The sequence below is a fragment of the Halichoerus grypus genome, chromosome 5 (genome assembly GCF_964656455.1).
Source record: "Halichoerus grypus chromosome 5, mHalGry1.hap1.1, whole genome shotgun sequence".
NCBI classification, from domain to species: Eukaryota; Metazoa; Chordata; class Mammalia; order Carnivora; family Phocidae; genus Halichoerus; species Halichoerus grypus.
In genome coordinates this window covers 173,144,315-173,215,280 of record NC_135716.1, presented here as the reverse complement: position 1 = coordinate 173,215,280, position 70,966 = coordinate 173,144,315, and the positions used below count along the sequence as shown (strand labels likewise).

General features: G+C 46.1%; 2 protein-coding genes across 2 annotated transcripts; one reads left to right on the top strand and one right to left on the bottom strand.

Annotated features, from left to right (window-relative positions):
• Window positions 1-19,164: 19,164 nt before the first annotated feature.
• Window positions 19,165-49,677, top strand: OTUD3 (OTU deubiquitinase 3). Its single transcript, XM_036115577.2, has 8 exons — window positions 19,165-19,517; window positions 27,288-27,436; window positions 31,552-31,664; window positions 36,344-36,466; window positions 41,443-41,574; window positions 42,064-42,160; window positions 43,326-43,510; window positions 44,696-49,677. The coding sequence occupies exons 1-8, from the start codon at window positions 19,303-19,305 to the stop codon at window positions 44,870-44,872; spliced, it is 1,191 nt and encodes a 396-aa protein (XP_035971470.1). The 5' UTR covers window positions 19,165-19,302; the 3' UTR covers window positions 44,873-49,677.
• Window positions 49,678-55,824: 6,147 nt separating this feature from the next.
• On the bottom strand, window positions 55,825-59,043 carry LOC118550455 (group IIE secretory phospholipase A2-like). The gene is made up of 4 exons (XM_036115578.2): window positions 59,004-59,043; window positions 58,142-58,280; window positions 57,856-57,962; window positions 55,825-55,967 (listed from the first exon to the last, which is right to left on the bottom strand). The coding sequence occupies exons 1-4, from the start codon at window positions 59,041-59,043 to the stop codon at window positions 55,825-55,827; spliced, it is 429 nt and encodes a 142-aa protein (XP_035971471.1).
• Between the last annotated feature and the right edge of the window lie 11,923 nt (window positions 59,044-70,966).

Below are 70,966 nucleotides of genomic sequence, written 5' to 3'. Positions count from 1 at the left end.
GAGCGAGAGAGTGAGCATGTGTATGAATGGGGGGAGGGGCAAAGGGAGAGGGAGAAGTAGACTCCCCACTGAGTGCAGAGTCTGACACAGGGCTCAATCCCAGGACCCTGAGATCATGACCTGAGCTGAAGTCAGACGCTTAACCACCTGAGCACCCAGGCGCCCCCAATTCTTTGCAGTTTAATCATCATATTTAAAACACAAGGGTTATGGTGGTGATTACATAGCAGAACAGAGAATTCAGAAACAGACTACATATATGGGAGACTGATGTATGATAGACATGGTTTCACAAATGAGTTGAGAGAGGACAAATTATTTAGCAGATGGTGTTGGAAAAACCACTCACTCTATAAAAAAGAAGCTGACTCTCTTTCCTACAATATGAAAAAAAATCCTCCATGAACTTAAGACCTACCTACAAAAGTTAAAACCATAAAGCTAATAGAAGAAAAGTATAAGATTATATCTTGGACATATTGGCATGGGTATGGGTTTCAAAAACAAGCATGAAACACAATTTTTTGGAAAAAAAATGGACTTAGCTACATATAAACTAACATGTTTTTTTTAAACAAAGGACACCAAAAACAAAGTTAACAGATGGATGGACCAGAAGGAGATATTTGCAGCCTAAACCAACAGAGAATTATTATCTCAAGTCTAGGTTCTAGACCTGCACTGTTCAATATACCACTAACCACATTTGACTATTGAATACTTTATATGTGACTAGTACAAATAGTACTACATTGTAAGTGTAAAATAGGTAACAGATTTCAAAGGCTTAGCATGCATAAAATAATGTAATGTGTCTGAATAAATTTAAATTGATTGCATGTTGAAATAATGTTTTAGATATATTGAATTAAATAGATATATTGTCAAAATTAACTTCACCTGTTTCTTTTTACTTTTAAACGTGGCTATTAGAAAAATTTTAATTACATATGTGGTCACAATATATTTCTATTGGACAGTGCTGCTCCTTGGCAATACAAGAAACTCCTATACATCTGCAGGAAAAAAAGAGTGGAGACGCAATAGAATAATGGTCAAAAAGCATGAATAGGCAATTGATAGATAAAAAAAGGGGAAACCTAAATGGCTAAAGAGTAGATGAAGAAAAAGAACCAATAACCAGAGAAATATGAATAAATACAACAATGAGAGTAACTCGACCCATCAATTTAGCAAAAATGAAAAATTATTAGTTACAAATGGTAACAACATTTGAAAAAAAGGGCATTTTCTTGCACTGCTGGTGGAGTGCAGACTTGCAGAGCCATTCCTGAGTAACTCTAGTTGCACTAATGAAACTGTGTTTGTGCATATGCAAGGCAGAGGTCCAGCTTGTGGGTACCAATCTGGCTCATGGGCAGTGCCTATTCTGAGTGGGCAGTGCCTGCATCTCGATGGTTGTTAAATAGTTTGAATATCACATATGTGTATGTCCTATGAACAAGCTATCCCACTCCTAAGAATGCTCCTCTGAGAAACTCTCTGACACATGTCTCCAAGATAGAGAAATACAAATAAATACAAGATTGATTTGATACCCATCAGACGTGCACACAATCTGACCTAGATTGGAGCCAGGAGGTAGAAATTTCCTTGATGTCTACCACTGGGGGACTATTAGGTAAAACCTGGTCTATACATTCAATGAAATGTTATGTAGAATCCAGAACTAATGGTCCAGATGTATATGTAGCAACATGAATAGACCTCAAGAACAAAGTGTTGAGGAAAAAAGAAGGAACAGAGTGAGATTTATAACACAATTCCATTGTGTGAATTAGAAAAAAAATCCATAGGATACAGTTTCACATTTATATATATCAAAATAAACAAATGAAAGGTAAATTAGATCAACTTATATTAATTAAAATCAATTGGGGTGCTTATGGTGGGAGAGAAGAACAGAAGCAGAAGTTGAAGATGAAGGGGAGGGGAAAAATAAAACAAAATAAAACCAAAGGGGGCCTCTTTCTAGGGCTGCCATATTTAACAAATAAAAATACAGGACACCCAGTTAAATTTGAATTTCAGATAAAGAATAGAGTGTATATTTTTTTATTTTTTAAAGATTTATTTATTTGAGAGAGAGAGAGAAAGAGAACACGAGTAGGGGGAGGGGTAGACGGAGAAAATCTTCAAGCAGACTCCCCACTGAGTGTGGAGCCTGACACAGGGCTCAATCCCACCACACATGAGATCATGACCTGAGCCAAAACCAAGAGTCAGATACCCAACTGATTGAATCACCCAGGCTCCCAGAACAGATATTTTAGTGTAAGCATATCTCCTTACTTACACATATAAGTATATCTATAATGTTGACTGTGGCTGAGCAAATGGCAAAATTCAAATTTAAGTGGATATTCTGGATTTTGTCTGGCAATCCTGGACCCGGGATATAGGTAAGTTCAATCTTTATCTGGCTGAACTGGCTAAGGCAGTGATAAAAGTGATATTCATCAGTTCTTGGGAACTCAGTCCCTGCTTATTACAGTGACAGCCCTGAATGGTCCTTGGCACTGTGCATATCTTTCTGGTTGGGTCATTGGGTATCAGAAGGCTATCCCCTTGGATGTATGGGTGGTATGAATTAAGGGTCTCTTTGGCCATTTACAGTAACACCCAAACCTTACACGTATTTAACGCTTGTGCTGTGTCAAAGGCCTGTTCTTAGGACCCCCCTGGGAACATTCAGCCCATTGCTCCTCACTCACATCCTACAGGGAAGAACACCTGGGAAGCTGAGAGAGAGAGCAGGTAATGGATAAAATCATGGGCGTTACTACCAGTTCAATCTTGGTTCAAATCCCAGCCCTGCCATTTATTAGTTCTGTGACCTTAGGTCACTGACCTCCAGAGCCTCGGTGATTTCATCTATAGAATAGGAGAAAAAACAGATACCTCCCAAGTCTGTTGTGAGGATTATAATAAATAATAGTGAGAAGCATGGTAATAAAACATATGTAAAAGGCTTAGTACAACCATCGAAAATATTTATCTTGTATTAAAAAAAAACCTGGGAGGAAATCTGAAATATTGGCAGTACATGATTAAATGAGACAGAGCATATAAAGTGCTCAGCACATGATAATCACTTAATAAATATTACTTATCTTTTTCTATTAGTGTTTCTTGGCAATGGGCTCATGGATGATGGTTATTCTTTTCTTTATACTTTTTGGTTATTTCCCCCCATATTTTCTAAAATGAAAGCATAATTATGTGTGAGCCAACAAACATTTGTGGGGCACCTACCATGATCTGGGCACCATGTTGGTTGCTTGGCATAGATTTGGAAGAGACGAGTTTGTAGTGGGAAATCCAGGCTGAGATGACAGGATGGTATCTCTACAGTCGCTGTTCTCCCTCCTGCTCTTTGTGTTGTGGGATCTGTAGACTAGTTAATGATAAATGAGATAAGCAACATAGCCCTCAGGGGCTCAGCACCTCCTCTAATCTTTCAGATCACTCCTTTCCAACATGTACCCTCTTTTTCTCTACTACTCTCTCATCACAGAGTACTAGAGAGGGGACTAAAAATCACCTAGCAATGCCCATCAATTTTACAGATAGAGCACCAACCTGTGGCTTCTCTCCTCTCCCACTTTCTGCTCTATCAGTGTTCTTGCTCCTTAAGGGACAGTATTAGGTGGTATTAAATATTCTAGACCAAATGTTAAAGTCTCTAAGTTCAAGTCCCCCAATACCAAAAATATCAGTTACAATATATTCTGAGCTTACATTCTGGTGCTGAGCCCTTTCCATATGATTTCTTGCTGTTGCTGAGACACCCAGAAAGGTGTTGGAAGAAAGACAGATTCATAAAATAGTTTATTCTAAAGTATTAATGAATGCTAGCAGGGCCAATCCCCCGAATCCAGTGATTTTAAAAATTGCTCAGGTGCAGAAGTACCTTTAGTCATAGTACTTTTTGTGGAACATTGTAAAACTCATATATATTCCCCCCAAAGAAAAAGTTAATGCAACTCTGCTATATGTTCAACTCCATTAAAAAAAGAGAAAGAGAAAGATTGGATGAAGTATGTATCTCTTTGAGCTTCCTCTCTAATTTTAGGCTGCTACTTATTTATTTGTTTAGTCATTTTTGAGCATTCATCAGATAGCAAGCATACACTATATTTATTGGGGACCTTTTATGGGTTAGACTCTCAGCAGACAGACCCTAATAGGTTCCAAAAATCTGGAAAAAGAAATATTTATGTGAGAAAAAAATTAAGATCAACAGAAATTCAGGACCCTTTCTGGGAATGTTTACATTTTGAAAGAGGGTTCCCTATTTTTCAGCAAAAGAGGACAACTCTGATGGTGGCATTCCAGCCAGTGTGATATGTCAAGATAAGAGATGTATTTGGGGGAAGGGATTCCTTTCCAAAGCCGCTCAGCTCATGCACCTGTGGCAGCACTCTCCTTGTCGTGGCAGGGGCCTTCCCAGTGGGTGGGCCTCAGTGCCAAAACATATCTGAAGCTTCATCCTCAGATAAGATGTGGATAGGGACCCTTGGGAGCTCCTTTGATGGGACTTGGCCCTTGTACAACTCTGAAGAAATGAGAAGAGAATAACTGGAAGAACATGACCTAGCGGCACTTGCCCATTAGCCGCCATCTGGGGGGGGTGGAGTAGGTGTTTCCAGGTGTGTCCAGACTGTCACGTTGACAAACACGTCAGTCTGCACCCACCCTGTTGTTTTCAGAGAAACGCTCTCCTCTTCCTGGTGTCCTTTGCTCTGGGGTTCAGCTCCCTCAGCTGTGACTCTGAGTGAACCCAGGCCCCAAGGAAGCCCTGTGTCCCCACTCTGTCTCTTAGTATCTAGAAACATGTCTGTAGGTGGGGAAGGAAAGGCAATAGAAGATCACTGTTTTCAGAGTGTCAAACCAAGGGGCTGCTTCTTCCTAACTGGGTGGCCATGGCAAGTTGTCATAAGGCCCTTCCTGGGCCTCAGTTTCCTAATCTGAAAGTGAGAATAAGAATAGAATCTTCATTAGAGGGTTGTCCGAGGATTTAAAAAATGCATACAGGTGCTTTAGCCCAGTGGTGAATGCTCAATTAATAGTAATTTGGATGGTTATTAATGTCCTAAAAATTCAAGATATGGGATCACCTAATCCCTAGGGAGACTCATGGATCTTGCATGCATCTGTCTCCCACTGCCCCCTCCCTGGTGACCCAAAGTCTACTTTGCATATTTCTTGGAAGAGAAGTGGCTTTCTTTATGGGGTAAAGTCCCCCATTGCAGGAGGGAATTCAGAGGGGTGGAACAGACCGGGTAGGGTATTGGATTCTGATCTCTGTGGATGACTCACCCACTTTGGCTTGGAATCTGCCTTTTCAAAATGGAGACAAGAAAACATTTTCCCTTTTACTGCCTCACCCTTTTTTCAATTTATGAGGCTGGCGGGAACACTGATTAGCCTGTGAACTCTTCTGGTCTCCCTTGGAGAATAACATCTGATGGAGGTAATGAGGATGGTTGTCGCTTATAGAATTGAAGATTTATTTTCAAAGCAACCCTTCCTGATACCTGGAAGTGGAGACTTTGTTCTATATGGACTTAGGCAGGTGTAGGTGGAAATAGTATGAAACTCAGTCTTGGAGAAACCAATAGTCCTAGAATTGATATTTGTGCCTGAATCTATGCAGTAGGATATGTGATTCTCACATCCTTGACAATAGGACAGTTTTGTTTAAAAACTTTATAGTTAGGAGCATAGGCTCTGGAGTTGGACTCAGGTTTGAATTCCAGCTCAATTCTTGCTAGCTGTGTGACTTTGGATGAATTTACTTCATCTCTTGGTGCCTCAATTTCCTCATCTGTAAAATGGGAACAATGGTAGTACCTAACTCATAAGATTTTTGTGAAGACTGAATGAGTTAAAAAGTCTAAAGCTTTTAGAACAGAGTGCCTTATAGACTGGGGTTTAGTAAGTGTTAGTTTTATCTATCTATCTATCTATCTATCTATCTATCTATCATCTGTCTATCAATAGCATCATCATCTGGATTTAGCAGTGCAGTGTAGAAGAAAGAATCTAGGATTTGAAACAGATCTTTTTCCAAGCCTACCTGTACTACTCAGAAAATCTGAGATCTCTGGGCACATACTATTCTTAAGTTTTTGCATTCAGTAATGGCTGAAAGCTGAAGATCCTTAAATGAGCTGTATAAAATTAAAAAAAATCTGAAAAGTATCAAAGACTTAAAAAGATAGTGAAGGGTACTGGCTGAGATCCGGGAACAGATAGGATCCCAGAGAGGTGAGCCATACATTCAGGGCCACTTTTGCTCAGGAACACTTGCTGGTATCAAATGAACAACTGAAATATTGAGCTGTCTTTTGGCAGCCTCTCAGAGCTAGGAGAACTGAAGTAGGATTTTGAATCCCATCAAGGGTAGTGATCCTGGTAAACCATTTCCATTTTTAGCTGAGACTCAAAAGTGCTATACCCTAGGAGAAAATGTGAAGTGAAACTAAACCAGCTCTAGCTCAGACTATAGCTAGCTCATCTTTGAGTCATTAGAATGGCCCAGAAAACCTCAATCTTTTGAATTTGATTAAATTGTCCTGGATAGTTAGTACCGTCAGGTATTTGATAGAAGCTAACGAGCTAATGAAAATATTTTTTTTTTGGAAGAATATAACATCATTCTAGACCTCAAATTATTTTAACAAATATGTTTAAAAGTACAACATTTCAACAAGTGATTAAAGATAACTAGGTACACTAAAAGACAAGACACCATGAGCAAGTGTCTACAGAAACAACAGACAACAGAAACAGACCCATATGGACCACCATTGTAAGAATGATCAGAAACCAACAATAAAAAACACTTACTCTGTTCAGGGAGATACAACCTAAGTTGGAAAATTTGGTTAGGAAACAGGAAGGGATAAAAAGTGACATAGAAGATTTTAAAAAGAACCAAATGGAAATTCTAGAACTAAAAAATATAAGAACCCAAACTAGGAACACAATGGATAGGTTTAACATCAGATTAGGCACAGCTAAAGAAAGGATTAACAGCATATACTATAAGACAGGTAAAGAAAATCTCCAGAAAAAAGGATAGGGAATAAAAAGGTTATAAACTACAGAAGAGGTAAGTGACATAGAATGTCCAATTTGGGATTAATTAGAGCCTCAGAAGGAAAAACAGAATGGAATGAAGGTTGTATTAGAAGAAAATGATTGAAAAATTTCCAGAGATGAGGGCACATCTCTCCACAGACACATGAAGCCCAGAGATTCCCAGACAGACTGAATAGAAAGAAATCAGACCCAGGACACCTAATGGTGAAACTGCCCCAGTGGTTCCCTATTTCTGGAACATTCTTCCACAGTGCCCATTCTAGCTAAATCCTATCCACAAGTCACATCTTAGTTTACATCTAACCTAAATTAAAATGCTTCATGTCTCACCTCCTCTCCCCAATTCTGAGTTAGGTGACTCCTCCTCTGTGCTCCTATAGCACCCCAAGCTTACTCAGATTTTTAAATTTACCATACTAGAAATTGCTGCTTTATCTGGCTGTATCTCACACCAGACTGTGAGCTCTACGAGAGCAATGAATGTGTCTTAATTGGTTATTGTTAATTTCTAGCACCCCAGCACAGAGGCTGGTACACACAAAAGTACTAAAAAATGTCAAAGAATGAAAGTTGCCTATACTCTTTGAGCCTCAGTTTTCTCATCTGGAAAATGGGTACAATAACACCAATCTCAAGCATTCTTTTTTTTTAATTTTTTTAAAAAAGATTTTATTTATTTATTTGACAGAGAAAGACACAGCGAGAGAGGGAACACAAGCAGGGGGAGTGGGAGAGGGAGAAGTAGGCTTCCTGCGAAGCAGGGAGCCCAGTGGGGGGCTGGATCCCTGGACCCTGGGATCATGACCTGAGCCGAAGGCAGACGCTTAATGACTGAGCCACCCACGCGCCCCATCATGCATTCTTACATGTTGTTAGAATTAAATGAGATAAAACATGTACCAGACATCTATTCATATAATAATGCTATATATTTGGGGTGCTTGGATGGCACAGTCGGTTGGGTGCCCGACTCTTGGTTTCGGCTCAGGTTATGATCTCAGGGTTGTGAGATTTAGCCCTGCGTTGGGCTCTGTGCTCAGCACGGAGTCTGCTTGAGTTTCTCTCTCCCTCTCCCTCTGCCCCTCCTGCTCGTGCCCTCTCTCTCAAATAAATAAATCTTTTAAAAAAATAATGCTATGTATTTGATCTTCCTGAGCCTCTGTTTTCTTATTTACCCAGTGGGGACAATAATACGAGTTAAGTCATTTTTATTATGGCTGAGATAAGCTAACAGTCATGTCATAGTTGACAGTGAGCTAACAGGAGTTAAAAGAGCTAAAGGGAGACCAGGCTGATTTGTCATATTACTACTGTGTGTCATTTCCTGTGCTGGGAGCTGTATATTCATTACTTCATTTTAAAGTGGATGAAAACATGAGGCATATAGTTCTTTTCTTCCTTGTTAGATGCCCGAGAGCTAAAAAAGCCTTGCAAGGACCCCATCACAGAAGAATTGTCCTCGGGGAAGAGGAAGTAAAAAGAGAAAAGATGTTTTATATTCTGGGTGAAGCTCTTGATTTTCAAGCTCCACTGCAAACTCTTGAGCCCGAGGAGGAGAGAGATTACATTGCTGAGCAAGCCTCTTCTTCTGTATCCCCAGCAATTAAAATACGTACATATTTTTGGACAATACAAATCTGCTATGTCCAAGGAGCCTAATATTCCTCTTCCTACAGTTACTGATCTTCCCAGAAATAAACATCCAGTACAGTAAACCAGCATTTCTGGAAGGACGAGAAAGGGCTGGGGGTCAAAATCTCATGAGGCTCATTCGGTAGGATTCAAAGCCCTGTCCTCGGTTATGTTCACCCAGCGACCGCTTTGAGTCGGCACTTTGTGCCACACTCATTCACTTCTCACAACCCTGTGAAGCTGCGTTAGCAAGTGCAGTAGTGCCCGATGCCATCATGAATATACCCTCCAACTTCAGACGTTGCACATAATCAAAGCTTGTGTTTCCCTGACTTAGTCCAGTGAAGGGGTGCTCCTGGGCAATGGGTGCTTTTCCTCCTCAAGGCGACTCAGAGACCCAGGCCTGGAAGAGACACGCATCACTTCCGTTCACATCTCAGTGGCAAAAATTTGCTTTTGGCTGCATCTGGGTGCAGGAGGGGCTGGGAAATGCATTCCACGGTAGGGCAGCTGCCTATTAGCAACAACTTCCCGCTCTGGAAGAGGAATCGTGGATTTTCGGTGGGCGGCTAGTCATCCCTTTTGTATGATCATCCTAATCCTCATCGTCCTCATTTTTGGATGGGGACACGGAGGCTCCCATGCTTGGGTAACTTATCCCAGGTCTGTAGCTAGGAAGTGGTGGAGGCAGGATTCGAACCCAAGTAGTGCGCTTGCAAATCCCATGTGCTTGCCACAACATCCTGCCAGCTCACGGTGATGAAGGAGACCTAGTGCCCACTGACATGAGGGGCGCCTGGGTGGCTCAGACGGTTAGGCGGCTGCCTTCAGCTCAGGTTGTGATCTTGGGGTCCTGGGATCGAGTCTTCTGTCTTCCTCTGCCCCTCCCCCTGCTTGTGTGTGTGCTCTCTCTCTCTCTCAGAGAAATAAAATATTTGAAAAAAAGGGAAAAAGGTGACATCAGACATATCCCTGAAATTTTATTTTCAGGAACAAATCTTCTGAAAAAAGCTAAATAAATACTTGAAAACGAATACTTTCACAGTGATCCAAAGTCGGCGCTCACATGCCACCTTCTCAGAGGGGACTTTCCTGCTCCCCTTGCCTTCCAGCCACCCTGAACCCCAAGGCCCTCTGTTTTGTATGACTTTACAACCTCTGCCATTATGTCATGGTGCTATCACTGTCTGAGATCAGACACACGTTTGTTTCCTGATGGATTGACAATCTCCCCAGCTAGCATATCAGCTCCTGGAATGCAGTTTACTACTTTTCCCACAATAAATGCCATAATGATTTTTTTTTTTTTTTGAGGATAAGCATCAAGTCAAGCGGTGTGTACGTTTTCAAAGCATAACTTAAAATGGCAGCCAAATGGGGACATCCCAGTGGCTCTCTAGCTGTGCAAAATAAAACAAAGACTAATTTATTTTTTTAAGATATTTTATTTATTTATTTGACAGAGAGAGACACAGCGAGAGAGGAAACACAAGCAGGGGGAGTGGGAGAGGGAGAAGCAGGCTTCCCGCTGAGCAGGGAGCCCGATGCGGGGCTCGATCTCAGGACCCTGGGATCATGACCTGAGTCGAAGGCAGATGCTTAACGACTGAGCCACCCAGGTGCCCCAAACAAAGACTAATTTATTTTTTTTTTTATTTTTTATTTTTTAAATTTTTTTATTGTTATGTTAATCCCCCTACATTACATCATTAGTTTTAGATATAGTGTTCCATGATTCATTGTTTGTGCATAACACCCAGTGCTCCATGCAGAACGTGCCCTCCTCAATACCCATCACCAGGCTAACCCATCCTCCCGACCCCCTCCCCTCTAGAACCCTCAGTTTGTTTTTCAGAGTCCATCGTCTCTCATGGTTCTTCTCCCCCTCCGATTTCCCCCCCTTCATTCTTCCCCTCCTGCTACATTCTTCTTCTTCTTTTTTTCTTTCTTAACATATATTGCATTATTTGTTTCAGAGGTACAGATCTGAGATTCAACAGTCTTGCACAGTTCACAGCGCTTACCAGAACACATACCCTCCCCAGTGTCCATCACCCAGTCACCCCATCCCTCCCACCCCACCCCCCACTCCAGCAACCCTCAGTTTGTTTCCTGAGATTAAGAATTCCTCATATCAGTGAGGTCATATGATACATGACAAAGACTAATTTAAATGAAGTGTGTGTGTATGTGTGTGTAAGATGTTATGATTGACTAGATACAAAATACAGAAATTAGACACTTCTTTGAATAGATCTACTCCAAGGGGGTCAATTTTACTTCATTTTTTTTTACCTCTAACTGAAAAAAAAAAAGAGATGTTTGCCTGGGGAGCAGTGGGTGTGGTGGAACCAGCAGATGCCCCCTCCTTTCAGTATACTTCTGGGTCGCACTTTTGCAGCTGGAGATTTTAGAGGGGACACTTATGGGCTTGGGAACAGTCCATTTTACTTCAGAGATCTTATCTCTAGGTCTGGGTCTCTCTTGAAATTTGCTGATACATACACTGTTATTCCTTCCATCTTCTTGAAGAAGAGAAATGAATCTAGAACCCCAGGCAGCTTCCTGGGATGTCAGAGCAGTACCTTCTTCAAAGGACAGATGTGCTCTGGAGGAGGGCTGAGAACCCTGCTTCCCAGCCACTATGAAGGAGTGCCCTCTTGCAAATGCAATCATGGAGAGATTCTGGGTTTTCATAACTGTGAGGAGATTCGTTCTTTCTCAACGACCATGGCCAGCTTCAATAATCAATGGTAGCTCCCTGCTGACCCAGCTTGCTAATAAAAATTGCTCCCATTTATAGGATGTGCATCAGGCAGGAAACCAGGTAGTTTATAGTTTATAGTTTATACCCATCAACTTGCCAGGTGGTGTCTTTGTTTTGTAGGTAAAGAGACAGAAATTGGATGAGGTTAGCTCTCTCGTGCAGGGTCACACATTTGGGAAGTAGAAGAGTCAGGATTCTAACTCGGCTCTGTCTGATTCCAGAGTCCCTCAACTCTGGCCACTATGGCTCATGGTCCCTGTGGTTTATGGTTATCCCTCTGTTTTATAGTTCAGTTTACAGGCAAAATTTAAACTCATCAGGGCCAGGAAGATTTTGACTATCAAAGGAATTTTTTTGTTTTTGTTTTTTTTTGTGTGTGTGTGTTTGTGTTTTTGGTTGCCTGCGTTCTAAGGCCCCAGCAATGTCATTTTCTACCCCTCATAATTTATATTTGTCTGAGAAACCTGGAGATGAATATAACTAGAGAATCCTGAGACCATGTCATTGCCTTTATCTGAAAATGTGGGCTTTTGGTTGTGATGGTGGAAGGGATGGAGGCTCAGGACCCTCCAGAAGCTTTCCTGATGCTCCTGCCCCTCCCTTGTAGTTCTAGACAGAACTAGCACCCTGTATCTGGCACCAGGGAGGTGACATCTGAATGAAGTGTTCTGTTCAGACTTGATGTCTGCCTGTCCAGATACGAGAGCCATCTTGTCATCAGGGTGTTCTGCGTTGGGTCACCAACAAAGGAGTCTGGGTTTTTCTAGCACAGTCGTTCTTACTTTTTTACTTCCTGCATTTATCTGTTTATCCAACACCTATTTGTGGGGCCTCTCCAGCCACATATAACTAAGAGAGTCGCAGCACAGAGAGGCCTAGCCTAGTGGAGAGAGGCAGATAGTGAATCTGTATATTTAATAGCAAAAATTGAAAATGTGTGAACAAAAGCTGTATGTATCAAGAGAGATATATTTTCAAAAATATAATGTTTAATAAGGTATACAAGCCCCAGGATGATATATCCACTTTGGTATCATTTATATAAAGTTAAAAATGCTAAACAATCCTGCATACTGTGTGGTACAAACCTGGGTATGATAAACACCAGATTTAGGAGAATGGCTACCTCAAGGAGATAGGGAGGGGCGACCACTGGGGAGGGGCATCCATGGGGCTTCAGTTTTATATGTGACATTTCATTTCTCCAGGCAGCAGTGTTAGTCATGCTAGGATACATATACATGTTTGTTATCATTAATATTTCATTTTAAAAGGCAGGCTTAAAGATACACACACATATGTGTATATAATCTCATCTTGAATTTGTATTTAAAAGTGCATTTATGTTTGTCAGACAGAAAAGGTGGGAGGAAATATTAGGTTAAACCACATGAAATTGTCACTTTTGTGGGCTAGAAATGGCCGGTTCTCAGCAATCTCATACGGTTCAAGCCGATACACACAAACATGGCTGCAATCACTACCTATGAGAATGGGATTATAGATGATTTTTTTCCTCTGCTATTCTTTAATGTCAACATTTTCTCCCATGCACATGCTCTATTTTTCATATCCGAAACATTGCCGTGCGTACTGTGTGAGAGGCAAGAGAGAAAGCTGTCTTTCTGCTGCCCCCTTGTGTGCCCTCCAGCACAGGGCTCCTCTTCCCTTCACCTGCTGGGCTGATGTGGCCACAGGGCACAGTCCTCGTGCAGGTGCTGACGGCATAGGTAGATTACGCAGGGTAACTCTAACAACAGACTCTGTGGGCAGTTAGGATCTCAGCACAGAGACACCAAAGAAATTGTCATGGAGCCGTAAAGATAAATCCTGCCCCTCAAGGACTAGTGAAGTCATCCAATGAGTATGAGCATAAAACCTAGCCCAGGGACAGAGGCCCCCATTCCCACACCCCATGACCTTCTTCCCCCATCAAAGGCCATGGATTAAATGGAGAAGTCAAGCAAGGGTCACACAAAACCAAAAACTGATGTTTTTCATTCCCCACGAGAGCAGCGAATGTTCTGTTTAGTTGCTAGAAAAAAGAATGATGGACAATATTAACTACTCCTTTTACATAGATAAATAATCTAGTATGTATATTTCAGTATGTTGTAGTATATACTATAGAGTCATTTAAGGGAAAGTAGAGCGATTGGGCAGTGGGAAGGTAGGACAAAAGAGAAGTAAGGAAGAGAGGGGGAAGGAAACCGGTATTTACTGAATTAGGTAACTACCCTGTTAGGGTCATGATCTCAACGTCTCAGAACTACTCCGCCAGGAAGCCGCGACTGCCCTCATTTTCCAGATGAGGAAACTGGAGCTTGGAAAGATTACGAAAAACCACACTGCTGGTCACACGGGTTTAAGCAGCAGAAATGGAATTTGGATTTATTTCAATCCGACCACCCCCAAACTCCTTTCCTTTGGGTCCACCATATGCTAAGTGGGTGAGACAAAGGGGCGCTGGAAGTCCAGAGAAAGAGGATAAGGTCCGGGAGGGGGAGCAGGACGGACAGAGGGAGGCAGCGGGACCAACCAGCACTGGGAGCAGGGTCTACATGAAGGAAAAAGAGACAAAGGAGTGACAAAAGCTCTCCCCCCACCCCCGCGCCCGTGTGCGTGCACATATGTGCATGTGCACACACCCCCACACGGACAACATGAAATAAAAGACGCAGAAACAAAGAATGACCGAGAGAAAAGAATTCTGAAGGAAAGAATAGATTCTGTTAGTCAGTAAAAATAATTTAATAATGTAATTATATACATCATACACAATTGCACTGCCCTCATTTAAAAAAAACCTATAAAGATAAGGTCTCTTTGACTCTTCCCTCCCTCCTTACTCTTATCAATGTGATATTTATCTTTCCAGACCATTTTTTTTTTAATGTTTTTTTATTTATTTATTCATGAAAGTCAGAGAGAGAGAGAGGCAGAGGCAGAGGGAGAAGCAGGCTCCCCGCCTAGCAGGGAGCCCGATGCGGGACTCGATCCCAGGACCCTGGGATCATGACCTGAGCCGAAGGCAGACGCTTAACCATCTGAGCCACCCAGGCGCCCCTAGACCATTTTTTTTTTTACATGTTTCAGTCCATATACATACCTGCAGAAAACACAGTTCTTTTGTTTTGTTTTGTTATTTTCGTGTTTTGGGTAAAAGCTACTTGGAATGCACTGTTCTGCCTTGTGGTTTTTCATTCGACCATGTGTCCAGGAGAGCTGTGTATGTGAGATCTAGACCAACCTCATTTTCCTCACCCTCATCCTTTTGAACTGTTGCAAAGGATTTAATAAATGGCTGCTTTGTAATTTAAGAAGCCATTTTCCTATGGATGGATATTTACATTGTTTCTAATTACAGGCTTTTACATACTATCATGCCTTAACCATACGTGGGTGTAACTCCTGGTCCATGGTGCAAGATTTGTTTTAGAATGGGTAATGAGATGTGGTCTCTCTGGGTCATCGGGCATTTAAAACGCTACCAGGGACTGCCCCATTGCCCTCCAAAGTGGCCAGACTAGTTTACCTCCAAACTGCAGTGTGTGAGTTCTCATACCCTTCATGGTATGTTCTGACAAGTCCTAAAGTTGCATTTCTTCACCAAAATTCTGCTAATCACACTTTTTTAAAAAAACTAATTTGCAAGTAGTCCCCCCTTATCGATGTCTTGCTTTCCACAATTTCAGTTACCTGCGATCAAGCCCAGTCCAGAAGCAGATGATCCTCCTGATGATGTTAATGGATTGTCAGACGGTCAATAGCAGCCTAAGGCTACGTCATATGCCTGGTCATTCACCTTCACCTCACTACATCTCATCACATGGGTATCTTATCTCATGTCATCACAAGAAGAAGGGTGAGTGCAAGATATTTTGAGAGAGAAAGAGGAACCACATTTACATAACTTTTTTTAAAAAAAGATTTTATTTATTTGAGAGAGAGAGAGCACAAGTGGGGTGGAAGGGAGAGGCAGAGGGAGAGGGAGAGGTAGACTCCCCGCTGAGGAGGGAGCCCGATGCGGGGCTCCATCCCAGGACCCTGAGATCATGACCTGAGCCGAAGGCAGACGCTTAACTGGTTGAGCCACCCAGGCGCCCCTCACTTAACTTTTATTACAGTTTGTTATAATTTGTTATATATACAATTTGTTACAATTGTTCTATTGCATTATATGTTATTATTGCTAGTCTGTTTCTGTGCCTAATTTACAAATTAAACTTTATCATACGTTTGTGTGTATAGGGACAAACATAGTATATATAGGGTTCGGTACTATCTGCGGTTTCAGGCACTTGCTGGGAGTCTTAGACTGTGTCCCCTGCAGAGAAGGGGGGATTCCTGTACTACGTGCCACCCAGTGAGGCTTCATGAATCTTTGAATTAACTCTGATGAAGCTGGTAGAGCATCCATTTAGCGCACAAGTCCTCCTTCCCTCTGGCCTTTCAATATTACATATAAGCAGTATTCCTTTGCACTTAAAGGGAGACATTGTGTAACACTGGTCTCTGCTGAGTGAAGAGCAACTAGCTCCTTCAACATTCTAGGCATGGGCCGAAAGGCCACGGGCCTCTGGACAAAAAGAACTTTATGAGAAGGGCAAGTGTTTGCATTTCTGTCACCATTTCCACATGTTCTGCATTCCATATGTTTCGTGAAGACAAGCCTTCCTCTTCTGGTTTCTGAAGTTTGCAACGCCAGGCTTTGCCTTGCTCCCACGAGCTCCCACAGAGGAACGATTTGAGCAACTTTGTTAAGCTGGTGAGCCTGGGGCTTTATGTTTCTATTAATGTTTACAACTGTCCCTCCCGTTCCTACGTTAGCATGGCCATTTGACAGAATAGCAAACTGAGGTTCAGAAGTTAAATCACTCACCTAAGGTGAACCCAGGATGGAGATCTTTAACACAGAAAAATATAAATAGAAAATCAGACAACAGTGATATGTGACAACAGGGGTGGTAGAAAGACTGTATTAGCAACAAATGTGGGACAAAGAGAGTTAATAATGAAATAAATTCATGTGTTATGTAGAGTTTTGTGCAGTTTATGAAAAGTTATGTGCGTAGTATGATATAGTGGTTAAGAGCATATAGTCCTAGGACACCCGGCTGGCCCAGTCAGTAGAGTGCGGGACTCTTGATCCCGGGGTTGTGAGTTCAAGCCCCCTGGTAGGTGTGAGGCCTACTTAAAAAAAAAAAAAAAAAAAAAAAAAAAAAGAGCATATAGTCTGGAGTGAAATGGCCTGGCTTCAAATCCTAGCTCTGTGACTTTGGGCAAGTTACTTAACCTCTCTGTGCCTCAGACAGTACATATTTCATTGGGTTGTTGTAATGATTAAACAAGATAGTATTTGTAAAGCAATGAGAACAGCGCCGGGCACAGAGTAACACCACAGAAGTTTGACATTACCGTCATTACTGTTGCATTTGGTTTTTGCTGTTATTACTGCTATTTTACAGATGAGCAAAAGGAACTTGGGAGGTGGGTCTCTGCCATCCTGTCCAGGGGGTTTGCACTCCCAGCACTGCCCATCCCCCCTTACTAAACACAGCAGAGGGGTCATATAAGACCTTGGAATATCTGTGCAAGAAAAGGCGGGTCCGGGCACAATTCACGCTCTTTCTTCCTGAGAACAAAAGAAGGATCTGTAGTGGAAGAATTTCAGGAACTTCAGTGAAGCATGTGAAACATTCCAAGACAAGTCAGTCCAGTTCCCTTCTATGTGCTTTTACTAGCATGTGAATCTATCTTTCCAATCGCCCTCACTTCCCCTCCATCCTAGATCCAGCGTCATGTCCTAGACCCAGAATTGGATCACTGTCATCTGTCTCTGCAGCCTCCTATGTGACATCTGCCCTCTGACCCATTCTCCTCACCAAAGCCGAAGACATATTTCTAGACATACACCGATCATGTCTGTCTCCAAGATGGCCCCCCATGGCTCTAAGGACTTGGGCTGAGCCCCTTCATCGCCCTATGAGATTGGGCTGGAGCTGGGCTTTCCTTCCACTTCCTGCCCAAACCCCCGTACTTCTGTCAGATGGCACTTCCTTCATTTCTCAAAACTGAGCACACAGTCCCCTCCCTCTGAACTCTTTCAGTCTGTCCAAGTCCTGCTCACCCTTCCAGCTTCAGCCTGGCACTCAGCTCTTCCAAGAAGCCTTTTTGCATCTTTCACTCCGCTTTCCCCCCCCATGGCACCTATACCTCCTCTTGATAGCATTTCTCATGCAGTATTATAATTGCTGTGTCCTTGTCTATACGTCCACTGGAAACTGGGCTTCCTGAGGGCAATCCCCCTGTCTCTTTGGTTGGGGGTTACGCCGGGCACCTGGCACAGGGCCTGAGATGAGAGTTACTGATCGAAGATAAATACGGATGCTGGTTGAAACTGAGCATGCAGATGCTGCTTTTGGCCATGACCCAAGAGGAACTTGTAGGTAGAGTGAGAAGATAATTATTATGGGCAGAAACATTAGGAACATTCCCAGGGATGGCGAGATTGGTTTAGAGGGCCATGAAGAGAAGGCAGTAGCATGACTATGGGAAGGGAAGGAGTTAAGAAGAGGGCCTGAGATGAGGGAGGAGAGGGTGTTAAGGTAACTGAATGAGGAGGCTATTAGACCAAGGTGGCTGTAATGCCTTGTAACTATATAAGCGAACCAAAACCTAAGCCAGAGTCAATGCACTCAAATCCCAGAAAATGAAACTTAAGAACCAAGCACAAATAGGTTTTCCCAAGTAGGTCAATGGCTCCCGCTACAGCCAATCAAATAATTTCCTGTCTTCTCTATAAAATCCTCCCCCCTTGCTCCTGTTAGAGGAGTGCCCCCCAACCACCTTTGGTTTGGCACTGCTCCATTCTAACGATGTATACTCAAAATAAACCCTCGAAAATGTTGATGTGCCTCAGTTTGCCTTTTAACAAAGGGATTATTGCAGGAGACAGGGGGTTACAGATGGGGTTAAGTTCCAGAATATGTGGGTGTGAATTAGAGTGATTAACGATCCTGGTTTACCCAGGACTGTCTGGGTTTTAAAACTGCAAGCCCTGCGTCCCAGGGAACCCTTAATTCAAGGCAAACCTAGGTGGGTCACCCTGGATTGGAATGCAGATTCCCGGAGTTCCCAGACGTTTTGGACAAGGGCAACCTCTCCCTTGAGTTGTGAAGATGGTAGAGAGGAGAAGGATTAAATAAACAAAGCGTATGGGCTTTGGAACCAGGGCAAAACTCTGCTTCTTTCCGGTGTGATCTTGAAATTCCTTAACCTCTCAGATCCAGTTTCCCGTAATATGGGGATAATTAAACACGACTGAGCCATGTAAACGGGCCTACCCCAACTGTAGGCTCATAAGTAGAGTTGAAAGTTTTTGTTTTCCTTTCTTTCCTTACTTTTGTCGCTGCTCTGGTCTCCCACTTTTGAATCCTCCTCCGTTCCTCTCCTCGACCTTTCCGTGCCTCGTTCTTGGCTGCCACCCGCTCCTCACTGAGAGCACCACCCACCGCCGGGGGGAAGAGCAGAGCCAACAAAGGTGGGTGCCCCTCTGGCTCCCCCAGGCGAGCTCTCTATGGTGCCTGCCAGCGGAGCCGCGAGGAGGGGGCGGGGCCCGTCACGTGACGCGGGGGCCCGGCGGCCGCGCAGGCGCGTCGCCGTCGCCGGGCCCCATCGCCCGCGCCGCTTCGCCTTCTTGGCACCTGAGACGGCGGCCGGGGGTTCCTGCGGCTTTCCCTCTTTGCAGTTGCGGGCCGCGCATCGCGGCCATGTCCCGAAAGCAGGCGGCCAAGGGCCGGCCGGGAAGCGGCAGCCGGAAAGCCGAGGCCGAGCGCAAGCGCGACGAGCGGGCGGCGCGCCGGGCCCTGGCCAAGGAGCGGCGGAACCGGCCAGAGTCCGGCGGCGGCTGCGAGGAGGAGTTCGTCAGCTTCGCCAACCAGCTGCAGGCCCTGGGGCTGAAGCTGCGGGAGGTGCCAGGGGACGGGTGAGGCGGGCCCGGGAGCGCGGGAGGCGGCGCCGGGGGACGCGCGGGGCATGGCGAGCGTCGCCCGCTCTCGTCCGCTCATTCATTCAGGCGGCGCCGAGCGCCACCGCTTTCCAGTGCCGGGGGTGGGTTGGGGGGGGTCCTTCCCCTCGCGGCGCTCGAGTAATCCCAAATTGTCCTAATGGTGGCAGAGGCCGCGAGGAAACTGTGAAGTGGTCCTAAGAGACAGCACTGAAGCAGGTCTCCTTTAGATCGGTGCCCAGGAAGGCCTCTCTGAAAGGTGACATTTAAGCTGAGACCTGGAGGAATGAGATGGAGCCGGTCCCTCGAAGAGCAGGACAGCACGTAGGGCAGTCAGAATGACGCTGAGACAAGGAGAGAGCGGCGAGGCCCCACTCAGTGTAACACTGTGTCCTTTTCTAGTTCTTACTGTTGGGTGTTGCCCTCCTTTTACACTTGGGAAATTAGGTCTTTGAGGGCCTGTTGTTTACTGAACTGAAGGTAACTTCTCTAGTTCTGACTTCTGTGGGCCTCCGTTTCTCCTCTGATGCTTATCCGAGCTTGCTTGGGGCTTAGACTGGAATCCAGGGCAAGCTTTTTTAGGGAACACGAGCTAAATAAGTGGGGTGGGAGGGAGAAAATGGGGAAAGGGAAGGGGATATGGATCCAGAAGCATAAATGACAGAAGCATAAAGAGGAGAGGGAAGGAGAGCATTTAGCATCCTCATTGCAGGGGTAGGTCAGGGGGAGTCTGGTTGCCAGGATGCCACTCTGGAAGAGACAGTATTAATAACAGCCTGGCTGCTGCTGTTCTTCCCTTCATTTGAGGGCTCAGAAAGGGCAGAGGGAGGAATAAGATGAAGTTAAAGACCATATAGAATTGCCTTACTTACTAAGCCTGGAAAAGAGGGAAGAAAGTGGTTTTTTTTGGATTTCACATTACATTGTAGCTTATTGATCGAGACTGTTTATGAACTGGCACTAATTTATCTTTCCCATCTTTCCTACGTATGCTCAGTGCTTAGACACTTGGCTTTACAGTTTTACTCACCATCACCTAGCACAGTGCCTAGTACATAGAGGGCATTCAGTGCATTTTTGTTCTATGAATGAATGATAAAAATATCATGGAGGCCAAGTACACCCTCAGCAGAGCCTCTCAAAGGGACATTTTCTTAGTGGAGTCGCTACCATTAAAGACTTGCTTTGCTGTGTCTTGCTTTTAGCGTAGTACTTTGATTTCATCCACTGTAGTTTATTAACTATTCTGGGCCTTACTTATCCTAATCAAACTTACAAGCACAAGATATTGCTACATAAACTAGAATACTTTGCAGTTGAATATTTTACACTGGGATTGAGGTGGGGCTGCTCCTTGCAAATGATTGAATTGCTGTGTCTGTTATACTGGACATGGTATTCTCCATGTCACGGTGTCCAGGAAACTGAAGTACTCAACAGAAGGTTGCTTCTGAGCAGGAATTGTAGCACAGGGAACTGTAAAATCTTGAGGGAGCTTTCATAATGCTATGGGAAACTTTGGGGGTACTCCCTCTACTCCGATCTGCCCCCAGGAGAACATACTTTAGTTAATTCAGCAAACATTGATTGAGCAAGAGCTGGGAATCCATTGATGACTAAGATACTTAAGGAGTTCACAGCCTAGTAAGAGATAAATGAATAAGGGAGCTTAAACATTTTGACCTAGGGACTCCTTTACACTCCTAAAAATTACTGAGAACTCCAAAGAGCTTTTGTTTATGTGGGTTATAGCTATCAATATTTACTGTATTTGAAAGTAAAACAAAAATTAGAGACACAAGAGTACACAAACACACATTCCATTAACTGTCAGAGTGATAACCTTATGTATCAGGTAGGCTCTGGAAATCACTGTATACTTGTGAGAGAGTAAGAGTGCAAAAGATAAGTAACATCTTAGTTTTGAACTCAGGAATACCCTGAGAGGGTCTCAGAGCTACCTTCCCCTCCCCCCAAATTGGGCCCCACTTTGAGAATGGATGATGTAAATAATTAAAGTACAGTTTGGTATATTTTTAACAGTGACTGATTATAGTACTATTGAGAAGGCAGTGGCCAGCACTCCCTGGAGCGATCAGGGGGGCCTTCTCATTCACTCAGCCAGTGTTCAGTGAACTTACACTGTACCAGATGCCTCTCAGAGGAGGTCGTACTCAGACTGGGTCATGAAGGGCCAATAGGAATATGTCAAGAGAACATTTCTAGGCTGAGGAGTAATATAATGTAAAGGCACAGGAGCGCATTATTTTTGAGAGAGATATGAGTTGTTTCGGACGCAGGAGTATCAGGGTACAAGGGTAGAACACAGGCAGAGAGGCTGCAGGGCCAGAGGCCAGCTTGACTGGAATGTTTATGTCTCTCCCTTCCCAGGTCCCTATTCTTGATTCTTGAGACAATGTTAGATAAAATGATAATGATAGTTCCTTCTGTGTGGGTTCCATGAGGCTCACTCCGTTCTGTTCACACATTCTTCCCCTGGGGACCATGAGATGGGCTGTGGCTCAGCCCTCTAGTATTGTGGCGCTTTTGGATATGATATGCAGTAGATGGTGTTCCCTGTGTATGTGATGGCTTAGTAGGTATCAGCAGATTCTTTATTAATATTTATTGAGTACTCTTGGTGAAATATAATAAAGTTATGGTAATACTGAAAAGTTGACAGCCTCCACTCTTCTGTCTTTCCATTCTGGTCTGATCACAATATTGAGTAGCCTGACATAGCATCTCGCCATTGAGGCATATTCATTGTAGGCGGTATGGTACTTGTAGCATCCTGGAACCTCTGGGCGCCTGGGGATAAATTAGCTAGTATCCTCTAATGTAGCCTTTATGTGAGTTGAGTCAATTTAGCATAGATTAATCACGGAGATACTTATGGGGTTTTGTCATGCATCATGGGCCGCCTTGTATTTGTCATGTCTGGAGGGCGGACCCACATAAATTAGATTCAGTTTCAAAACAAGAAAGAAATATTTTAACCTTGGTATTGTCCTTAAAAACTTGATTGGCGGGGCGCCTGGGTGGCTCAGTTGGTTAAGCGACTGCCTTCGGCTCAGGTCATGATCCTGGAGTCCCGGGATCGAGTCCAGCATCGGGCTCCCTGCTCAGCAGGGAGTCTGCTTCTCCCTCTGACCCTCCCCCTCTCATGCTCTCTCTCTCTATCTCATTCTCTCTCTCAAATAAATAAATAAAATCTTTAAAAAAAAAAAAACTTGATTGGCTATAGTGTGAAAAGAATCTCTAATTGGATTAGGCAGTACAATATTAGCATTTGTCTGAACTGTATCTAGTTGCATCTTACTAAATGTTGCCCTCAATTGCCTACAATTAATTGTAGTGTTCTACAATTAAAACATTAAAGAATCACTAATTTTAACCATTTATCTCTGTGCTAAAGTTAATTTGTTTTTTATTATTTTTTATTTTTTTAAGATTTTATTTATTTATTTGAGAGAGAGAATGAGATAGAGCATGAGAAGGGGGAGGGTCAGAGGGAGAAGCAGACTCCCTGCTGAGCAGGGATCCCGATGCGGGACTCGATCCTGGGACTCCAGGATCATGACCTGAGCTGAAGGCAGTCGCTTAACCAACTGAGCCACCCAGGCGCTTTAATTTGTTTTTTAATTTTTATTTTGCTTTTAGAATCCTAGGATTTTAGTGATGGAAGGGTATTCACACATGACCTTTTGTAATTATCCATTAGTACCTGCATCCCGTGTACAGCAGCTCTGCATCTAGCTCAGTGGTTTTTAACTTTGCTGGCACACTTAGGGAACTTTGGAAAAAATACAGTGTCTGGGCCTCTTCTAGATCAACTATACCAGAATCTTAAGCAGTGGGACCTGGTTACTAATAACCTTTAAAATGTCCACAGGTGATTCTCATGTGCAGCCATAATCACAAACCACTGAGTTAGAGTCTATATTCTAGGCTGGTGTTTCTCAAACTTTAGAATGCAACAGAACCACTTGGAGGACCTAGGTTGCTGGGCTTTAACCCCAGAATGTTTGACTCAGTAGGCCTGGGGTGAGGCCTGAGAATTTTCATTCCAAACAAGTTTTCAAGTTGTTAGGGATCCCACTTTGAGAATCAGTGATCTAGACCAGTGCTGGTCCAATAGAAATAAAACAGGAGCCAATATGTAATTTAAAATTTTTCCATTAGCCACATTAAAAAAGTAAAAAACAGGTGAAACTAATTTAATATATATGTCACTATATGTTAAAATATTATCATTTTTGACATATAATCAATATAAACTTTTTTTTAAGATTTTATTTATTTATTTGACAGAGACACAGTGAGAGAGGGAACCCAAGCAGGGAGAGTGGGAGAGGGAGAAGCAGGCTTCCCGCAGAGCAGGGAGCCCGATGCGGGGCTCGATCCCAGGACCCTGGGATCATGACCTGAGCCGAAGGCAGACGCTTAACGACTGACCCACCCGGGCGCCCCTCAATATAAACATTTTTAATGAGATATTTTACGTCTTTAAAATACTATTCAAAATCCAGTATCTTATCCTTACAACACGCCTCAGTTTCGATTAACTACATTTCATGTGCTCAGCAGTCACACGTGGCTGTTGGCTGCCATTGTGTACGGCACATATGTAGACAATTACAGAGGGTTGCCAGCAGATAGAAATTTACAAGGTCTTTAGTTTATAACCTGTTTCCACAGAGCTAAAATTTCCTTTCATTTGCCCGAATCTGTGTCTCTGGAGCTCCCATGTTTTAGTTTTATGGTACAAATACAGCATCCCTGTCACCATAACACATAGTTGGAGGTAGCTCTCATGTCCTGCTGAGCCCGCTTTAGGCTAAGCACTAGTTGTTCATTTTCTTCATATTTTATAGTTTAAAGCCACTTCTCATCTGAACATGTCTCTCTTAAAATGTGGTGACCAGAATCATACCTAGTACTCTAGCTGTGGTCTGACCTCAAAGAGGACAAGACCTGTCCCTCCCCCACCCCCAACCCGCCCTTTCTGCATATTAACTACTATGATTGCAGCCTCGGGGCCCATTAGTTCTTTCAGTGGTTGTTACAATATTGTCTCCTCCTAAACTATTATCGAGCACCCAGAACTCTAACACACTACTTACGTAATTGCTTATTTTTGTGAACTCAAATGCAAGACCTTACATATATCCTGATAGTGCAGTGGTTCTCACGTGGAGATGATTTTGACGCCCCCAGGGAACATTTGGCGATGTCTGGGGATAGCTTCGGTTGTCCCAGCCGACAGGGAGGGAGGTGGTGGCGGTGCCACTGGCATCTAGTAGGTAGAGGCCGAGGATGCTCGTAAACATCCTACGGTGCACTGGACAGCCCCCACAACAAAGAATCATCCCCAAATGTCAATAGTATGGGTGTTGAGAAGCCTTGCTGTAGTGTACTGGGCGAGGGTGTGGGCTCAGGAAACAGTTGGGATCCCCTAGAGGGCCTTCGGGCACTGGTCGCATTGTTCTCGTGGGTATCGTGAGTGTTCTTGCTGGGCTCCCTGAGGCTGCCCTCTACGCTAAGGGTGTAGTGTTCACTTTTCCTGTGTCACTCTCTTGTTACTCTGTCGGAAAAGAAAGTGATTTATCTATCTTGATTTTTCATTTTGCCTACTTATTTTTAGTAAGCTCAAGGAGAGTTTGGTAAACATAGACAAATGTATTAAAATACGTTTAACAGTTACTCCTAATTCCACTATCTAGGGATAACTACGGCTAACCTTTTGGTGTCTTGGTTTGACTCCTGGGCCCACCATCTACTGGTTTTGTGACCGTGGGTAAGTTACCCAAGGAGGATAGTAATAGTACCTGTCCCATAGAGTTGTGAGGACTAAACACATCTAATACATATAAAGTGGAACAGTCTATGGCACATCGTAAGAGCTATGTAAGTGATGGTTTCAGTGTTTGCATACATTTGTGTGTGTTTGGTGTCTGTATATATAGGGGGAGAAGGCCATGGTCAAGTTCACGCAGCATACATAGTTTTATCCCTGTTTTTTTGGCTTATATGGAGAACATTTGCCCATGTTACTGAAAGTTCTTAGAAAGCATGTTACTTTCTGTAGAATATCATGAATTTAATGTAAAATAACTAAATACATGATTTTGACTAAATCATACCTCTTTTTTTTTTAAGATTTTATTTATTTTAGAGAGAGAGGGAGAGCGAGAGAGCGTGTGTGCCCACAAGCAGGGGTAGGGAGGAGGGACAAGCAGACTCTGTGCTGAGCACAGAGCCCAACGCGGGGATTGATCCCACGACCCTGACATCATGACCTCAGCCGACATCAGGAGTCGGGTGCCCAACTGACTGAGCCACCCAGGCGCCCCCAAATCACACCTCTTAAACTAGATTCAAGAGTAGACTGACAAGTGGTGGCAGGTACTAAGGGTTTAAAGAAGTTTGAGAGGAAAGCTTAAAATTGAGACCATCTTATCCATTAGCTTGCTTTTTTTTTTTCCTGTGGGTGAAAAAAGATGGCTATTGTTATATTTTAGCAAAAGACACCTCAGTGTAGTATATAGAAATGCTATATTCCAGTCGTTTCTAGAATCTTGCCCCAAATTGATGCATAGTTTCTTGGTTTCTAGTTTATAGAATCTGCATTCTTTAAATTCTGTCCTCCCCCTTTGCAAAAAAAAAAAAAGTATACATCCTTATGTGTTTGAAGAGATTTCTGCCTTCTCCATAACTTTCTGTTGAAAACTCACTTTTCTGAGTTGGAAACAAAAAACCTCTTTCTCCTGCAAATTTAGGTCTGAAGTTCTGGAAGTGATGAGTTTATATTTTGCAATGAGTTTACTCTTCCTTTGGGAGAGCGAACAGTTTGGTGTGAAACTGGGCAACTGTTGGACTTCAGAATGGCTTATTGCCTTAGTTTTAAGGATACTAGATGGTGTTTTTCTTGTTTCAATTTCCATGTGTCTGGGCTCTGTGTTCGTGATACAGTTTGGAGTTTTAGAAGCCTTTGAAGGGTTTCCAAGGAAAGATAGCTCTTAAAGTTTACGACCAGCATTTTAATTTGAGAAACAAAAAATGGTGTTTAAAGTTTCCATTTGGCAGGAATAACAATGGCATTGCGGCTCCCTGGGTGGGAGGAGGGGAGCCAAGGAGGGAGAGGGTCATTGCATAGTACAACTATGTGTTGTATACGGGCTTTCCTTCTCACAGTCTTCTCCACTACGTTTGTAGGACTCAAACAGGATGTAGAGTTCAATTGCTTGTATTAGGAGCCTGACAAATTGCTATCTTTTGGGTACTCTTTGTTAGATGAATGCTTAGTTAGCTGGCCCGCTGTAGCGGAGCTGGTTTCAGAAAAGAGGCAGTAGATACGATTTATTACTTTGGAAGGGGCTCTGGAAATCATAGTCCTTAGGTGTGGAATGGCCTATAATGTCTGGACCCTGTCTTCAGGTGGTTACTGTATCACCACCTCCATGTATCGAAGCAGCTGAGGCCTGGGGAGTTTATTGTCTTTCCTGAGTCAGCCAGCTGCTAAGTGGGGAATGAGATCCCAGTTTGTTGCCTCTCAAGAAGGTGATGTGGTTGAATGCCTGCCCTAGTGCTCTCCCCACGGTGTCTGGGAAGAATCCTGGACTGTCAGAGTTGAGGCTTTATCTCAACAGGAACGATTTCCATGGGTGACCTAGCATGAAGCATCATTGTTTCAGATGAACTAAGTTCATTTTTAAAAGGTCTTGACCAACATTTTTGTTTTGATAGCAATTGCCTGTTCAGAGCACTTGGTGATCAGTTGGAGGGACACTCACGAAATCATCTCAAGCACCGACAAGAGACAGTGGATTACATGATAAAGCAGCGGGAAGATTTTGAACCCTTTGTAGAAGATGACATTCCTTTTGAGAAACATGGTAGGTTCACCATGGGACACTGGATCCTCCAGGAGTAATACATTGGGTAATTAAATCCATCAGCATTCCCTACTCTCTCAGTCAGGGGTTTGATTACATAAATTATGGCATTCATTCATTCAACAAATACTTGTCTGCTCTGTAATAGGCAGCAGGCTAGGCAGTTGGGAATCAATAGGTTTAGGTGTCTGTACCCGTAATAAAAAATGATGATGTTAATTAACCTGAAAAGCTATTTATGACTTCTTATTCAGTGGGGGGTAAAAGCAGCCTATAAAATATATATATAGACTGATCTTCGTTTTGAAAGGTATACACACACAGAAACACACTAGGAAAAGTGGGTAGGTACTAACATTTTATGGTTGGTAATTCTTGGCTCTGCTTATTTTTCAGAGACCACTTACTTTCAACAACTTGGAGATATAATAACACCAATATATAGGGTTTTTGGTAAAGATTAAATTAGATAATACAATTAAATAAGTTCTTAATAAATGTCAGCCATCTGGGGACGGTGGGACTATGACAATTTTAAATGATCTTCTGCATATTTTTCTGATTTTCAAAATGACCGCGTATTGCTTTTATAATCAGAAAAAGCAGTAGTCATTTTAATTTCTCACCAGAAACCCAAACACAACCACTTTTCTTTGCGGCAAGTCAGTTAGTGATTTAAATTAGCTCAACTCTAGTAAGAAAATACATATGAACTTTTTTTCCCACGGAGCAGGGGGAGAGGGAGAAGCAGATTCCCTGCTGAGTGCAGAGCCTGACGCAGGGCTCCATCCCAGGACCCCGAGATCATGACCTGAGCTGAAATCAGGAGTTGGACGCTTAACTGACTGAGCCACCCAGGAGCCCTAGTACATTTGAGCTTTTAAACTTTAAGGTTCGGGGCACCTGGATGGCTCAGTCGGTTAAGTATCTGCCTTCAGCTCAGGTCGTGATCTCAGGGTCATGAGATAGAGCCCTGCCCTGCATCGGGGATCCTCAGCAGGGTGTCTGCTTCTCCCTCTGTCTCTTCCCCTGTTCGTGCTCACTCTCTCCCTCTCAAATAAATAAATAAAATCTAAAAATAAATAAATAAGTAAATAAAATAAACTTTTAAGGATCTACTAAATGAGGTGTTGATCTATTTGTATTTTACAACTAACATTTTCATCACAGGGCTCACATAATACCCTTATTAAGAAAGAGACAGAATCTTTCTGTGTTTTAGAGAACTAATTCTGGAAACCATGTCAAGAATGGACGCAGAGAGACTGAGGAGGAGGATGAGTTAGAAGGCTCTCCACATTGGCCAGATGAAACAATAAGAGGGTCTCCACCAGCTACTGGGGGTAATGGGTAGAGTCCAGACCAAGACGCAGTTTGGTATTATAATTGACAGGCCTCATTGGCGGTGGGGAGGAGGGGAGGAGGAGGAGACAAAGGTGATTCTGAAGGTTCTGGAGAATGGCTAGGTAGCTGTATCCTTATACTCTCCATCAAGATGGGGGCAGCAGGAGGAAGACCTTTGGGAGGGAGACTATTCATGACCCCAAAGCCTTTCTCATTCCTCACTAGGAAAGGACTCATTCCCACCAGGAAAGGACTCATTCATTAGGCACCAGCAGCAAAGGGACACAGCAGCAAACCATCCCTCCCCCCATGAGTAGTTTACACCAGTCACTCAGTTCTGATGGTTCCTCTCCCTGGCTCACTTTTTGTCTAGCAGATACCAAGTTATCAGATGGTCGGCTGTTTACAAGTGTGGGTCTATGGGGCAAGTTTTGTAGTTTAGTGCTATATAAAATGAATTGTGTCATTTGTCCAATTAAAATATCATTTTGGATGAAGAGAGTTTTCGGTTTGTGACTGGAGATTCTGCTGTGAATAGCTGCAGTGGAGGTCACGTGGTCAGTTTGGGGGTGTGGCAGGACAAGGGACTCAAGCCTGCAGTCGCTGGCGTGATGGTCCCTGTAGATGTACGACAGGAGGGTGTGTTTTTGAAATGCCACTGTGTTTGCCTAATGGTTGGTTGGTGATCCGTAAGAAATTGAGCATCAGAGGTGTGAGAGGTGGTTTTGACTGCCATAGTGGAATGAAAGGAAACTGAGAAGTCTACACATTCCATTTGCAGGTCACTGGAAGACTAGACTTACTACATTTATCACTCTTCTAGTTAATGTGTTTTTAATGCCTGTCTGCCTTTTTACACCGTGAGATTCTTGAGGGCAAGGACTGGGGTTGTTCCCCAAGGTGGCACTGCCTGGCACGTGGTAGGCACTCGGAAGACATTTGTTAAGTGAATAAATAAATGGCTCACTTAACTCTTTAGGGCCTAGTTACCCTGGCATACGGCTGTGTTGTTTAGGATTGTTCCTTTCCTTTAGACTCTGGCTTCTCCAACTATATAGAGACCTGAATATGCTCAGTGCCTTCTCCCCCTCTCTCCTCATGCCCAGTCTTTTTTTAAGTCTTGTCACTTCTACCTTAATGCTTTTTTCTTTCACTGCTCCTCCCTCATAAAATCAAGCCTCAGTGGCCATTTGCTTAGATTTCTTCGATACTTTTTGGACTGATTCCATCGCCTCCTGACCCCTTGAGTTTGTCTTCCACGTTGCAGCCAGAGTGGTGATTTAAATGCACATCTAAGACCTTTTTCCCCTATCTAAAACCTGTTGGCAGCTCCCCATGGACCTGAGGATAAAGTCTAAACTCTTCAGCTCTTGTTACTTCTCTACCCTCACCTCCTGCCGGCTCTCAGCAGTCCCAAGTTCCTGCCATACTGTACAGCGCACAAACTCATCCTCTCTCTCTCGCCTCTGCTTGGAATGTCGTCGTTCTTCTTCTGTCTGTCTCCTGCTCACCCTTTGGGAGTCAGTGCAGTTGTCTCCGCTGAGAAGCTTGTCTGATACACCTTACTTCCCCCTCCCACTACCAGACTCAGTTGTGGTCCCGATCTGGAGTCAGCCAAATGACAGGGTTTGGGGTCACAGTCTTCCACAAGACCCTCTTCTGATACCAACTGCAGATTGGGGGTTTCCCAGAACCACTCTCAGTTTCGATAATTTGTTAGGACTCAGAACTCACTGAAGGTTGTTATACTCACAGTTATAATTTATTACAAGAAAAGGATATGGATCAAAATTAGCCAAGGGGTAGAGTCTGGGAAGGTTACACAATCACAGAATATTGTCAGCCAGGGAGCTCACAAACTTCCGTGTTTGGATTATTGGGGCTTTATTATGTAGATATTATTGATTGGTTGCCTAAGTGGTTACACTCAGTATCCAGCTCCCAGTTCCCCAGGTCTTCTAACATCACGTGGCCAGAGAGGCCCATCATGAGTCACCTCATTAGCATAAACTGTCCAGTGTGGCCAAGGGGCTCATCATCCTTTCACCTGGGAAATGTCAAGGGTTTAGAGGTTATTACCCAGGAGCCAGGGACCAAAGGCCAGACCTCTCTGGGTAAGGCCAAGTTCTTTATTGTACATCCCTTTCCTGAAGCACTTACACATCATTAGTGCCTGTTTTCTTGTTGTTTGCCTCCCACTGGTTGTAGACTCCTTGAACTCAAACTGTGACCGGCTGCGTAATGGAGTGGCCAAGAGCCAGATCTTGGAGTCAGGCTGCCTGGGATGCAATGTCAGCTCTGCTGTGTACCGGCTCTGTGACCTTGGGCACAGTTACAAACTACTCTGTGCCTTGGGCTCCTTATCTGTAAGATGGTGTGCATGATGATATCTCTTTCAGAGAGTTTTGAGGATTAAAAGTAATACTCCAGAAGTGAGTAGAGCTGTGCTTAACACCTAATAACACTCATGAATGCAAACTGAAGGTTACTCTGGTTATCGTCCAGTCTCTTACAGAGTTAGGCATATAGGAAGCGGTCAGTATTTAACGAAGGAAAAAATGACTCCTTTATGACTGATTGGTACTCTTCTGAGTAGCAGTCGACATACTGTTCAACCAACTGAATTCCTAGTTCTGACAAAGCTAATGGACTTCTCAGATATGTCCTTCTGTTTCTTATCATTTGGAACCAAGCAAATACCAAAGCATGTTTGCACTTGGATTTTTCCATTCTAAAGAGTTCATTTTTCTCTCTCTCCTGTTTCTGTGCAGTGGCCAGTTTGGCAAAGCCTGGCACCTTTGCTGGTAATGATGCAATCGTAGCCTTTGCAAGAAATCATCAATTGAATGTGGTGATTCATCAACTTAATGCCCCTTTGTGGCAGGTAGGTCACCTACTGAGGGACTTATCTTAAGCTCTTATTTATAAATTAGCATTGGGGGTGTCCGGAGATGGTGATACTGAACCGTACAGGGTCACTTGGACTGCAGGCCTACCCACAGACGGGAAGCTGCTGGTGGCTTGGAATTAAACCCTGTGCTATGTACATAGGGAGTCTGAAGTATAAGTCAGAGAGCTTTAGAAGGTTAACAGTATTATTTAGCAAGGTGATGGTGATGCAGGAGGGCACTTGTGATGACTACTGGGTATCCTACGGAAGTGTTGAATCACTAAATTGTACACCTGAATCTAATATTACACTGTTTGTTAACTAACTTGACTTTAAATAAAAACTTAAAAAAATATATATTATTTAGCAGTCAGATAACTGGGTAATTTGAGGGCAGAGAGCCTAATATGGAAATACTTTAGATAACACTGTAGAAAATAGTAAAGTGGGAAGCTAGAGGATTAGTGCCTACAAATTCTGGTTGGAGGTATGCCTATCCCATGTGTATGTTTTGTTTTTTTACGTGGAGGGAGACAAAAACCAAATGCACTTAGTAAGCATTGCTAAAAAGCGTGTTCTGAACAGCAAAATGTATTTCATGGCCTAGGATGTCAAACTCTGTTCTGTGCTCTGCCCAGCCACACAGAATGGTTTTAGTGGTTTTTCTATGGCAAATAAGATTTTATGACACATGTTCAGGATGGTCCCCAAACCCCTGTCATGAAGTACCTGTCCATTCACCTGTTTTCGCCTTTCTTTACCTTTGGTATCCTAAATTAACCTCATCTCCCCTAAACAGTCCATCAAACCAAACATTCTGGAGTATGGAAAGCCACAGGTCGGGGCGGAGTCTCTAGGCTGCCACCCCCTTACCCTTTGTCCTTGCATTCACAGTGCTGCTTTTCCCATTGTGACTCAGCTCCTAAAGCGTTTCTATTAGTCCTCTCTTCCTCCCATCACTTCCCCATTTCTAAGTTTTTTTTTTTTATTAGCTAAGACATGTTAATCATAGAAAAATTTGAAAGTTCAGAAAAGCCCATAAAAGCAAATAAAAATCACCCAGAGTCACATCACCCAGAGATTATTACTGTTAACATGTGAGTGTGTGTCCCTGGCATTCACATGCACTGTTAGCTGAAGCTGGAAAGAGACGTATCACAGTGGTTTCATACCTGTTTGAAGCACATCTGCGCACATGTAGATGCATCCATGTGCATGTGTACACACACTTATATCTCTGTTATTATTTTCATAAAGGCAACGATGACCTTTTTTCCTCATTTTTTAAATACACCACCTGCACATGTATATTCCTTTGTAAGTTGTTTATTTCTAGCCTTGCTCATTAAAAATAAAGTTTATAGAGACAATTTACATAGAGCAAAATTCACCCTTCTCTAATGTATACTTTTGTGTGTTTTGACAAACACAGTCATGTCACTACCACCACTGCCGACATACAGAATATTTCCACGACTCCAAAAAGTCACCTCATGCCCCTCTGCAGTCACAGCTCCATCTCCGCATCCCTCGCTTCTTGTAACCACTAATATCATTTATCTCTTACAGTTTTCCCTTTTCAGAATGTCCTATAAATGGAAGTATATAGTCTTCTGCGTCTGTCATAATATCCTTTGACGAAATTCTCTTACAACAGAATAAATGAGATACTCATGGGTTGGTGCAAGAGGCAGGGACAGGAGGGTGACTGTATGTGTTGTGTTTTGGGGCAGTCTTGTCAGGTGGACGGACACCAGGGAATGCGCTCATATTTTCTGAGACTCTCTCTTTGTAGGGATGGTCTTAGGGCCAAGAATACTGATTACTGCTTCCGTTGTCCCAGTTTGTTGTCATTAAAGTTTTACTGTTTAGCAGAAGTCATCAAGATCATTTGAATATATAGCATTATGACCCTATTCTTGAAGAAAAATACTCCGTGCCAACTTAGTAACTACAGCCTGCCTTTCCCTCCACTGATAACTGTTTTTTACAGATTTTATTTATTTATTTGAGAGAGAGAGAGAGAGAGTGTATGACGTGTGTGTGGAGGGGAGGAGCAGAGGGAGAGGGACAAGCAGACTCTGCACTGAGTGCAGAGGCTCGATCCCACGACCCCGACATTATGACCTGAGCTGAAATCAAGAGTCGGACGCTTAACTGACTGTGTCACTCAAGCGCCCTGATAACTGTTTTTTAAAGTTTTTTGATTATCTAGGTAGTTCTGGAAGATAATTCTGCATAGTTAAGAATTTTTTTTGCAAATTTCTTTTTTTTTTTTTTTTTAAGATTTTATTTATTTGAGAGAATGAGAGAGAGAGAGCATGAGAGGGGGAAGGGTCAGAGGGAGAAACAGACTCTGCTGAGCAGGGAGCCCGATATCGGACTTGATCCCGGGACTCCAGGATCATGACCTGAGCCGAAGGCAGTCACTTAACTGACTGAGCCACCCAGGCACCCCTGCAAATACATTTCTGTAGTGTTCTTTTTTATGGATTGCTAAACACTGAAAGTATATGTTTTTAAAATAAATGTATTTGCTATATAATGAAACTATGCACTGGATCTCCTCCATCTTCCCACTCCCTTTTGAAATACTTTATAAAATTTAAGAATTGAAACTGCATTGGGGCGCCTGGGTGGCTCAGTCGGTTAAGCGTCTGCCTTCGGCTCAGGTCATGATCCCAGAGTTCTGGGATCGAGCCCCGCGTCGGGCTCCCTGCTTGGCGGGGAGCCTGCTTCTCCCTCTCTCTCTGCCTGCCGCTCTGCCTACTTGTGTTCTCTCTGTCTGTCAAATAAATAAATAAAATCTTTAAAAAAAAAAAAAAAAACTGCATTGGTTGCTACTGTCTGGGGTAAGAGCTCTTGCATGAATAATGAATGAGTAGACTTATACTCACAGCATGGAGATCCTGAAACCTGCATTTTTTTTTTCCTGGTTACAAATGGAGTGTGTGCTTCTGTGAACAGTGTAGACATGCGTAGGGTAGAAAATGAAAGTCCTCTGTAATCTCTTTCCCCGTAAACATCACAGTTAACAATTTGGGTGACTACTCCAGTTATTTTTTCCTATTCATTATGTGTATAGAGTACTATTTAAATACGCACATGCTTGGGCGCCTGGGTGGCTCAGTTGGTTAAGCGACTGCCTTCGGCTCAGGTCATGATCCTGGAGTCCCTGGATCGAGTCCCGCATCGGGCTCCCTGCTCGGCAGGGAGCCTGCTTCTCCCTATGACCCTCACCCCTCTCATGTGCTCTCTCTCTCTCTCTCATTCTCTCTGTCTCAAATAAATAAATAAAAATCTAAAAAAAAAAAAAATAAAAAAAAATAAATACGCACATGCTTTAGGGATAATGTCATTCAAAGATTCTAGTCAACTAGTTTCCTTTTCCACTACTCTTCCTGGGAGATAAATGGTATTTGCTCTATTATGTGTCAAAACCAGACTCTCTGTATTTTGAGACCTAAATATTCCACCTGGAGGAAATTTCCATGGTTCTGACCTTTAGACTTGTGTGGTTCCTGCTTGTTCCATGGGTTTTGCTGTGTTTTAGACCAGTTTGAATTAATGGCAGTATCTTACTACCTATGACTTTCAGTAAAAACAAGAAGGAGGTGCTGATGTTTTGGAATTTTAACAAAGAAACTTTGTTAACTTTGTTGCTGGGCTTTTTAAGGGACAGATTCAGAATTACTTCGGAGTTTCTGTGGAGATGGTGGTTTCTTGGGGGCGTACCCAGGCCAGCCATTAGGGCTTCTGTATGGCACAACTCCAGGGAACACCATTCTTGTCGGGCTGTGCTCGTGGGTATCATTCGCATAGACTGCCTTGGGAGCAGTGCTTACAGCGTTGGGCACCGTGGTAGTACTGCTTGACTATATCTCATTTTGTTTTGAAATTGGTATAAGTGGGAGATTTTTGAGTTTGTTCTTGTTAATGTTTCTTAGTATGCGGTTGATGGAAAATGCTATTTTTAACGATGGGTGGATTTACTGTGAAGTTAATAAAGCATGAGTGTGTGGTCCCTCATTTTTATAGTCCCCTTTCAAGGTCTTAGGAGGGGTTCTAGCAATTTAATTTTGTAATTTTGTATTCTTTTTCTCAAAGAGGGCCCCAGGTTGTTTGAGCTTCAAGCTGAACAAATCTGTCTCTGCCCCTGGGCCTTCCACCCCGGAAAGGGCCTGTGCATGGAGGGGCTGAGGGGTGCAGATGCCTCTGAAACGTAAGCTGCTTTAACTTCCTCGTAAATCTGCTCCAGCTTTTGACTATGTTTTTTTCATGTGAATAGATTTCCGTAGAGTTACATGTTAAGCATATTGAAACCTACATAACATGGGTGGGAGAAAGAGAATTCAGAAGTTGCCTAAGCATTTTTTTTTTTTTTTTTTAAGAGAAAGTCTTTCCTTTATTTTTTTCCCACAAATTAAATCAGAGGCTAAAAACACAGGGCCCAGAGTTCAGGTGTGTAGCACCAAATCTCTCATTGCAGCAGATACTTGTTGGATACCTGTTCTTCCGGCTCAGCCCTCTGGCACATCCAGGCCCATCCCAAATTCGTGTCTGCATAGAGCCTGCTGACTGGGCTTCCTGGACAACCCAGGGGGCGTTTCCTTCCCGCAGTTGACGCCATCCAGATCCTCGCTGGCATCTGTCTCCCCTTCTTTTGCCTGCAGATTCGTGGCACGGAGAAGAGCAGTGTGAGGGAGTTACACATCGCATATCGGTGCGGAGAGCACTATGACAGCGTTCGGAGGCTCAATGACAACTCGGAAGCCCCCGCACACCTCCAGACGGATGTGAGTGAGGCCCCTGTTTCTTCTGTGTTCTCAGCCCTGGAGGGACTGGGTCAAGAGCTGTATGCCCTGGAGCTAAAAACCAGTGATTTTTTTTTAAAAAAAGATTTTATTTATGTATTTGAGAGAGAGAGAGAGTGAGAGCATGAGTGTTGGGGAGGGGCAGAAGGAGAGGGAGAGAGAATCTAAAGCAGACTCTGCGCCGAGTGTGGAGCCTGACCTGGGGCTCGATCCTGCGACCCTGAGATCACAACCTGAGCTGAAACCAAGAGTTGGACACTCAACCGACTGAGCCATGCAGGCACTCCCGAAACCAGTGATGTTTTTATGGAAAGTTGTCTTTAAGGATCTATGGGCTTGCGGCGCCTGGGTGGCTCAGTCGTTAAGCGTCTGCCTTCAGCTCAGGTCATGATCCCAGGGTCCTGGGATCGAGCCCCGCATCGGGCTCCCTGCTCCGTGGGAAGCCTGCTTCTCCCTCTCCCACTCCCCCTGCTTGTGTTCACTCTCTCGCTGTGTCTCTCTCTGTCAAATAAATAAAATATTAAAAAAAAAAAAAAAGAATCTGTGGGCTTGATTTTTAATTTTTTTTTTAGCCTCAGTGAGAGCAATAGATAAAATCGCTTGTCATTCTTTTGCTCTTCCTAATAGCTGATGACTGTGATTACATGAATAGAATTTATATAAAATTCTGAAATTACTTCTGTGTTTTAAAATTAATCCGTGCTTCATATCTGAAGTTTGGAAAGTATAGAAAAAGGGAAGAAAATAACAAGTATACAAAGTCAACCACACGGATGCAGTTTTTGTTATTGTTTTGGTGCTTATCTAGCGGTGTTGCCCGCTTTGTTCAGTTAACATTATTTAATGAGCCTGTTGTCACTTTATTACAAGCTTTCTTTGTAATTTTAAAAAATAAAGTGAAATTGCTCTTCCAAACTGTTCCCCTGCCTGAATGCAACCAGTATTATCGGCGTGTCATAAAATCTCCTCGAGGTACTTCCCACATCAAGCAAGTGTGTGTGTCTGTGTGTATATTCCGCTTCTGCTGTCTTTACCTGCTCTCTGCCCCCGGTGCAGCATCCTGCACGCCCTGGTTTGTACTGTGCTTTTCACGTTGGTCCTAGCTTGGAGTCTCGCTCACAGCGGTCCCTAAGGCCACATAGTGTTCTGTCTGGTGGATGCGCTGTAGTGTGTTTGACCAGTCTGTCTGCTGGCCTTGGAGGCGGTTTTCATGCTTTTGCTCTTAGAAACAACATCTGGTGCCTTACATGTACATCTCACACTCGTGTGAGTGCACCTGTGGGATAGATTCCTAGAAAGTCCTTCCTGCATCAGTGGACATGTGTGTTTATGATCGTGACAGGTCTTGCCAAACTGCCGTCTCTGAGGCTTCACCGGTTCGCACTCCCACTCTAGGCACGTCTCTTCCTGCGTGGTTGCCGGCTCGGCGTGGCGCCGCATTCCCCAGCCTTTGTCAGTGCCGTGGGAAGAACGGTTTTCATTTGTGGTTCTCTTAGTAGTGAGTCTATGCATCTTTTCCTGGGTTTACCACCTATTTGTATTTCCCTTTTTTGTGAGCTGTATTCATTTTCTTTGCCCATTTTCTCTCTCTCTCTCTCTCTCTCTCTTTTTTTTTTTTTAGCGATTTTTCAGGAGCCTTTACATATTAGGGAAATTAGCCCCTGTCGGTGGTGGGATCTGCCAGTTTTTTTTCGCAGTCTGTCCATTTGTCTTTTTATTCTTTCCGCAACAGTCTTTGCTGTGGTGGAGTTTTAGATTTTTATGAGGTTGAATTTATCAAGTTTTTTTACATGTCTTCTGGGTGTTGGGTTATAATTAGGAAGGTCTTTCATAGTCTGAGGTTAAAAAGAAGTCTCCCATACTTTATTTTAGCACTTTTGTGGTTTCATTTTTTCAAAGAAAATTAAATCTTGTCTGTCTTTGGAATTTATATTCCTATAAGTGTGTGAGAGTATGGATCCAACTTTATATTTTTTCTTGTGGTTACCTAGTTGTACCCGAACCATTTATTTATTATGTATCTCTTCTCCACTGATTTAAAATGCCACTTTTTTGGCATATAAAATTCCCATATGTATTTGGGTCTATTTCTAGATGTTGATTCTATTTCACTGGTTTCTCTGTTCATGTGTTCATGTGTTCGTTGTTTTGATTAAATTTTAAAATCTGGTAGAATTTTCACATTACTTTTCTTTCTTTATAATTTCCTTCATATTCTTGATTTTTTTGTTTTATGTATGAATATTAGAATAAGGTTGTCAAGTTAAAAAGAAGTCCTCTTGATTTTGTTTTTATTGGGATCTCATTAAATGAATAGATTAACTTCAGGAAAAAGTAACATCTTTATGGCATTGAGTCTTTCTGGCCAAGAATCTGATAAGCTTTTTTTTTTTTCTGTTTAATTGACTTTTTTGGTGATCCTCAGGAGCATTTACTGCATGTAGATCTTGCACATTTTTTGCAGAGTTTGTTCTTAGGTGTTTTGTGTTTTTGTTTCTATTGTAAGGAAAGGATGTTTCTTTTCTTTGTATTTCCTAGCTGGTTATCATTTGTATATATGAGAGTTGTTAACAAAATGTTAAATATGTGCACACCTAGCTATCCTGCAGAATTCTGTCTTTTTTTAAAATTCAGGTAAAATTCATATAACATAAAATTAACCATTTTAAAGTTTTTTTTGTGTGTTTTAAGTAGGCTAAGTAGGCTCCATGCCCAGCATAGAGCCAATGCAGGGCTTGAACTCAGGACCCTGAGATCAAGACCTGAGCTGAGATCAAGAGTCGGACCCTTAACCGGCTGAGCCACCCAGGTGCCCCCAAATTAACCATTTTGAAGTGTACAATTTAGTATCACTGATACACGCACAAGGCTGTGCAGCTCCTTCCTCCTTCCAGTTCCAAAACATTTTCCTCACCCCGAAAGGAAACCACGTGCCCATGAAGCAGTCATTCCCCATTCCTTTTCTCCCTCAGCCACCACCAGTCTGCTTTGTGTCTGTATGGATTTACCGGTTCTGGACTTTTTATGTAAGTGGGATCATACAGTATGTGGGCTTCTGTGACTGGCTTTTGTCACTTAGCATCATGTTTTCAGGGTTCGTCCATGTTGTAGCAGGCGTCCGTACTTCATTCCTAAGACTGACTAATATTCCGTCGTGTGGATGGAGCCCATTCACTGTCCCTTCATCTGTCGATAGGCTTGTGGGTTATTTCCACTTTAGGGTCTTGTGAATAGTGCTGCTGTGAATATTTGTGTATAGTATTTGAGTCCCTGTCTTCCGTCTTTTGGATACATACCCAGGAGTAGAATTGCTTGGTCATACGTTTAACTTCTTGAGGAACTGCCACACTCTTTCCATAGCAGCTGCGCCCTCTGACCTTGCTATCAGCAGTGTATTCAGGGTTCACTTTCTCCACACTCTTACCAACACTTGTTATATTTCCTTCTTTCTCTTTTAAATTATGGCCATCTTACTAGGTATGAAATGCTATCTCAAGGTTTTGATTTTCATTTCTTTAGTGATTAATGATGTTGAACATCTTTTCATGTGTTTGTTGGCCATTTGCATGTCTTTGGAGAAATGTCTGCTCAAGTCCTTTGGCTGTGTTTTAACTGTGGTATTTATGCTTTTCTTGTTGAATTATAAGAGCTCTTTATATATTTTGGGTACTAGATTCTTGTAAGTATATGATTTGCCAGAATTCTTTTTGTCTGTGGTAGTTTTTTGGTTCTCTTGGTTTTTTTTTTTTTTTTTTTTTTAGGTATAGAATTATATCATCTGCAAATAGTGGTAATCTTTCTTCTTCCTTTTCAATTTCATACTTCTGTTTTTTTGGGGGGGCAGCTAATTGCATTGGCCATTACCTCCAAAACATTGTTAAATAATAATGGTAGTGAACGTGTTTATTGAGCTCCTTTAACGGAAATGAAGCAACATTGTATGGATTTACCATGGTTATTCAACCATACATACACTGTGAAACCTTCAGCTTTCCAGTTCCTCACCACTATTAGTAGTGCTGTGGTGAGCACTTTTACATAAATCCTTTCTATAGTTGACATTATTTGGCATTTATTTCCTTTGGATACATTTTAAAGACTTGATACACGTTGCCAAGTTGTTCGGGTATAATTTTATAATAGATCCCTTTGTATTGTAAGGAATGGACTGCACACTGCTGGATTCCACTTATGCTTTTACATGCAAACAAGTAGGAATTTGTCCTTGCCTATTTCCCATCTCCCTGTGTTAGTAGGAAGTGAAGAGAGAAGGTGATTGAGCAGCCATAAAGGGATGATTTTAGCTATTCTGAAATAAGTTTAGGTCTGAAAGTCCTCATGGATACCAAGTGAACTGCTCTTTGTGTTTTTAGGATTTGGATTGCCAGATTTCCTCGCATATGGTGGTATGCACGTGGTTAGGTGAGGTCAGATGAGGTTAGATGAGTTACGCTCATCTATGACTGTCCAGCTGGGACAGGAACTTCAGCACACCAAAGCTTGCTGATGATCAGATAGGGCCGAGGGACCCAGATGAGGGATATATATGAATGTTTCTTCAAGACAACTTGTCCTGCTGCAGAAGCTCATCAGGGAAGCTTCTGTGACTAAGCTCCCAGCTCCAGAAATCAACTGAGACAAATATGTGCTATTCAAGACAGAAGCATTCATTTCCAGAATGTTGGTATCTAGAAACTACGTAGGAGCTCTAATGCCATTCTTACTGAACAGTTTATCCTATATCTTGGGCCTTTCTTTTTAGGACTTCTGTTGTGGTTCTGGAATCTCCGTGTCTTGGATGAAATTTAGCCTAGTCAGAGCTATTCCCTTAAGATTGCTCCTGGAATCTTTCCCCCATAAATATATGAATGATTTTGAGATTAAGATGTCTTCCTATGTTGAAGATTCTGAACCTAATTTGTGTGTTCCATGATTATTACTCTTTATATTTCCTTTAGTTTCAGATGCTTCATCAAGATGAATCAAATAAAAGGGAAAAGATCAAGACGAAGAGCGTTGACTTTGAGGATGACCTGAGAGATGAAGTAGAAGATGCTGTCCAGAAAGTTTGCAATGCAACTGGATGTTCAGTGAGTATTTCTGTCCTGTGGTAATAACGGTGCATGAGCAAGCATTGCTGGGCCGAGTTTACCTGCCAGTTTCGTAGGCCCAGTCTAGGATGCCCACACCTGATGGGCCAAACAAGGTTTGTGATGTTTGTGGTTCATTAGATCGAGTGAGAAGACCTAATGAGAGTTATTTATTCATTTTTCTCTTGTTTGCTAGACTTTACCCAGTACTGCTCAAAATCCTAAGGAAGTGTGTGGGTTTTTTGTTTTTGTTTTTCTGACTAACATTTACACTAGTAAAAGTGCAGTTGTATAAAGGAATTCATTTATATTAAATGGTTATTTCAGGTAACCAGCCTTATTGAAAATTAAGACATTTTCTAAATGGAGAAGGTCTTGAAACCATGCCCTAATTCTCACCATTACCTCTTCTTGTGTATCAGGTTGTTGACGTAGAGGTAGGTAGAAGAGTATACCCAGTCTTGAAGTGTTCCTTTGTTTCTTGGATAGGATTTTAATTTGATAGTCCAGAACCTGGAAGCTGAAAATTATAATATTGAATCTGCAATAATTGCCATGCTTCAGATGAACCAGGGGAAAAGAAATAGTAAGTCCATGATTGATATTTATACGCTTTCAAAATGGTTGTATTGGTGATTTTCCAAATGTTTATTTTTCATCAAGGCACAGGTAGTGATTATACTGTCATTAATCACTTTCTGCATGCGGGCATGTTTTGCAAGGCCCTAGCCCTGCCTTGGGGAGAAAGATAATCTGGAGTCAAGGGGGGCAGAGGGGAGACAGATGAGGAAACTGGTATAGTTATATGTGCTAGTGTCGGGGAGTACAAGGCACTGGGGGGACACATGGAAAGGCCAACCTAAGCTGGTCTTGGAGGGATGGAGAGTGTCAGGGAAGACTTTATTCTTTTCGAAAGAAGAATCCCTTATAAAACCAAAATGATAACTGAAATAGAATAGAGAGAGAAATAACTGAGTTTTCTAATGGATATACGTAGATGGCTAGCATCCATCAACTGGTGATAAATTAGAATTTTTTTTACTTGAACTGGGTTTAATTCTGTGACTCAGAAGATGGAAAACAAGATATAGAGTCTTACTGTTTTCACAAGTTACTTTTATTTAAAATGATTTCAATACGTATTGACAGATATATGCCAGATACTGTTTCCAGCATTGCAGTTTTCCGTATGTTTGGGTATTTTCTTATCTTCTTTATACATTTGCTGTGCTTTCTCAGAAAGCTGTGAGTAACTTGGTCTTTGTGACGTCGAAACAGCACCATCCAGTGTCCGTGCCATCCAGTATAGTGTGTACTTGACACGCGTGGCTAAGTGAGAGTAAGGAACTGAAGTTTAACTTTTATTTCACTTTAGTTATTTTTAATTTAAATGGCTGCATGTGGCTGGTGGCTGCTGTATTGGACAGTTCAGGTTTGGGGCCTGTTTCCTTTCTGGGTTTTGGGTGCAAATGAAAGATTTCCTCCTAAAAATACGTGTTAAAAGTGGTTTAATAAAACACTCTGCAGGTGGGAAGCCGATGATTAAGCTGATCAGCAGGTTATTTTTGAATTTATTTTCCAGGTATTACCAGTTATCTCCCTCCTTGTGTGCCCCACTGTATTGACTTGATATTAGAATTTTGCTTCAAGGAAACTTGCTCTCCATATGACAGGTGATTTTGGAGTTGTGCACTGTTAGGTTGTGAAACTCTCTTGGGTTCTCAATTTTAATAAAATCCTTTCTTTGGAAGATGCAGAGGAGAACCTCGAGTCCAGCGGCCGAAGTCTGAAGCAGTGTGGCCCTTTGTGGGAGGAGGGCGGCAGCGGCACCAGACTCTTTGGAAATCAGGGCTCAGATGAAGGCAGAGCTGAAAACAATAAAGAGCGGGCAAGCCCTAGTGAAGAAAATAAAGCAAATAAAAACCAGCTCCCAAAGGTACGAAAGATGGGCTCGCAAGGGCAAGTGGTGGGCGGCTGTGCTTCAGTGGCAGGGGTGGGAACTTGGAGCTCATTTTAGTGCGTCATTGTTTTCTGATGTTTTTAAAGTAGTTATTGTAGAAAATACAGGGAGTGCATAAGGGGATATCAAGAAGTAGAATGGGAACCTTGCTTGTCCAATTTTCTATGTGTCAGTGTACACACAGACAGCCTCCCTTTCCTGCCCAGTGTTACTGTGTGTCCAGGTGTTTCCATGTTATTTATTTATTTTTTTAGTATTTATTTATTTGACAGAGACACAGCGAGAGAGGGAACACAAGCAGGGGGAGCGGGAGAGGGAGAAGCGGGCTTCCCGTGGAGCAGGGAGCCCGATGAGAGGCTCGATCCCAGGACCCTGGGATCATGACCTGAGCCGAAGGCAGACGCTTAACGACTGAGCCACCCAGGCACCCCTGGGTGTTTCCATGTTAATCCGTGTTATAAAATCCCCATAAATGCCATCATCTTCATTGAAAAACTTTGTGTATAAATCTTTGTATTTTGCATTATTATTATTATTATTTTATTTTATTTTATTTTTGTGGCTAGAGTCACAGTAAAGGGTATGGATATTTGAATCTTTTTAAGGCTTTTTGGTAAATTGTCAAATGCTTCCCGGTGGGGTTGTCCGTCTCCCTCCCTGCCCCTGACTCCTGCAAGTAGTATATGACACCATTCTTTTTACTGAATTTGGAATTCATTTTAAAGACTTTCACCAAGCAGTTCTGAGCCCCCAATACAGCATAATGTAAAAAGCCACAGGCCAAGGTAAAGATGCAGTAAGCTTCTGAGGATTTTGTTAGGATTACCTGGGGCATTAAATTATGTAGAGACAGGTGTCCTATGGCATGTTTGAGCGTTATCTCTTGCAGGACTGGGGTTAATGTTTCTTAGGTCATTGTGTATTGGATTATGAGGAGAATGGAATTGATTTCGTTTGCTAGCTCAGCAGAGGGGATAGAAATTTAAATGTAAATTTGAGCCATGATGGGAAAGACATCACTTCTGGTCTGTTAGGTGGGTTTTCTCTGTTCTTGCTGAGAAGCAGTCCGTGCCCCCAGATCCGTTGGCCCCGAGTCCCCCTTCGGCAGGAGGCCCCTGAGTCTGCCGCGCGGGCAGCTCACCCAGCGGCCTTTTCTTTCAGGTCACCAACAAACAGAGGCGGGAGCAGCAGCGACTGGAGAAGAAGAAGCGACAGGAGGAGAGGCACCGTCACAAAGCCCTGGAGAGCAGGAGTGGCCACAGGGACAGCAACCGAGGTGAGGCAGATGCGAACGCGCAGGTCACCTTGGTGAAGACCTTTGCCGCTCTCAACATCTGACTCTCTGGCCTTCTGGGAGCTGCGAGAAGCGAATGGAAAATGGAGCGCTGTGTAGCAGGCTCTCCAGTGAGGCTGTCCTCTCACAAAATGACACGCAACCCACAAAACTCACACACAAGCTCACACACTGAGTTCGTCTCCTTCAAGCTGCCTCTGTTTTGCTCAAACTTTAGTTAGCGATGTGTTTTATTTTATGAAAGTTCAGTGAAGCCATTCATGTTCTGTAATTAAAATATCGAGTTCTAGGGTTGGATAGTTAGTTGAGGCAAAACCTTTGAAGTGTGGTTTTATTTGCCTTGAAAAATCAGAGTTCAGTGACCCTGGGATTTTTCCTGAACATTTGGGGTGAGTTTTACCATAATTGTTCATGAAGTAGTTTAGATTAGTTGCTAGAAATTCAGAATGACAAGTTTCCTTTGTTTCTCTTTCATTTTCAAGCAGATATTCACATACAGGATAGTTTATAAACGGTCTTCAACTCAGGAACATGTTTAGATTTAATTTTCTACTAATCCAAGTTAATCAGAAATTAATTCAGGAAGTATTTTTCCCAAAGTAATAGCATATGAGGGTTGCAGCCTGTTGTCAGGGTGGAAATTCAACAGCTACGTTTTTCTCCTTCCTGATTCTGATGCTATTTCAGATGGGATGCGGGTGCTGAGAGTTTGCTTGCGCTCAAGCCGTATGATAAATACGCCTGACTGTTAATTAGGCCTGGACTTTGCTGGAAAAGTGGTAGTGTTGTTGAGGTTTTGGTACTTGTTTCTTAACACGGAGAAGGTGGCATGTTACTGCTTATGATGTAATTCTGGGCTTCTGATCGTATGGAGAGCAGAACCCATAGTTACAAAGGGAGAAATGAAGAGATTCCGGAGTCTTTGTCTAGGGAGAGTCTAAAGAGTTACTTGATTTTGTAGGGGCCTGGAAGGGTCTGGAAGAATAAGGCTTTTCAGGTTCACATTTTAAGTAATTAACTGTATTTTCTTCCTTGCTGTTCTAGACTAAGATGCCTTCAGAGAAGTAGTTTGACCTGTTGCTCAGTTTTCTTAGTGTCGTGAAAATGGAATCCCATAAAATGCTGCATTTCTTTCTTTCTGTTCCAGCCCCGTCTGGGATCTTGATGTTGGAAAAATTCTTCCACACTCTAGCACTTGTCAGTGACTTAGGTTAGACCAATAGGGCAGAAGCCATGGGATGACTCCACAGTTCTGACATGGATTTGGGAGGTGGAGAGAGGTCATTCCTAAGACTGGTAGGTGGGTGTGAACTTTCAACCTGGAACCATGTACGAAGTGGACAGTCGTGGACAGCCTTGGCCTTCTGGGGACCCAGTATTTGGACAAATAAATTCTGCTGATTGAAAAGGTAAATTAGTTACTTCTCCACCTCAGATTTCAAAATTATAACCGTTCCAAGGAGAAGGGAAAACCATAAAAACGTTTTGACTGAATGGATGTACCATTGTCTGGGCTGGCCCTGGATTCATTGAATTGCTTTTATCAGCAGACGATTTGCTTCCTTCAGTTTTAATGATGTGTTTTAATTTTTTGTTCATTGACTTCAGTGACTTTTTATAGTTGAAGCATCTGTAGTTTCTTGGAACTGCTCTCAGGCTGTTGTAGTTTGGGCTTCTTCCTGGTATGGTGCTTTGTAATAGTAGCAGATTTGGAAAGTGCGGAGCATGTTTTCTTTGCACATTGTGGAGTCCTGAGTCGGAGGCTCTAGTACTTAGTCCCTACAGGTGCAGGGTCTCTGTTGCCTTACTGTTTCCAAGGGAGTGAGATCCAGTGCTTAAGGATCAATCATTCTCTTGGCTTTTGGCTCTGGACACTTTCCTGACTGTGGCTGATCTTTTCTGAGTGAACACTCTTTCTTGTCTGTCTGGTAGGGCGAGAGAGCCAGAGACCAGATCCTCTCAAGAAGGTCAAGATTGTGTATCAGAAACTCAGCAGAATTAGGAGTCTGAAATAGCGTAAGGGATACCCCTTGTCAGGAGCAATAGAATTGCTTTATTTACCTGGTTAATGAAGGTGGCCTTGGGCCCTGTTGGGTTTTAGAAGTTTAACTAGAAGCTGCTAAAAAGTTATTAAAGAATATTGGGCAAACTTGTTAACAAATTACCAAATTCTGATAATAGACTTCAGCATTTCTGGGGTAAAATAACAGTGGTTTTAAAAACTAATCCGGCTTCGGTAATTTTCTCTTACTACCATTTCATAGTTTTCCAGTTAAAATTGGTCTGCGTTTAATACATTAATTATTAGGAATGGGGTACACGTACCCAACTTTAGTGATCTCTTCTCGCTTAAGCGTGTGAATTTAGACTTCACTGCCTCAGTCTCACTGAAGTATGAGGTAGATGGGATCCATATACTTAGTTGCCTTGTGGGCATTTGAAAATTGCTTTATTGGCAGCCAGCATGGAGGTCCAGTGAGTTTGGCTCTGGGAGGACTGTTGTCAGTAACTCTTGTCCCCAGTACAGTGACTCACGTGCACTCCATGTTGGGAGGTGTGTCTTGCTTAGCCTCTGTGCTGTGTCTTGGCCGTTAGAGGTTTATGTTACATGGGATTGTCTCGGTAGCTTTTAGTGGGGTCAGGAGAAGGGGGATGGGGCAGTGGTCTGTAGCTGCTTATTAGTCTTATGAACTGTATATAAAGGTTTTATGGATTTTAAAACAAGATTTTTTAAAGGTCAAAATAAATAAAATTTTAGTGGCAACAGCTTTGTACTAGAGAGGTAGCTGTATTGAAACAACCTAGAACCACACCTTCTAAATAACATAGTTGCCATCAGGAGATATTAGGGAGATAGAATGCATATGTATATTTAATTTTTCAGTAGTGTGTACATATGCTTTCTGGAGCAGAGCCTGGTTGAGGGATGGTGGCAGAAAGAAAGATCTTGAATATCAGCTGAGGTGTTGTCTGTAGTTTCTTTTATAAGCTCTGAAAACACTTCCAAACCCATTTTGATCCCGAGGGCTTGTGAAGTGGGGTCTCCCTTGTGGGGTGGCTCGAGTGGGCGTCACAGGAACCTTCGAGGAGGTCATCGGTAGTGCCCTGCCTCGGCTCCCTGGGGTTTACAATGTGAAATGACGCGGCCCTGGGGGAGGAGGGCCGTGCGATGTCGGGGAGGGCTGCTCACTTGTTAGGTAGGTAGGCATCCGACGGACTTCGGCACTGAACTGTCCTCGTGGTGAGTCCCTGTCGTCAATGTGCAATTTCTCTCATTCTGAGAAACTTTAGACTCTGCCTGGGTTTTACTGGGTCAACATAGAATGCTGTCAGTTTACCTCTGTGAAATGGTCAGCTCGAATGTGCAGTCGGGTACTGGAAACTGGGATTTCTAGTCCACGCTGACTGACAGTCTCCCTGAATAAAGGGATGAAAATGGAGCGCTTGGTCTCCGTGGGTCACATCTGGGGCCCTCTCTGACTCCCGTTTCAGGCAGACACGTGGCTCTTCACCTTTTTACCTTTTTACCTTTTTACCTCAAGGCTCCGTCTGTCTGTACCAAATGTCTAGCTTCAGAGTCTGCTGCTGCTTTCCCGTTTGGTCATTTTCACTCTTCACCATTCGTTCACCTCCGCTTTCAGAACAGGCGTTGCTAAAACTCTGGGGCCTTCCGACAGTTGTTCTGAGGTGATTTAATAATGGCACTTTTTTTACAAGGTGTGTTTTCCTGACTCTAAAGCAGATTGTGTTTTTCCGCTGATGTTGAAGCGAAGATCTTCTAGATGGCATGTTTAGGGAAGTCTTCTGCCGTCACATATTAGAGGGGGAGTGGGTAACTGGTGTGAAGTGGAGATGGTGACCCCCTCAGTCCCAAAGTGCTTGCATGGCTTGTAAGCTCCCCGGGGAGGAGCTGGGCCTGCGGGCGGCCTGGCCCTGCGCAGGCCCCAGGTGATGCTCCCGGTGACCTCGGGCTCTTAGCCATGTCTTCTAAGCTTACTAGTCTCTCTCTCCTAGTTAGGGGTGCTTTGTAGCTTGGTTAAAATGGTTAACATCCTTGCGAAGTTACTGGAGAAGGGGCTGCAGTCATGAAGAATGTTTCTGGAGAGCACGACCTTCTGCGCGGTGGCTCTATTTTCAGCAGGGCAGCCCTGAGCTCCAGAACGGCTGCCACTCCCTGGGCCGGTCGTCAGGCGGGCGATGATCCCTGGACCAAGCGTCTGAGGGCTGCCCCCACCCCTGCGCATGTCAGCAGCCAGCAGGTCACCGTGGCCAGCCGTTGGGGACAATCACTGGAGCTCAGTCAGAAAACTCACTGTGGTTGGGCCCCTGGCAGGTCCCTGGACCAAAACTTGAAGAACTGGTGTGGGAGTGCCAACGTCTTCCCACCCTCGTTCATTTTCCACGGCGGGAAGGGCCGTCGGCCTCCCCGGCCACCCTTCCAGCAAGCTCCAGAGACACCGAGCTCAGTGAGAAGGAAGGAAGGAGCCGGGAGTTAGACTTGAGCCCTGCATGTTCTTCTTGCTGACACAGATGTGCGGGTGGGCGTGAACCCCTTGGGGAAGAGGGCAGGTGTGTCTGTGGGGAGCACGGGCCTTCGCAGGCTCAGGAACCTTCTCTTTTTTCTAATTGCACTATACTTGTTCTAGCTTCAGTCTGGAGATATTTAAGACCTCCATGGGGTCACGATCCATAGACTTAGCAAGTCTTGCCTTATCTCTGGAGCTCGACGCTGAGAAATGTGGCCATTGTCTGATGTCCATAGTTCATTTCCTCTCGGTGGTTTCTTTTCACAGATTGTGTTCATCTGAACCATTTTATTTTTTACTTACCAAAGTACTGTACTTGGCTACTTGCAGTGTTTTCAAAACCAAATGTTTCTTTTTTTTGTGTTTTTAATCTTCCATACTTGGTGCAATAGAAGCTGCAAAGATGTGCCACTTTATCTATGAAATGGAGTTTTGTATACCAATAAATTCTCGTTTAAAGACAAAGAATGCTTCACGTTGTTTTTGCCATTGCGACCACCATTCGAGTGCATGAGACCGAGAGAGCCTGCCAGCAAGTGGCCTTTTTAGAGGTCTTTCCGTGGAAGGCAGGAGGCTGCGGTCACCTGCGGTCTCACTGGGCTCGAGGTTGCTGATGAGCTTTGGTATGGTGCAGCTGGGCGCCACCACCGCGCCCTTAAGGACGGGACGCTGAAGATTCTGCTGATACCTGGGAACATCTCTGAGAATTTGGAGTTGTCTCAATATGGAGCAGCTGTCTGTTGGCTGCCACCTGGGGGTTTCTCCAGAACCCTGAGGGTCGGTTTGACCCCATTCTAGGAGGAGGTACAGCCCTCCAGACACGCGTGGACAGCTGTGACCGGAGCGCAAACACCTGGAGAGGTCCTCAGGAGGGGACAGGGCAGGGAGAAGGGCAGCCGCAGGAAACCAGTAGGTAGGGAAGTCCTCAGTGCTCACAGGGCCCAGCCCACATGAGGGCTCTGGCCCGTCCTGAGGTCAAGGCCGGTGCGGTCTCACTGGGCCTTGCCACGTCCTTGGGATTTTGGCCTCGAGACTCCCACTCTCTCGTTCTAATTTTGTACTCACCAAGCAGCCTTTGAATTGGCTCCACAGTACCTTGCTACCAGAAGGTATCCAGGACCACCCTGCATGAAAGAAAATGTGCCTACTGGCAAGGACGTTTCCCCTTGGTCACCATCCTCCTCATGTGGTTTTCACCTCAGTCCATGACTGAGAGACTACGTGCACGTTCCTGAGCCCGCGAGGCCTGGGGTCTGGACCCTGCCAACCCAACCGAGAATCTTTCTGGAAGATCCTACTAGAATCAAAATGATGTCCCAATTCAGGTGCTCCCTCAGCTGGAAACCTTCCCTGGCCTCCATTCCATCCTCCCGTGATTCACTGGGACCAGGGCGCCACCTGCTACCTCGGGCGGGAGTCAAGGGGCTTCCTGCCAGGGCCCAGGTGACCGGTGAGGTCCTGTCTGTGAGGCGGGCTGAGCCTGTGAGGACGAGAAGTGTTCTCAGGCCCAGTAGGGAATGATCAGAGTACACTAAGTTCACTGTTTACATTCTCCTCCATGCTGTACAGCACAGCTGACTCGGGGTGAATGACAATAGGGTGCCAAAGATTGAAATAGCACAGGGGGAAAGTGGCTGATCTGTGTCCCTTTTTGATAACTTCATGGTTGCCTAGGAGAAAGCTGGGTTGGAAACCCAGGTTTCAAGTTTGCCCTTTAGCAGACACCCCACGAGCCCTTACCTGCCCCGCCCAGTGCACGGAAGGTGTATGTGTGCCTTGAGATACAATAAAAACTTGTCATAGGATGCTCTGCGCCAGTGTGGGGTTTGGCTGGGCTCTTGGTCAATGTGGGCACTCAGATCCTAGGGATTCAGCGATTGAGAACTTGTTTGGTTGTAAAGGATCATGATTTAGAACTTGTTTGTTGGTAAGGGGCCGAGACCAATCCTGTCACTTCATAGGTTCTGGCTTGGCAGAAGGAAAACTTTCCCACCTTGGAGAAACTTGTCTGAACCTCCCTATGGCAGAGGGACTTAGGTACCTCAAGGTACTCCGTTTTTATTAAATTTATCCACCCATCCAAGTATCTTAAGAGTCCATCCCACATTTACTGAACCTGTGTGGTCCAGCAGTTCTTATTTCTGGGCATAGAATCAGACATGGACCCTGTCCTCCAAGTTTCCAGGAATGAAAGAGGACACACACACGATGTAAAAAGAGGTACTATGCTAGGAGGGCCGTGAACTCAGAGGGAAATCAAGGAAGCCTTGGTGGAGGAAGCGACATTTGGCCTGGGCTGAAAGGGGAGAGAGGGAGGCCCTAGAGGGGGGTGTCCCATGTGTCGAGGACAGAGTTTATTAAGGATATACAGTTTGGGGAAAGACTGGGTACTTCTTTTTTTTTAAAGATTTTATTTATTTGAGAGAGAGCGAGAGCGATAGAATGCGCAGGGGAAGGGAAGGAGCAGAGGCAGAGGGAGAAACAGACTCCCCTCTGATCAGGGAGCTCAGTGTGGGACTCGATCCCGAGATTCCGGGATCATGACCTGAGCCAAAGGCAGACACTTAACTGAGCCACCCAGGTGCCCAGACCGGGCACTACTTCAAACACGTGTCCTGTGGCTTTTGCTACCAGAAGACCAATGCTGTGCTTGCCGAGCGAATCCCCGAGATGAGGCGGACTTTGCCCATCCTGACTGCTGGGCAGTGTCAGGAGTTGACCACTGGGTGCATCTTGACTTTGGAGCTCCGCACGGGTCGCAGCCCTCCAGGAATGGAGCTGCGCATGCTCTCTCCAGCCAGGTGTGCTGCATTTCCTACGTGGGACCTTCTCTCGGGGCACTGACGGTGAATGATTTTCAAACCTGTCCGCTTAAGATCAATGAGCACTCAGAGTAGTGAGCTCAGGGGCTCTTCGAATAAATGAGCGTAGGATTTATCCTATGCATGATGCCACTTCCCTAAAATAATTCCGATTATCCTGTGTCTGTGGATTCAACTGACCAGATATTTATCTGGCGTGTACTGTGATGGGTGCTATAGGGGAGGCAAAAATACATAGAGCGGCCTGGCCGAGATGGAGTTTCCAAAATGCTCCAGGCACTCTGAACGCGTTGTCTCACTTGAAACCTTTCAACCACCCTGTGAGGCTGGGGATTCTATCCCCATTTTACATACAAGGGAATACATAACTGGCCCAAGATCACAGATTGACAGCAGGATTTGAATCTATGGCAGTTCTGCCTCCACCGCATAGGAACCCCAAACAAGGACCCCAATGACGGGGCGTAAGTGGACCAGGAAAGGTATAAACACATTGTCTGGCAGTTCAGAGGAGAGTGAGATCTCCAGCTGGAAAAGCATCATGGAAAAGGTGGCATTTGAGATGCGCCTCCAGTGTGCGGATTTTCACATGTGAACAGGGAAGCTTCCAGGCTGAAGGCAGCTCTGGACAGAAGTGTAAATGCTGGAAGGCAGTGGGCGGGGGCAGGTTCTGGGACCGGTGGTGGTGGTGGGGGGGTATAAAGAAATATATATGGCTGGATCACCGAAGCTGGAAAAGCAGATGACACCAAGCTTGAACGCCAGGGGTTGGTGGCCAATGGGAGCTACTGATGGTTCAGGGGCAGAGGAGGGAGCAACGTGATGGAAATCAAACTGGGGAAAGATGAAGCCGGCCTTAGTGGTCAGGATGGTGACCGGCTGGAAGAGGGAGGTCCTGATGATGTAGTCTTGCTCTGGGAAAGCACTAGTATAGAATAATGTGTCCGTCTGCTGTTTGGCCACATCTGATGTGTCTCTATCTCCGGCATCATTCAGCTAGGGACCCCAGACAGAGGTCTGTGAAATCCTAATCAGAAACTCCAATGTGCTTTGATTTCTAATCACTTACTCAGCAAGTTACTTGATCAAACATTTCGTTAATAGCTTTTGTTGGGGGTTAAGGGGGAACAAAGCAAATCAATCCAAATCGTGCCATCAAAATTGGAGAGGCAATCTATGAGCATTCGGGTAACGGAGTCCCATCCCCAGCCTTGAGGTAGCCCCCAGGCCTCATGCATCCCTTCGTTCATTCAGTGAATTAATAAACAGAAAGCACTTAGAACAGTGCCTGCTAAATGTCAAGACTTGATAAAGTGTCAGCTATCATTATGGCTGTCGTTCATTCACAGAACACGAACGCTTACTAGGTGCTAGGCATTGTTCTGTACTTTCACAAACGCTAACTGATTGACACCTTGCCACAACCAGCCTGCCCGGGAAGCGTCCTTGTTCCATTTGGCCCCATGTCAGGGCTTTTGGGATTTTAATGGGCACGCAAATCACCCAGGCGGTGGGAAGGGTGGTGGTGGGGTCTTGTTAACCTACAGGTTCTGCCTCTGCGGGCCTGGGGTCAGCTCCGAGATCTGCATCTCTAACAAGCTCCCCGAGGATGCAGCTGCTCGTGTCCACGGGCTACACAGAGAGCAGCAGGTCTGGAACAGAGGCCACTGTTGCTGACTGGCTGAGCAGGGAGGTCTTGACCTGGAAACTGTGACCTCAAGTTCAGGGATTTTTCAGCCCTTTCCGCACGTCTGCTGCTGGCAGTCAAGTGTGTGTATCCCAGACACATACACGAGATTCAGACCCATTGATTCATTCACCGAACATTTATTGATCACTGGGAAAACAGGCTGCACCACGTTTAGTTCGTAAGTTCCAGTTTCCACTCTGCCGGATGCCACACACCTGTCGGGTGAGCAGGTGCCTGTCCCATTGCTGCCTTAAACGTCCATAGCTCCCAGATCATAACCTCTCTCCAGCTCCCCAAGCCCGTTCCCTCTTCCTGTGCGGCTCACTTATGCGACGGCATCTGTCACTCTGAGATGTTTGTAAGGGCTCCGTGGTTATTTCTCAGCATATTTATTATTGGCAATGCCAAGGGACTGATTTCACAAGCCCGGAAGCTACTTTGCCCCCCCCCCCCCCCATGAAGGGAAATCCAGGTACAAGCTGAATTTAGGTTTCCTCCTCACAGCCTAAACCAAGTGGACACCAGAGGGCGCCTCAGGACCACGCTTCCCAACAAATGCGCTTGCTCGCTTCCCCAATCCCAGTGTTGCCCTAAGACTCTTTACCAAACATCAGCATCATTCACAGCGGCAAGGGGGGGCTCATCCGCTCCCTACTTTGTTTTTGCTAACATAGAACTTCTTTACCTTTCAAAGTTTATGATGATCATCCCTTTGATTTCTTCTCGGCTCTTTCCTGCCCTCAAAGTCCTGAAAGCTGCACACACGCCATGAAAAGGACAAAGGGCGTGAACATTTATTGCGGGTCTGCTGTGAGCTTTGTCCCCTCCATGTAGTACCTTTCCCCATGCTTGTCTCATTGAATGGGCTCATTCCCATCGGGGCAGATTTTATCCGCATACTGTAGATAGAGAGTGGAGATAATTCTGTCCATAGTTAGAAGTAGAATCTGCTAAAGTACATTGCTTCCAGGATAGTCTGTATCCCACTTGGGAGGAATCCTTCAGTGCTTTGAATTCTTCGTGGCTCCAGAGTTAGATGCTGGAGGCTGACGTCTGTCCTCTTCCCCTCCCCGTATCAGGAGCCTGACCCGGCTTGGGAACGCTCGCAGTGGACCTTCTCTGGGCACTCTGGGCTGTCCAAGATGACAGCCATACATGGCCGTGCGGAGTGTCACTGGTTGATACCAACTCATGAAGAAACACAGGCACACTGGTTGGGAGTGAGGACACCCTTGCAGGTAGAACTTCCCCTCTCCGACCTCTGGCCGCCTCTGTCAAAGGAGGGATTTGGATACAATGATTCTAGGGCTTCTTTTCACACTTAGCCAGTCTGCTAATGGGGAGGGATTTGAGGCCTGATGACATGGCGGGGACAATATTTTTAGATTGGTATTTTTCATGCTTCTCACATGACACCATATGGCCAGATATATTCCTTCTGGAGATCGCCATTATTGTCTTGCATAAGATTGTAGAATGTTAGAAAAAGAGAATCACAAAAACTTACTATAAGGGGAGATGGAAAGGACAGAATGTTAGAATCACCCGCAGGGGTCACCGTGTCACATTGGTTCCTGCCGGATCCCCAGTGCTTAGCATGTTGCCGGCACATGGTAGAGACTCAAAAAAAAGTGAATGAATAAAACTGCAGACTAATGAAATCCTATAATGATAGAATCTGAGGATCAGAGAATATTAGAATTATGGGACAACATTATTCACTTATTCAGAAGAGGGAACGGAGATCTCAGGGCTGGGTTATAGAATCTTCTGGGTGCTAAAGGGTCCCTTGGCTCTTCCTAGGGGGACCAGTGACGGTCCAGGCCACAGTCTGGGAGCTCTCAGGGAGGGATGGGTGTGCGGGAAAGGAATTTTCTGTGGGGAGGGCCTTTGGTGTCAGTGCTGCCCAGGCCTAGGGCCGCAGGAGGCGGGGCGCAGGGCGGAGGTGGGGCCCGGCCCTAGCAGGGCGGCGTGGGGCCGCTGCACAGCTTTTTGGGGTAATGGACGAAGTTGCGGTTGTAGGTGCCCAAGTTGCGGCGGAAGCAGAGGGCGGCCGTCCGGTCACACTCGCAGGTCTGACGTTGGCAGGCGGTCCTGCCGGCTGATGGGAAAAGGTGAGTCAGGGACCCAGTGGCTTGGGCTTCCCGCTCTCTGGGGGGTCCACGTTCTCTGTCCCATTCTGCTGGAAGCCCACAGCCGCGGGGACGTTTCAGGTGTGGGTGAGAGATGGGGGGCAGGACGCTGGGAAGCTGGGGGAAATCTGTCCTAGCTGTTCTTCCTTCCTCTCCCAAGCTCACGCAAACCCCCCCGTCCCCCGCCCCCAGGCCCTCTGGCTGGCCCGAGACCATGTGGTTCTCTAACGCACCTGCTCCAGCCCCGGGATGGATTTCTAGACAACCCCTTCCCCATGGGAGGCATGGCTGGTGGTGGAGTGTGGCCAGCAAGCTGACAGGGGAGCAAGAATGACACCAACGCAGTCCCAGGTGGCCTGTGGGCCCCGGAGCAGCCTGGGCCCAGACTGGAGCCTGCTGGGACCGAAGCTGGGGGCCTGCTCGGGCCCTGGGCCTGTCTCCACCCGAGGGGACAGAGCCCGTTTTCGTGGCATTTATCTTGGGGCCCCTCTCTATGTGTGTGCTCACACCCGGCCTGGGATCAGAGCGGGCTTCGGCTCTGCAGGCACCGGGGCCTCAGAGCCTCCCCTTCTCCCCACCCCCTCTGTCTGCCCTCAGTGGCCCTGGCTACTCTCTGTCCCCAAGAACACATCTCACAGAAATGTCCAGGGATCCTCATTTTCCCCTCAAAGGTCAGCCTCCACGTCCCACCAGGGTTCTGCCCACATCTGCTATTCCAGCAAAACTCAGGGGTTTATCAGCCACATCGGTTCTTTTGGGTGGTTCTTGCTAGGAGCTGGATTAAGCCAGGGAGTGAGTGTGATTGGCTCCCTTTTATAGAGGAAGAAACAGAAGCTTTTGAGAGGTTACATCTCTTGCCCAAAGTCACCCAGCGGGGAGAAGGTGAAGCCCTGAGGCTCTGACCCTATTATCCTGACACCTCTCCTCAATCATCCCCTCAGTGCCATCCCGGACAGGTGCCTTCACCTCAGGGCCATCCCTTGCATAAACCTCTACGGATGGGGAGCTCACTACCTGTCAAAGCTGCCTTGCTGAGTAGATAGATAGCTGCAGGGGCAAGAGACCAGCTAAATTTGCCTTTGGTGGCTCCGCCCCCTCCCCCAGGACAGATCTTAGTGATCTGAGCTGTCTTCCTTGACCCTCCTGGGTTCTTCTGCCGCCCCCTCACTCGGCACCGCCCTCCCTCCAGGCTGCTCCTGGCTTTGGAGCGGGGAGGCCTGGTGCTCTGATTTGGGCTCCCTCCACAGGGCCTGTCTGCATGGAGCCCTCCACACTGTCACTTGGTCCAGGCCGCTTCCCTGGGGCTGGGGACGAGGAAAACTAATTGGTCCAAGTGGGCATTGGATCTGGCAAAGCTGAGCAAATAGGTCCAGCCTGACAGCCTCCCTGGGGGGGAGTCAGCCTTTGGCAGTGGGGTCTGCTGTCCCAAATCATAGCTCCAGCTCTGTCTGGCACTGTGCCCTCGAGGCTCTGTCCTGGGGACCTTGCTGCCCAGGCCCTGGAGAGGGCGTGTGGGTACAGCCCCTCTGGGCCTGGCTCAGCTCTGCCCCCTTTGCGCCTCCTTCCCAGAGGCTGGAGCTGGCTGGGCCTCTGGTGGGGCGAAGCACCTGCAGCCAGGGCAGGAGCCCACGGGTCCTGGGATCTTTAGACTGGGTGCCAGGCGAGCATCTGGGTGGATGGCCAATCCTCTACAGTGCCGTGATGATGGAAGACCCACCTCACCCATCTCTCTAGCCCAGGGTCCGGCCCTGATGAGGAACCAGGGGCCGCCATCAGGAGGGGGGGTCCTGTCTGAAGCTGCCCCCCGCCCCCCGGACCCACCCCGGTGTCTGGGGCGCTCCAGAGCTGTTCACTTACCACAGAAGACGTTGTGCCTGCTGGCAGAGAAGAGATACCTCTCCAGTTTGGGTTCACAGCCCAGCTTCTCCAGGCGCCCATAGCAGCAGTCGTGGGCATGGCAGCACCTGGAAGGGTCACGGGCAACCTGGAGGGGCCTGTGAGCCAGGCTGGGCTGGACCAGGGGCTGCCGGGGGGTGGCGGAGGCGCAGGCTCAAAGGGGCTCAGAGGAGCGGTCAGCCTCCACTTGCCAGGTGTCCCGGCTCCTCCCCGCCCCGGGAGCTCCCGCCGCGGGCCGCCCGCTCACCAGTCGGTCTGGTCCACCGGCCAGTGGGCGCCGCCGATGCCACAGTGACAGCCGTAGTCATTGTACTGCAGGGCCAGCTTCCCCGTCACCCTCTCGATCATCACCCCGAACTGGACCAGGTTCCCGCCGGCCAGGGCCACTGCGGGCAGCGGGGGCAGAGGCCAGCAGACCGGTCAGGGCCCTGCCCTCTGCGGACCACTTCCCCCGTGTCCCCTCCAAGTCTGCGTCCAGACACCTCCCCGACTGTCCGGCCCACCTCACCAAGCACCCTGCTCCCAATAACAGTGATGTAATCAGTAATAATATCCCCACGCTGTCCATCGTGCTCACCCCATCGGGACACCGCACCCAGTGCCCCTCCCACCCACCTCCCTCCTCTCCAGAATACCACCCACTCATCCTCCTGCTTGCCCCCCACTGCGCCCCAAATGTCTCCCAGGGGGTCCTGATCATTTCCCCAGGCGTTAGCTCCATGCCCCCAGAGCACTCTGTCCCCACCAAGTCCCATCAGATGCCACTGGATCGGCTTCATGACCACCAGGGCTTCCCCGAATGCCTCCAGATCCTGCTGATACAGCAACAGGGGGCAGGTTGGAGCCAAAAATGGAAGGTAATGGGGAGGGGGTGGAGCGCAGGTGGCAGGAGCCTCGTGTGTGCTATCTTGGGTCCCCACCAGCCCCTTTCCTGTGCCCTCCCAGGCCACCCGGGCTGCATTCCCCCTACCCCCACCCCTCCCTTCTTCCCTGGCCAGTGCTACCTCGGGCACAACTGGCCTCGAGATGACCCCCCACACCTTCCCTAGAGCCTGGTTCCAGGACCTCCGGGGAGCTCTCGGTTCCCAGCCGGGGAGGAGGTCACTTACCCAGGAGGCAAAGGAAGGTCAGAAGAGGGGGAGGCTTCATCCTGAGGGGAGGGGAGGTGAGCGGGGGCAGAGGAGCTGAGCTGTAGGAGAAGGAAGTGAGTGGGGTGCCTCTGATCTCAGGGCACCTCCCCAATTAGTTAAATACTGGGTCCTTGTCCACTCCCCATCATTAACCCCCAAATGCCCAGTGATGCAACTATACTTCCCAGTCTTTGGTCAAGTTCCCAGGGGAGGGGCCAGCGTGGGGCCCATGGACTTGGTTTCCAGGCAGTTTTCGGGGAGCAATCCGTGGCTCTCTCTTTTCCCTGCTTCTCCCTTCACCTACCCTTTCCAAAAATCATGGTGCTCGCTCCTGCTGGCTGGGCTGTGAGCCAGGGGCTGTACCAAGGGCTTTTCATTCTTGGCATCTTTTCCTCATCCCCATTTTAGTGATGCCGCAAGTGAGGCCCAGAGAAGCTGAGAAACTTGCGTCCACGTGGCCAAGTCTGTCCTGTTTCCATGGCACTAGCTACTGCAGCATGCTCTCTGCTCCCTGTCCCCCACTCCAGCCTCCGTGTCACCCGGAGGGAGAGCGCTGAGAGCAGCCTGGCCGCGAGGCAGGACCCTGGGGACCCGGAGGGCCATTTGTCCAAGATCAAATAGGCCAGAGGCTGGGAGCTCAGCCAGCTGAGCTTAGGGATTTTTCTTCATTGTTCTTTCCTGGGCAGGCTCCTGCTTGTTTGACAAGCAGTGAAAATGCTCCCAGATGTGACTTCTGTCTCCCTAGATCCCCCAGCCAGTGGTGCAGTGTGCAGCCGTAGAAATAGGCTCTGTCTGAGTCAGCTGGAAAACCCACATTCCAGCATGGACTGGAAACTTCCATCCTTTGATGTTATCTTAGGGGACGGGTTGGGGAGACGGTAGCCCCCGGCCCAACTTGTCTCCCAGCGTGAGCTGCTGTCCCCATGGTAAGGTCAAAACACAGAGGCCAGGCTTCAGGGCTTGGCTAGAGGTCGGGGGGATAGAAGGGAGGGCCCAGCTCTGCTGGGGCAGGAAATTGCAAAGTCCCACTGGTCATGGGCGCACAGTGGCCTCGGGGGCTGGCTGCTGTCCATGCCCCTGAGTCCACGCCAGCAGAAGGGGATGATCAGAGCGGTGGCGTCATGGGGCTGTTGGAAGGCTTCTTGAGATCTTGCCTGAAAAGGGCTTTTGGCACCATCCTGGTGCATAGTAAATACTCAGGGGGGGCCAACCACCTGGTTGCTTTTGAGCTCCTCATCCTCCCAGGAAAGAGGCAAGGTGGGCATGCCTTCCATCCCCATAATACAGACAGGAAAACTAAGGAGACGAGCGAGGCAAAGGACCTGCCTAAGTGGTGGAAGCAGGACCACGAGGCTGCAGATCAGGCAGCTCCCAGGTCTTGTGCTGATGGAAGTGGCTGGTCAAGTGATCCCCGCTCCAGACCAGGAACAGGGGGTGCAGGGCAGGAGGAAGTGGCAGGCCAGGACAGGGGGGCATCTTGCTTCCCCTTCTGCTGGCGTCCACAATGAGCCAAAATTTGGGCCCAGGCAGTTCAAAGGGCTTACCTCGTGCCTCCAGGAGGACTGGTGCCTAGCATGCGTGATATTTTTAGGGCCTCCCAAAATGTTTTAATTTCTTTAAAATCAGAATGACTATAATCCAGCCTGGGTTATATAGATCTTCTTACAAATGCGGTCATAACATTTGCTTTTCACTTCTTTTTTTTTTTCTATTTTAATGGAAGAAAGTGATCATGAAAGCAAAAGTCATGTCGCCACCAGAGACTGACACCAGGCAGAAGGCCTGCCGCCCAGGAGCTGGTCTGGCGTGGAGGCTGGGTCTCACACTGCAGGCGGGAAGGACTCCCCCCCCCACAAGATCTGTGACGCCATGGTCAAGGGTACAGCCCTGGGCAGGTGCCACCCGAGGAGGGGAAGAGACGGTTGGGTGGCGGGATCTCTGCCAGTGATTTGGGATTAAAAGTTTTTAATGCAAGGTAAAGCCGGGTGAACACTGACCTAGCTCACGCCCCTCCCATTTCCTGCTCCTGACTCCTCCTGGAACTCACCCCCCCAGATGAGACTCTGGGGGCAGGCCAGGGAGGTGAGTGCACCTGGCCAGGATCACCCAGCAGCCGTGAGTCACGGTCTCCAGAGAGGGGGCTCCCCTTTGCTCACCACTGCCTTTTGATTTTAACGAGGGCCCCTCCTGGCAGCCCCTGGCTCCTGGCCTGGGTCATGAGAGCCCAAACAGTGAGTCACTGAGGAACTAAGTCTAAACAACTGAAAAGGAGCTTTGATTCCTGGGAGGTTTGGCCCCTAGCCCTTCCTGCAGCAGCGTAAGGGTGTTTCCCAGGAAGGGCCGGGTTTCTGAGGCAATTCCTTTGGTGAGCCATGTTGACTCCTGGCCTGGCCAGGATGGGGCCCCTGCCAGCTTCCTCCATGTGCACCTGGGGCAGAAAACCAAGGACTGTGGGGCCAGAGCAGGCAGGGAAATCCAGGCGGGCTTGCAGGCAGAGGTGTCCCCAGCTGAGGTTTTTGGGGGTCGGGGGTTTGGGGAGGACTCAGACTCGGAGGAGAGTTTCTGGCATTTGGGACACGTGGTTGGTTTTATAGTTTTCAGACAGTGACACAATGTGGTGGAAAGTGCCCAGGTCTCTGCATCGGCAAGATTAGGACTCGAGTGTTTGCTCTGCCACTTAGGGGCTGGGTGGTCTTGGCCAGGCCTGTCACCTCTTTGGGCTTAGCTTCGTCAACCATAATAGGGGGATAATTGGAACTACCTTCCAGAGTTGCGGACCGGACAGAAAGGAAATGAAGGGTGTAGAGTTCTCTGCGGGATGCCGTGCCCATGGGAGGCCCCCACAGGTGTCGGGCCCCTCCTTCCCTTCCTCCTTACCTGGCCACAGGGGAGACAGCTGCTGTCCCAGGAGCTCTGAGCACCCACCCCCGCTGGGGTGGAGCATAGGTGGCTGGGCCCCCAGCGCTCGGACAGGATGATGGCCCCCACTTGGCGGATTTTAACTCCTTCGATGGAGGCTGGTCGGGGGGAGGTGAGTAGAAGGAACAGAGCCGAGTGTCAAAGCAGCGTCTTCTTTCTCCTGGTGTAAACGCGTTCCTTGTAGCGTAGAAGCTGTTTCACTAGCACCACCACCATCGTCTTGCCATTTCCTAAGCTCCGGACATGCCACAGGCACCAGGCTGAGAGCTTGATCTCGTCACCTCTGTGGCTTCCTTCGGAGCCCGATGACTCCTGCAGGCATCTTCCAGCAAAGTGGGGTAACCTTATTCCTGAAGGGATTCGTTGCCTCTTCAGTCAGTCACCATACCGGGGACTTCCTATATGCTGGGCAGAGACGGAAGAGCCACACACTGTGATTCCGGCCCTCAGGGAACTCCCAGTCCAGTAGGGAGGCAGACATTAGTAATTACATACTGAAGGGAAACTTACAAATAGGCATAAGTGGTTTGACAGGATGTTCCATGGGCCTCTGAGAGCATTTATGGGGGTGTCTGATCCAGGCAGGGGGCCAGTGAGGGCTTCTGTGTGGAAGAAATAGTTTAGCAGGGGTCTCAAGAAGTTAATCGGGTGAAGAGGAAGGCAGAGAGAGTTTAGTTAGAGAGACAGCCTGTGCAAAGGCCCTGTGGTCCGAGGACATGCATCCAGGAGGGGCTGAGAGGTGGCTGAGGTAGCTGTGCTACTTACTGGGGGGCGGGCCTCAAAGGGCATGATTCACTGGGAAGCTGACCCCAGGAACTTGACCTCCTGTTCACCCCACGGTATGCCTTTTGCTTGAGCCTGATGGGCAGGTGGTCTAGAGCTTGCAGAATGCTGGAGAGGGCCCCGGAGTCTCCCATGAGGATGAGGCCCCTCTCGGAAGGAGATCTGTGGTATTTTCATCCCAATGAAGAGAAGCTGCGAGCACCCAAAGACCAGGGAGACTTGTCCCTCCGCTGGGAACAGGCTTTGTGTAGCTCTCATCACGCAGCTGGCTTCTCGCATTTGTGACGGAGGGGAAAGAACAAGAAGCCTCGGCGTGGGCCTGCTGTCATCTTTTATAAGGTCACCCAGGTCCTTGTAAAATGGCACAGCTGCGCCTTGTTGGTCTCTGTCCAGGGAACAGTGGACGCCAATGAAGGGTTTTACACCGGGAGGCGTCCTGCTCCTAGCCGTGTTGAGACAAGATGGTGCTGGCTGCTGAGGGAAACAACAGGAGGGACACCAGCCAGGAAGAGAAGCCCAGTTCACGGGTACTGTCGGCTCCAGGATGGCATGGGCCGCATGCGTCGGGTCACAGGAGGGGCTGTGCTGGGACAGACTGGCTGGGTGGTGGTGTCTGAGAGACGGTGTGAGTGTACCGGGGCCACCACTGTGTTCACTGAGGCTTCATGGATGTGGGGGTCTTGGGGAGGGACAGGGAACAGCGGACGCTCATCCCATGAAAGTTCCACTGCCCCAGGCTCACCCAAGGAGGTAGAGGGAGGGGGGACTCAGGGGAGGAGGGACGCCCGACAGGTGCAGGCAGGTGCCTGGTGAGGTACAAGTGTCCGTGCGTTTTGCTGGAATGCCTGTGTCTCTGAGCGCCTGTGTGTGTGTGTGGGGGGACACATAGGCCCCTGCCCACTGTGGGGGACCCCTTTGCTCCTGAGTGTGGTAGTGTCCCGATTGAGATGACGCTCTGGGCTCTGGGGTCAGGCTGCCTGGCTTTACCATTGGGTAACTGGATACTCTTGGGCAAATGACCTCACTTCCCATGGTCTCAGTTTCCCCACCTGTACAGTGGGGATAATAATGGCACCCGTTCCTGATATGGTTGGGAGTTAATCCAACAGTACCTGCAAAGTGCTTAGAAGAGGAACCTGCCCTACAGGAGCGGTCGTACTAGTTAACACAGATTAACTAGCGGGCCTCCCCTGCAAAGCCCCTTCCTGCTTGGAACCCCCTCCCATCCCTTCTTTCCTGGAAGCCTCCAGACCCTGTTCTGCATGGTGGTGGTGGGGCTCGCCCCTAAGACTTTAATGTTTATGGGGTCTGGGTCAAGAGTACATGTGAGGATCCCCATGCCGTGTGTCTAGATATTTAAAAATTATCAATCAAGCCGCCAAGCTGCCAAGGTGGGAAATAAAGTATGTTCTATCCTTCTATCTAGATATACTTTCCTAACAACAGGTTAAAGATTATATGGAAAGCCACAGTTTTTATATGACTGAAAGTCAGACATTATGTCCAAGTCGCCCGAGTTTAATTATTATTGTGTGTGCCCTGGTGTTCTGTTGATGGGCTGGCCAGGTTTGAATGACTTATAGAATATAGGCATATGTACTTCACAAATGATTGTGTCTTAGTTCCATAAAGTTTTTCTTGCTTTCATTTCAGCAAAATCTCCAATTACGTTATAATCAAATTTATACATAATTTTTGCTCCTTTGACCGTAATGATCTAAATGATTTTAAAATGTAATTGTATTCAAAGTGTATCAAACCTATGTGTCATAAAAAACAAAGTAAATCTAAAGAGAAAAATCAAAATTATTTTGATATGTTTGCAAAAAGATTTTTCTTCTAAAATACTCTAAACTCTCTATTACAATTAATAGGCAAAATATAAATTATAGCCAATGAATACATAAAATTTAAAATGATTTGAATAAAGTTGACTCTTTGGAAGCATTTTAGTTGAAAGGTAATCACATCTTGCCAAATATTTTTTATTTTTTATTTAAGATTTATTTATTTATGTATTTGAGAGAGCGAGAATGAGAGAGAGAGAGAGTACCTAAGAGGGGGAGGGTCAGAGGGAGAAGCAGGCTCTCTGCTGAGCAGGGAGCCCGATGCGTGACTTGATCCTGGGACTCCAGGATCATGACCTGAGCCGAAGGCAGTCGCTTAACCAACTGAACCACCCAGGTGCCCCTTGCCAAATATTTTTTAAAAATGAGACTTTTTGCCATTCAGGTGGTCAGTGTCACGCCGCTGCCAAAGTAAAGCATTATTATTACCACACGTGTTACGAGGCGACCTGCATTATATACATTTCCCAGTGATGTGCATTGTTTGATGTGGCCCAGTGTTCCTTAGTCATCCTGTGAAACTGGGGTCCATAAGTGCCTCGACACTGTGACTTGGAGATGACCAGGCACAAGAAAATGGGTGTTTGGAAAGAGGCAGAAGTGATATTTGCTAAGCAAGACCTGGTGCGTCTTCCAGAGGAAGGGTCTGACGGGGTCTTCCATCCCGGAGCCCCCGCAGCCCACCCATGGCCCCCAACGACCACGTGCCAGCAGGCGGCCCACGGCCTTCTGAGATTTCGATGCAGGTGCCTTTTGTTGCCAGGACGCAGGGCAGGAGATGCCAGGAAGTGGTTCACCGGGCTGAACGGTGTTAATTATGAGAACAGAGCAGAGAACTGCAAACGAGGAGCCAAGAGGCCAGGAACGGCGCTGACCCAGAGCTGGGTGCCGGCCAGGGCCAGAGGCGCTCAAGGGCCTTCCAACAAATTTGGTGTGTGTGTACGTGTGCGTGTGTGCATGACTCTGTATACATGCATGTGTGTATGTATGCATGCGTGCACCTGTCTCTGTGTGTGTGTGCATGCACGTGTGTCTGTGTGTGCATCGGTGTGTCTCTCTGTGTGTGCATGCACGTGTGTCTGTGTGTGCATCGGTGTGTCTGTGAGCATGCACGTGTGTATGTGTGTGCATCGGTGTGTCTGTGTGTGTGTGCATGCACGTGTGTCTGTGTGTGCATCGGTGTGTCTGTGTGTGTGTGTGCATGCATGTGTGTCTGTGTGCATCAGTGTGTCTGTGTGTGCATGCACGTGTGTCTGTGTATGCATCGGTGTGTCTGTGTGTGTGTGCATGCACGTCTGTGTGTGCATCAGTGTGTGTGTGTGTGCATGCACGTGTGTCTGTGTGTGCATCGGTGTGTCTGTGTGTGCATGCACGTGCACGCATGTGTGCATGTACATGGCTGTGTGCATATGTGTTTCTGTATGTATGCACGTGTGTCTGTGTGTCTGCATGTACATGTGTGTGCCTGTGTGTGTGCGTGCTCATGCATCTGTGTGACATGCGGGTCCCCTAGAGCACGGGAGCCAGGGCGGTGCTGGTGGTAGGGATGCCACACCATCCATTTAGCACCTCCTGTGTGTTCTAGGGGTCTTATATTTAACCTTCACCCCAACGCCGTGAAGTGGGCATTGTTGTTTGTGTTTTACAGATGAGGAAGCTTGGGCTCAAAGCCCTGCCAAGGAAGTAACCAGCCAAGGCCACAGACTGCCCAGTTCACCGGCTGGCTCCCAAGCCAGTCTCATGCTGTCGCTCCATGCTGCCTCCCAGTGGTGAGTTTAGGAACAGGCCTGAGGTTCTTGCTCACTCAGATGCGGGTCCTGGAAGCTGGGGTCTAGTTCCATGGATGCACTGTGGCCTCCTCTGACCAGTGGTGCTGTGGTTTGTCCACAGTCTGCTGCTCTGGCCTCCCTCGAGGTACCAGGTGCCCATAACCCAATCTTTAGGGTTTCTTTGGCTCCTGACCTGCATTTCTTGAAACTGAGAACTTCCTCCTTTGACTCAGATCCATCATCTGCCACAGTGCTCAGGGATGCTGCTCCTCAGAACTTAAGAAGCCCGAGACAGAGGCTAGAGGAAAGAATTCCAAACAAGGAGGTAAGAGCTCAGTATTCGGGCCCTGCCGCTAACCCACTGCACCACATCCAAACCACGTCAGTAAAATGGTGGAGCTGAACTCCTCCCAGAGAAAATCCAGAAGAACCCCTGCTGGGTCTGGGCAATTCTGGAGGTATTTTCTCTAAGCCCTAGAGTCTTACTCCAAACGATATGAATCTTGCTGTCCTAAGTCATCAGAAGATGTGTGTGTGATATCCAGGAATCCACACACTCAGAATCTCAGAGGCTGGGGTGCCTCCCTGTCAGCCAGAGCACAAAAGAAACAACTGGATTCCCTTAAAGAGAAATGCTGGTCCTAGGAAGACAGCCCAGCAAGATAAGATGCAAGAACAAAGAGCACATCTCAGAAACAAAGCAAAGCAGCTTGGATGCTCCCAGGGAGGCTTACAACAGAAATCAAGGAGCTGCCAGAAGTCAGAGAAACTGCCAGGGCAGCAGTGTTGCCCGGAGATCCCCAAATAGGTGCAAATTAATGGTTACCAACTCCCCGCAGAGAGAAAAGAATCCAACACCTTCGACTTGGCAGCCGTGTAGGGCCCTAACACTTGTCCCCTGCCGAGATGAAAAGGCCCCGCTGCGGACCCCATCGCATGGATGAGCAAATGTGCGAGCGGCCCCTGCAGCAGGGTGGTGGAGAGCGCCAGGGAGGCTTGGAGGACCGAGGGGACAATTCACTCAGCCCGCATGGCGAGGAGCTAGCTGTCACCTGAGCTGGGCCTTGAAAGGCGAACCGGGTCCAGCTGATGATAGCCCCGAGGAGGGAAATAGGGTGTGAGCCGTGGGTACAGATGCCCAGGGGCTTCAGAAGTCCTGTGGACGTCTTTGCTTCTCTCTGCTCAGAACCCCTTTTCCCCTCGGATACCATCATCCCTCTTCCCGCCTCAAATTCTAGGTGGTCCTGTTGGAACTGCCAATCACAATGAGGCCCCACCCCCAAGGGCAGGCACATGACCCGAGCCAACCAATCAGACAGGGACTCCACTTCCTCAGTGGAACCATGCACTAGGTTGAGGCAGATGGACAAAGCCGTTGTGTCCTTAATGTCTTTTTTTTAAGAATTTTAATTCTATTTATTTATTTATTTGGGGGGGAGCAGAGGGGGAAAGAGAGGGAGAGGGAAAGGATCTCAAACAGACTCTTGCTGAGCTGACCTGGGGCTCGATCCCACAACGCTGAGATCATGACCTGAACCCGAGGCGGATGCTCAACTGACTGAGCCACTCAAGAGACTGACGAGGTCTTGCTAGAGCCTTCTTGCCTTCTGTCTCTCCCAAGGCCTGCTGGATCAGCTTCTCCTTCTATTTCATGAGACACCCAACTTCCTTTAACCAAATTCTTTTTAGGCTTTGGTTGGGCAGAAGTTTCTGCAGCTTGCAAACAAAGATATTTAATTGATACCAGGAAGACGGTTGTAGGCCACAGGCCCGGAGGGGAGGGGTGGAACTGGGCAGAGGTGGGGGCATGATTTGGCACACTAGCTGCCCATGATACCCACAGTCACCAAACAGCCACCTGCTCACCAAGTCCTTGGAGGACTGGGTGGTTGCTGACATACAGCAATTTAAAGTGGATGAGGAATGGGGAGGCCTCATGATGGGATGGCAGTTTTGACAAAATAAGGGTAATTAAAGAGGGAGATACTTATCGTACCTGGCACCACCTTACACAATACATGTCAGGTTTCTCTGTTTATTTTTCCTGTTCTTCCCGAAGAGAATGTGAGTTCCTTGAGGGCAAGCACTTTGTCGTGAGCACAGCTCTATCTCCAGTCCTAGAACAATGCCTGGCATGCAGTAGGCACGTAAGCATTCGATGGGCAAATGCCTGTGTGAGTAAACAGCTAGCTCAAGCTTAGGATTTCCAGAGTAAGAAGCAGAAGGGTTATCCCAGGAAGAATCGAAGGGATTTGCTAATTCATGTTATCCAAAATCTGGGGAGAAATTGTGAGCATAAATGTTGGGCCTCCTCCATCAAGAATGAAACGTTGGGTCAGGTCGGACATATTACTGTGGGTGCCCGGGCCATGGTTCTGCAGTTCAGGGTGCTAATTTGGGCAGCCCTCTGAGGCTAATGTTGCCTGTGTTGGCAAAGTTCAAATGCTGGTGTACACCACACAGCATGGAAAGCCAGATTCATTGTATTAAAGTGAGGGGAGAAGACGTGAATTTCTGGTTATTCTCTATCCTGTGCACCCTGGCTCTATTCACTTTCTCACTTATCACCCCCCTGAACCCCCCCCAGCGTCCAGATTCCTCTTCCGTCACTCTCACTTTGAGAACCCGATTGGGGAGGGGAGCATCATAATTTTAAGAAAGCTTATCCTGGGCTTTTCTTTCTTGACCAGTGATGTTGGTGGAGGGGCTGCAGCTGAAATTATTTCAGAGGGGTTGAGGGATGCCCAGGGATGCACAGCCAGGAGGCCGCAGCCAATCACTGGGGCAAGTGAGTGGGGTCATCGTGACAGGTAGTCAGTGGGTGAGGTGATGAGATCTCAGAGCATGGGCTGGTCCACGTGGGAATCATCAGAGATGAAATGGGCCCGTGACCCACTGAGTTTCATTTGGTTTGTGTAATTGACACACTCAAATGACCGGAATGAAGTCCCCTAAGGCCCAGGAGCCCAGACGGGCATTGGATTTCCATCAGACACAGCTGTCATTCATTCTACGACTTCTTTTAGTATCTTTGTGAGTCTGATGCACTGTTTTTTGGACTTTATGTCTTCACCTTAGCTTACCTTCTTATTTTGTTGGAATGCATCCTCAGATAATTTTCTGGGAAAAAGAAGCAAACATCTAAATCTTTCCATGTCCCAAAATATCTTGGCTCCCTCATACTTTCTCTGGATGTAGAAGTCCAGCCCAGGGGTTGGCAGACTAGGGCCCATGGACCAAAGCCAGCCTTGTGCCGGATTCTTGTTCTTTTGTAGATAACCTGTTTATTTCCTCTTCTTTCATGGAAGCTTTTAGGATCCTTTCTTTGTCTTTAGTGTTCTAAAAGTTTACAATGATGGTGCTGCGCATAAGTGTTTTTTCCCACCTGAGTGGCTAGCACTCGGTGGGGTCATTCAGTCTGAGGACTGTTATTCTTCAGCTCTGGGGAATACTCATGTTTCTTTGAGCATTCCTATTGCTCTGTTTTCTCTTTTTGGATTTCCTTAAAGTTGACTGTTGGACTTCCTGGATTGATTCTCTGATTCTCTTATCTTTTCTGTACTGTTTTCTTTTTTTCAGTCTTTTTGTTCTACTTTCTGAGAAATATCTTGACTTTATCTTCCAACACTTTCTTGATTTAAAGAATTCCAACAATCATATATTTTCTTAAAAATTCTAAGAGCTCTTTTTTATTATTTAGTTACCATTTTAACATAACTTCCTGGTGTTCTATGAATGCTTTGTTCTCTTGACTCTCTCTGAGAGTAACAGTAAGAGATTTAAAAAAAATTGTTTTCTGTTCCCTGAATTATCTCTATTTCTTCCAGGTCATTTCCCTACCTTGTTTGATTATGTTGGCCTCCTTCATTTGCGGTGTTTTTTTGTTTTTTTTTACATTTCTGTTGGTCCTTGATTGTTCATATTTACAAACAAGACAATAAACATCTCTGTGCATGGGAGTGGGGTTTATCATCCAGTGGTTTCTGCTTCCAGAGAGAAGGGAGCCAGCCTTTATGCCACTAAAGCTCTTTTATCTTGGCCACTAAAGTCCACACTAGGTGCCCTAATTATTCCCAGACAGCTTGTTGAGATAGAGAAAAGTCCTCTGACTTTTTGCTAGGAGTGTAGTGGTGGTGGTATAGCAGGACGTGGGGAGACCGGCTTCCCAGGCACTAGGCATTCTGTGTGTGTGTGTGTGTATGTGTGTGTGTGTGTGTGTGAGTATGTATGTGGTATAGTGAGCAATTTGTGTCAATACCTTCTGTCCATCTTGTTGGTAAAAACCATTTTTTAGGGCGCCTGGGTGGCTCAGTTGGTTGAGCAACTGCCTTCGGCTCAGGTCATGATCCTGGAGTCTCTGGATCGAGTCCCGCATCGGGCTCCCTGCACGGCAGGGAGCCCGCTTCTCCCTCTGACCCTCCCCCCTCTCATGTGCTCTCTCTCTCTCTCTCATTCTCTCTGTCTCAAATAAAGAAATAAAATCTTTAAAAAACAAAAAAAAAACAAAAAAACCCCATTTTTTACTTTGAAAAACCATCACTCTGCTCCATTACGTGGGATCCTGCAGGGTCACATCTGTCATGAGCCTTGCACTTGCCACAAGGGTGGCCTTGTGACCCACGAT

What these genes read in the sequence shown, in the direction of transcription:
- OTUD3 (XM_036115577.2), top strand. Translation starts at nt 19,303, where the DNA reads ATGTCCCGAAAGCAGGCGGCCAAGGGCCGGCCGGGAAGCGGCAGCCGG. An exon ending in CGGGAGGTGCCAGGGGACGG is followed by an intron (nt 19,518 to 27,287) that starts GTGAGGCGGGCC and finishes TTGTTTTGATAG; the next exon opens with CAATTGCCTGTTCAGAGCAC. An exon ending in TTAATGCCCCTTTGTGGCAG is followed by an intron (nt 31,665 to 36,343) that starts GTAGGTCACCTA and finishes TTTTGCCTGCAG; the next exon opens with ATTCGTGGCACGGAGAAGAG.
- LOC118550455 (XM_036115578.2), bottom strand. Translation starts at nt 59,043, where the DNA reads ATGAAGCCTCCCCCTCTTCTGACCTTCCTTTGCCTCCTGG. An exon ending in GACCTTCCTTTGCCTCCTGG is followed by an intron (nt 58,281 to 59,003) that starts GTAAGTGACCTC and finishes CGCTGCCCGCAG; the next exon opens with TGGCCCTGGCCGGCGGGAAC. An exon ending in CAGGCACAACGTCTTCTGTG is followed by an intron (nt 55,968 to 57,855) that starts GTAAGTGAACAG and finishes TTTTCCCATCAG; the next exon opens with CCGGCAGGACCGCCTGCCAA.